General features: G+C 38.6%; 5 protein-coding genes and 1 long non-coding RNA gene across 7 annotated transcripts; 3 read left to right on the top strand and 3 right to left on the bottom strand.

The window, feature by feature from the left end:
* Nucleotides 1-1,659: 1,659 nt before the first annotated feature.
* On the bottom strand, nt 1,660-3,965 carry mibp2 (muscle-specific beta 1 integrin binding protein 2). The gene is made up of 8 exons (XM_014998644.2): nt 3,686-3,965; nt 3,193-3,283; nt 2,940-2,988; nt 2,557-2,746; nt 2,401-2,472; nt 2,196-2,302; nt 2,025-2,116; nt 1,660-1,949 (listed from the first exon to the last, which is right to left on the bottom strand). Exons 1-7 carry the CDS (start codon nt 3,709-3,711, stop codon nt 2,031-2,033), a joined length of 621 nt encoding a protein of 206 aa, XP_014854130.1. The 5' UTR covers nt 3,712-3,965; the 3' UTR covers nt 1,660-1,949; nt 2,025-2,030.
* Nucleotides 3,966-9,757: 5,792 nt separating this feature from the next.
* On the top strand, nt 9,758-12,389 carry LOC106924775 (uncharacterized). Its single transcript, XM_014998643.2, has 4 exons — nt 9,758-9,860; nt 10,285-10,462; nt 10,550-10,770; nt 10,907-12,389. Exons 1-4 carry the CDS (start codon nt 9,837-9,839, stop codon nt 11,210-11,212), a joined length of 729 nt encoding a protein of 242 aa, XP_014854129.1. The 5' UTR covers nt 9,758-9,836; the 3' UTR covers nt 11,213-12,389.
* Nucleotides 12,390-12,597: 208 nt separating this feature from the next.
* LOC106924774 (lactadherin-like) lies at nt 12,598-30,568 on the bottom strand. Of its 2 annotated transcripts, none has more exons than XM_014998641.2 (10): nt 30,381-30,568; nt 18,323-18,448; nt 18,110-18,241; nt 15,403-15,516; nt 15,103-15,284; nt 14,874-15,029; nt 14,637-14,781; nt 14,043-14,245; nt 13,771-13,926; nt 12,598-13,360 (listed from the first exon to the last, which is right to left on the bottom strand). In XM_014998641.2, the coding sequence occupies exons 1-10, from the start codon at nt 30,454-30,456 to the stop codon at nt 13,217-13,219; spliced, it is 1,434 nt and encodes a 477-aa protein (XP_014854127.1). In that variant the 5' UTR covers nt 30,457-30,568; the 3' UTR covers nt 12,598-13,216. The 2 variants fall into 2 exon arrangements, with proteins under 2 accessions (XP_014854127.1, XP_087860309.1); XM_088004183.1 differs by having other exon boundaries at nt 14,043-14,227; nt 30,381-30,567.
* LOC148160179 (uncharacterized) lies at nt 25,623-27,467 on the top strand. Its single transcript, XR_015762485.1, has 2 exons — nt 25,623-26,695; nt 26,781-27,467. It is a non-coding gene; the product is annotated as an uncharacterized LOC148160179 (long non-coding RNA).
* A 3,475-nt stretch (nt 30,569-34,043) lies between the features above and the next one.
* Nucleotides 34,044-50,376, top strand: LOC106924777 (monoacylglycerol lipase ABHD2-like). Its single transcript, XM_088004182.1, has 10 exons — nt 34,044-34,250; nt 35,991-36,206; nt 39,454-39,629; nt 41,640-41,807; nt 42,241-42,424; nt 42,915-43,007; nt 43,511-43,612; nt 43,706-43,775; nt 43,870-43,954; nt 46,665-50,376. Exons 2-10 carry the CDS (start codon nt 35,998-36,000, stop codon nt 46,871-46,873), a joined length of 1,296 nt encoding a protein of 431 aa, XP_087860308.1. The 5' UTR covers nt 34,044-34,250; nt 35,991-35,997; the 3' UTR covers nt 46,874-50,376.
* An 828-nt stretch (nt 50,377-51,204) lies between these two features.
* rlbp1a (retinaldehyde binding protein 1a) lies at nt 51,205-56,179 on the bottom strand. Its single transcript, XM_014998646.2, has 7 exons — nt 55,976-56,179; nt 55,632-55,760; nt 55,339-55,543; nt 53,053-53,231; nt 52,807-52,965; nt 51,786-51,896; nt 51,205-51,692 (listed from the first exon to the last, which is right to left on the bottom strand). The coding sequence occupies exons 1-7, from the start codon at nt 55,982-55,984 to the stop codon at nt 51,546-51,548; spliced, it is 939 nt and encodes a 312-aa protein (XP_014854132.1). The 5' UTR covers nt 55,985-56,179; the 3' UTR covers nt 51,205-51,545.
* Between the last annotated feature and the right edge of the window lie 4,843 nt (nt 56,180-61,022).

Raw genomic sequence — 61,022 nt, 5'->3', positions numbered from 1 at the left:
CCTCACAGTTTGTAAAACCTAACGTTTGAGTCACTGCCAAAACTGTGGGACACCAGAGGAAAAAAACAAAAAAAAAACACAGCCAGGTTAAATTTAGGAAAACATACGTACAAAGTGAATACGTACATTAATACACCAGACAGAAATATATGGTAAACACAAACACAAAACACAAATACAAAAGTTTTTCAGAAAAGGCCCTGGCTGCTAAATACAAATTTCGAATGTTTACTTATCAGCCTACTGTTCCCATAATTTTTTTGTGTGGTATTATCCAGAAGTTATAAATTAATAAAAAAATAGTTGAAGGGTTGTTGATGCCTTTACATTTCCGTTTGAAGAGTTGGAGCTACTAGTTTAAATACAAAAGTCCAGTGTGTTTTTTTTTTTTTTTTTTTTTTTTTGCTGTTGCTGTCTCAAGTCATGAGAAACCATTTCTACTGCGCTGTGGTGTGTGAATAATACAACACGCGCATGTGTGCTTGTTCGTCAGACTTCCACACATGCATGCAAAAATCTGAAGACTCAAAAGACGTGTCGGACGGAAAGCTCTAAAAATACCAGCTTGCCTTAAACAGCATGGCGCTTGGATAAATAGAACCTTCAATGCACTGAGGAAATGACCTCAAACATAGGCCAGCGGACGCTTTCCAACAAACAGTATGCAGACCTCTGACCCACTTCCATACATGCCTGCCTGGCTGTATGACATAATGTGTTTTCATGGCAGCACCAGGAAAGGAAAAAGTAGAAGTTAATTTGACTCTGAGGGACACGCCCACTGTCCACATAGTTCTAGATTTCTGTGGAAGTTCAACTCAGATTTGCACTTAGATTACTACAACTGCAAATACCGTTACGCACAAGTCAAGAAAACTGATGCAGCTGGCAAAGATAATGCAATATCCTTAAAGTTTTAACTAAAATCTTCAAACAGCATTTTGTAGCAAAAACCAAAATAAAAATTCTTACACTGGCCATTAAAGTCATTTCAACCTAGTCAAAATTATTGAGAGAAACTTTTGCAGAACTAGAAGGAGTCATTTATTTGATGGTACCCTCAGGGACTACAGAACAAAACAAGCCTTTATGGACAACTCTGGCATGTTTTGTAAAGTGCAGCACTGTCCCTTTTGAAATAAATGAAATCGTATTCTGTGGCATTTCAAGTCCAAGTAAATGAGTTTGCAAAAAGAAAAAAGAAGTCTAAAGCCTCAAACTGGTCAATATTATCTGCGATAGGATTGTTGCGCTTTTAGCAAGTGAAGCCTCATGATGGGCATCAGTTCAAAACCAAATAACTACGGTTCTTTATCCCCAGTAGAGAATGTGACTAGTCAATATCAGCAGCACTTTACTCATTTCTGTACAGAATTACATAATTTGTAATCTGCTATAAGTGCAGCCAGGGAAATATGCCCCACCCACCATCTTCCCCCACGTCTGAATTTGAGTGTACTGTACTCCACTGCTAGTCACAAGGCTGACTCATGACGTCACTTATCACTCGCACCAGCTGCGGCACAGAGAGAAATACATCATGTTCTCACGGTGACCCCGTTGACCTCGGAGTTGGCAACTTTGAGGATAAGAGGTTTCATAATTTCAGATCTTTGAGAACAAACCATTTCAGGTAAAAGAAGAAGAAACACTAAAGAGTTTTGGCAGAAGAATCATTTATTGATACATGCAGCATAGTGCAACCATCTCTTGAATATTTCCATTATCTCTCTTAGGAGTGTAGGCGGTAACAAAGCAATAAATACGAAAAGATGAAAAGTCATGCCAACATTGTATGATGTAAAACTTTGTGTATAAAAAAAAAATAATAATAAAAAAAAATCTTGACAGTCAATTAAAAACTGCCAGGCAAAAGAATAAAATAATTAAGGCAAGACGGTCCTCTGGTTGCGCTTTGAGTACATGATTTCCTTAGCCGATCAGTTGACCTGAAACAGAACAACAAATCAGCAACTCATGTTGATTGTGCGACTTCACGTCAGACAGTCAAATGATTTTAGTACCTTTGTTTAGAGAGATTTCTGGATTTTATTCAGGATGTCACCATAGACGAAGTTGAACAGCTGCTCCTTAGTCAGGGTTCCATCTAGCTGCACTGTAAAAAAAAAACACAACAGTTTTATATACCGGCACATCCACAGGCCGTCCAATCTTTTCAATAAAACCATACTTACAGACATCAACACCTGATTCTTCCATCATTTGTGTGTGTTTCTCATACATGGGCCAGACGTGGCCGTCGAACAGGCCAGGTGGGTCAGGCACCTTGTAGTTCCTTGAGCTGCATAGATAATAATAAAAATACATTTCAAAACAAGCTCAAAATGATAAAGGACATACTTCAAAACCACAAGTTCAGCACTATAGTGGAGCACTTACCACCTCCTCTTTTTGCATTCTTCATAGGGGATGGACATAAAGTAACGCTGGTTAAACACGTCAATCAAAGGCCTGCAGACACAGAAGCCAATCAGTATTTCTAAGCAAAGTTCAAGCTTATTATTTTAGGCGCATTTAGTTTAGTTGAGGACTTACTGATAGGTGTAAAGCAGAAAGCCCTCCACAATAAGGATGTGAGTCTCCTCGTCCTTGCTGTGATCAGACTTCGGCATAATCTCAGTGTCCAGGGTGTTATTAACGCCATGAGACTTTTCAAACTTCACTGGATTGTCCAGCCATGCGTAGATGGTGCTCATCATGGCGTCCATGTCCAGGGCAGTGATGACTAAACAGAGAGGCAAGTGGGAAGGAAAAGAGAGGTGTATGGAAAAAATAGCAGAGTGAGTAAAGCCGATATTTGAGTTTTTGTTCTTTTTTAAATTGCATGCAGGTTACAAATGAGACAGCGTTACAGTTTTAAGCAAAACACACAGAAGCGCCCACAAAAAAAACACCCTTTCATAAAAACCCAGGCTTACCATCATACTGCTTAAAGCCATCTTCACCAACTTCAATCTGATCTTGGGGCTGAAACATACATTGATAAGATGTACCCAGGTACATTCTGCTAGGCCTACACTATGCTATATGGAAGTTGAATAGTTTATACTGCATCTACGAATGCAAGTGGGCAAGGAAAGACAAACCATTGACTTGCGTTACTCAGACTGATCCCTTACGTTGACTAGACGCTACAAAAATCCAAGAGGCATTTGTGGGAACGGTGCTCACCTTGAAAAAGTCATCCTGGTGTACCACGCAGCAGTTGGGAAGGGCCTGGATCAGCCGCTTGGTGAGGGTGGTCTTCCCTCCGTTGGTCACGCTGCGTGCGATAAAGAGGTGAAAATAAGACATTTATATAAAATATAGCGAAAGTGCATTTTTTTTTAATTATTTAAAAGAGAATCATTTGCGGTATGTTGTAAAATAAAGTGTCCGTGTCATAGAACTTCGTAAGCAAAAGCATCCCAGGAAATGGATGACTCAATGAAGCGGATGAGCCATCTGTTACTTTGTTATAACAGCTAGCTTCCGTTTACAAATAAAAAGCGAACAAAAAAAAACAATCACGCTTAATTGTTGGGTTAGCAATATATTCCATAAAAAATACATCCAACATAAAACATAAGTTAAGTATTTCTTCGGATGCAATGACTCCGCAGTCCCACGTGCACCGTCCTTTTAAGGCCTTCCTAGCCTAGCCTAGCTTAGCATCTCGACTCACCCGCCAATGCCGATGATGTACTTCATGATGTGGGATGGTAAAAGCTTGAGTCAGTCGTTCAGAGTCAATAAAAACCGGGTCAGAGGCACAATGATTTGACGGGAAGAAAGCTTAAAAGAGAAAGGCTGCAGCAGGAAACGTCAACTACTCGATTCCTCCATGGTACTTGAGTTTAGAGAGTAGGGTAAGAGCTTAGACGAGCTGTCACTCGGACCGCGGTCTTCCACCGAGAGAGAACCTCGTTGTTCCGTTGCTTCCACGCATACTGAAAAAGGTCTCGCGATTGGATATTTAAACACTTTGAGGTTTGCCGAGTAACCAATCACGAGCGAGTGCTCTCGTAGGTCATACTGGCTCCGCCCACCAAAAACCACAGCTCGGTTGAGGGAGGAAAAAAAACGGAATAACACAAATATAGATGAATACTTAAAAAAAAATAAAAGGAAAAACAATAAGCTCGTGTTTTTTGACATCTTAATTCTTTCTGAAGTTTTCATTTATGTTTAGTAGGTGCAGAAGAGGCTTGAGGAGCTGGGAAATAAGTTAAGTGTTTTTGAAAGAGAGGAACCCAGCCTGACTCACTAAATGCTTCTGCAATGTCTTTCCAATAAGGCAAAAACATTTATAAAGACAATATCTGCACTGTTTTTAGAAAGAAGGCCAAATAACAGCTACCCAAAGTTGACAAATTCTTGTTACACTTGAATAGATAAAAGTCAGCGGACATCTTCAAAGTGGTGAAACCTAATATGTCTAGCTACTTAAAATAAATTAAATAGAAGTGATTGAGTGTTCACAGAGTAAATCAACATATACAGTCATTGGAAGAAGGACATTTTAATTTTACTTTTTTCATTTTCTAGTGTTCTTGCATCAAGTCATAATAAATGTGATTCAATTCAATTCAAAAATACTTTAGTAATCCCAAATGGAAATTTTACCTGGTTTAGTTAAACCTATAGAGGACAAGATAAGTCCACTATAGATCGTACATCGTCTTAATCTAATGTAAAGCGCCATTCTCCATTTTAGCTTCATCTTGTAATGACAGTGTGTCTGTTTAGTGAGTTCATACCATTGAGGACCGACTGAAATAAGTTTAGAATCTGCAAAAAACCAGATCCTTTTTATTTCATCCTGGCATAACCTAGAATTGAAAATAACATGTGAAATTTCTTATTAATTGTTTTCTTATCACATCATTGTAATGAGCATGACTTGTAAGAAGGAGAGTAGAAGTGATGATATTTTCCTTCATTTCTTATTCAGGTTAAATAACACCTATCAGAATACAGTAGTTTATTTTTATTTTCATTTTAATGGTTGCACTTAACAATTTGCGATCAAAGCAAAGACAAAGTTCACCAAGAACCCAGACTGAAAATTGTTTTGATTACCCAAAAATGAGTTTACGCAAGAGGACTTGTTATATGGTGCTAATCATGCTCCTGAATGGTTGGATTCGGTTCTGACTGACAAATCTCAAACTAAACCCGGTGCATCACATGAGCTGACCAAAGATAAGTGAATCAGTCTGCCATAAACGTTGCCATCATCAGTAAGTCATAAGAAGCCTTTTCTTCCAAATCACGTCTCCTTTCCAAACCACCATGACAGGATGAATATCGTCACATTTGCCAACGTGACTGAGTGATTCTTGGTAGTTAGAGGTTAAACAAGTGGGGTTAATTCAGATTTGCACCGATGTGTTAAAACTGATACATATTTGCAAGGTTGTGTATTTCTCTTTCAATGAATTTGCATAGAGCCTTTGCCACTCATGCTCCCAGTCGCAACTCCTTGCAGCAAGCAATTTACCATACTGTACGCTGACCTTGATTTGACAGTTTATCCAACTATCTTCCTGGAAGTCTCACATGCTTTACGTTAGTTTTGTCCTTTAAGCATTACCAACACTTTTTAATACACGTTAACTGTGTATATTACATATTCCAAATTTATCTGGGCATCATTATTGAAATCCACTGCAAGGCTTGAAAACTGTGATGTTTTTTTAATCACATCATATAATTTGTAAATACAATAAATTAAAAAGTCAGTGCATCATACATTCTACTTCTGTATCCAACCAGATTTTGCCGATAGTGCCTCACGAAAGCATTCAGGCTTCAAGCTTTTTCGTCTTATTGCAGCCACAAGCTTCCATGTTTTTGTTCGGGATTTTATGCAATAGATCCACACAAAGTAGTAAACATTTGTGAAGCAGGAAGAAAACTACTCAAATAGTTGCAATATTCTCACAAATATCTGAAAAGTGTGGCAGTGCACTTGTATTTACACTGACACACCTAAATAAAACCCAGTGCGAACAATTACCTTCTCAGAAGCTGCTTAATTAGGGAACAGATTCCACATGTATGTGACATAACCTCAGTATCAGTCCAGTAGCTGTGTACTGTTCAATCAATCATCTGCTGGCAGAACTGCAAACCTACCAAGACATGGCAAGGAGAGCCAACAAGAAGTCCTTCAAGCAGGTGGCAGCATCACGCTGTGGACTAATCACACTCGACAAGAAGATGGATAAAACTAAATGCAGGGAAATCCTGGAAGGAGACCTTTTAGAAACTTCAAAAGACGGAAACTACGTTTTAGAAACCGGTTTGGGAACATAAAGCGCGTTTCTTTTGAGCGTCACGGTTGTTGCTGCTCTAATCTAATCGGTGAGGACATGATCTCTAACTGGCTAAACGGTGACGCAGTTAGAGATGAGTTTTTCACCATTATTGATTTTCTGTCAATGTTGTTGTATGCAGCAATGATAATAGCCCTGCCCTAGAAAACATCTGTAAGTTGGGACCGCAAATGTTTTCATTCCTAGAAGACCTTGAGCTTATGACACAAAATACCAATCATTTTATTGCTGAAATCGTAGTCTGGATCAAACAGGCAAAGGTTTGGAAATAACGTGTAATAAACCACAGCAACTCTTCATGAGCATCACGTACAAGATCCCAGACACAAAACAAACAAGCGTCTCTGAACACATTCCTGTTGCTGTCGCGTTTGCTTCACCAGCATGCAGCTTGCTGCTCTCTCGTTTGTAAGGAAACTTCCAGACTCATGACACAGTTTCCTGAGGTTACACCAAAATGCTGCCTATATGCTGGGGTTTACACCCTCAGCAGCCCTCAACTATGAAGACAAAGGGGCCAAATGTGGGATTCAGCTCAGCCTGTAGGATTTCTTTTTACAGTTTTTGCACACTTTCATTCTGACAATCTGAAGCAGACTGAGTCTGGAGCTTATATATTGGTTTAATTGTCCAGAAAGGTTTAAAAATGTGTTGCATCTCTGACTACAAAGTTGGACAACCAACTCCTCTGCAATAATTTGCACAAATCAAGTTTTTCTTTTTAGAGGTAGACTGCCAAAAAAAATATGTACAGTATCTAAAAGATGTGTTGTGTTGATATATGGTAGCCTTTTGAATGTAAAGTTTCTGAGATACAATTGAATTTTATCAAACAAAGCAACGCTTAGCCGTTGTTCGAACTAAATCTGAAAGAAAAAGTAGAAATATGAGAGTGCATGTTTGAGAGCATTGTTATACTGCATTCAGGGGCTTGTTTCAGCTGGTTTTGTCACATAATTCCTGTTCACATTAGCGTGATGATACACATTTGCTTCTCTGCATTCAGATTGGCATGTCTCTGTGTCACTGTGATGGACTGGTGACCAGTCCAGGATGGACACCATCCCCCAAGAAGGTAGGCAACAGCCTCCATCTCCAATATGCCCTACCCTGCAGGGAGTGTTAAATGTAGCTTTGCAGAAACATTCATGCTCACTTTAAATGACAGACACGAACTAAACTGCAGTGCAAAAATCCCCAGCTCCATGTCAAATTGTCTTGAAACACGTGAAGCATCCTGCTGCAGGCTCTAATGCATCTCAGCAAAATGAATAATGCTGTGCTTGTGTTTGATAAGGAAATGATTATGCGGGATAAACATCAATAACCATGTAAGACAATTTTTTTTTATATGGACTCATTAAGTAATTACAGGCTATTTCACCTTTGATCTGTTTCGGACACTTTTATTAATTGATTTGTAAGAGTGACATCAAACACTCTGTATATGTTTCCCATTTCTGTCTAAAAAAATGGGTCATAATTTGCTTTGCATTGATTATATAAAACAATAAGAAATCTAAGCACATCTGATTTCCAATGACGGTTTCAAACATGGAGGAATGGGGGGATTTTCAATTGCCTCAGTGCAAGTTTATGGAATACAACTAAAGTGTGAGTTATGGACAAATGTCCATATAAATGAGATGACACACTTGAACTCCAGGTGCTGTGAAGCCAGAAGACATTTCTCCAAAGACGTTTCCTCAGTCCTCTCTCAATGGTTTGTTAAAGCTTCATGTGAAACTTTAACAAATCTTTCTTGTTTTATGCCAACAGAGCTCCGTGTTTTCCAGCCGCTGTTATATAAGATGTAAGTGCTGTTTTTGAGAGTGGTACAACTCTGTGAGTAATCAGCCTTGATTTGTTTTGAAAGGACACTGTTTTTTGGTTTTTTTTTTACTTCAAATACTCTCCCTGATATAAATGTCTCATAAACTTGAGGGTTGTTATGTAAAATGACTTCATGTTATACCCCAAATTTAGCAGGAAAAAAAAAAAGTTAATTTGTTGTTTAGGTCAATTTAATTCAGTTCAGTTTATTTCAGTGGTGCTAATTCACAACAAACATAAATGCAATCATTTTTACAAAAAAAAAAGAAAGAAAGAAAAAAAATCCACTACATAGAAATATCCAATCTAATAACATACAGTAGTTAGATTAAAATCTATTTATTCCAGGTGGAACCTGGCAGTCAAATTGACTAATTATGCCTGGTGGTAAAAAGTTTTCTATGTAGGGAAATCCAGCCGACTGCACTGAGACGTTGACTAATTAAACATGAATGTAACCTTTCATTTACAAAGACTGTAGAGTTTTAAAATGAGCAAGCCATCTTGAAGCTTTCTACCTGCTTCAGACGTTTTTCAGCTTCTGTTTGTGTCTAATTCTTCTCCAACATCTGACCGCCATCTGCTGGCTGCTGTGTGAGGTTTTCCTTTTTATGATCAGTCTCAATGCCAATCTAACGGAGAACACATTGTTATAAAAAGTTTGGATGTCTTCTAAATAAAAATTGAAGGAAAAATTTGCTCTTAAAGTCTATTTTACACACAAGTAGGAAGGAAATTGAATAGTTAGAACATCATGAGAGCAACAGTAAAACAGCAAAGGAACCCAAATTTTAAGCAGCAATCAGTCAATATCTTGTAACTCACTGAAAGGGAGAATGAGAGAGTTTTGGAAGGATTTTTCACCAAAATAGGAATCATATCAATTGAATGGACGGACCTTGGAAAACAGCTGTATGGATTGAATATTTAATCAAAAGGTATTAAGCAAAAGCTTTTGTACAATGACAATAAAACTAATCAAATGTTGGCAAATACAAACACAATTTTACAGATCAGTTAGGTTGGGAATATTAACAATTTGGCAACAGTCAGCAAAAGGTTCAATTGACAGAATTCAAAGGAGAGCTAGTGAACTCAGAAATGCTGAAATCCCCTGCAGTGTACATGAAGGGACAATAACAAAACCTATCCAGTAGAAATAACATACCGGACTTAATATATACAGAGAACAAATTGATCATGTAACATTAATTGTGGTTTTGTAACAACTAAGAAAATAAGCACAAGCAGCAGGACTCCATGGAGATTTACTGATAAAGACAACATAGGGGATTCTTCTAAAACAATGTTCATTCCGCTTATATGGTAAATTGCTGCTTCGTGTTGGACTGGATCGTGAACGCACCACCTGCGGGCAATAACACTTTTTATTGACAGTAACCTAACATATACACTTACAGCTTAAATACATTCAAACAAACATGCGCACACACTGTATTCCGTTCATAAGACCAGTTAGTTATAAAAATTAAATTTGTCAAGCCTTTACTTCATTTGTAATTTGTTTGTTTTCTAACCTGCACTCCTGGCCAGAAGGTGGAGCTACTGCGCCGCTCAGCTACTCGCCGACCAATATAGAATAAAACAAGGACGAGGAAGAAGAAGAACAGAAGCAGGCGAGGACAACAACTTTTGGAAAAGATGGAAGACACTCAACCCCGACAAGTAATGGAATATACTTGCAGTTAATATAGATTTGTACTTCAAGAGTAGCATGCTTCACTCCCGAGTTAGCTTCAATCAGTAGCTAGATAAATATTACTCCAATAAAGATGCATTTGCACCAAGTCGTGGTTGCTTATTGTACTGCTAGCTCCTCAACGTGTTACCTAACTACTGTAAATGTGGATTGTTTGTATCATTCTGAAGCTTTACTGCGGCGCACTATTAATTTGCGCAGACTTCTGCATCCTAAATAACATGCCTCCATGCGTGGAGTATGGGGTTCTGTTTTTGGCGTCCAGGCATTTCGCATTTCATTCAAAGCGCTTGTGGTCACCAAGTTTTGCTAATTGCTAATGTAGTAATGTAGCTAATGTGCCATCTTGAATTAAGATTCCGTTTTTCTTTTTCTTCTTTTTTTTTAAAGCTTCATGTAACCATCCAAAGAGGAATGACCTTCCCGATTGTGGAGAAATGCATGACCTGCTGCTTTCCAGGTCTGTATCACTGTCCCTTTTGCACACCGGCCTTCTTCAAGCCTGCGAAGCGCTCCAAAGTCATGCTCCATTTAGAGTATCACCTGAAAAGAGCCTGTCATGTTGGAGGTAATCTTCTTTTCTCTTTTCAAGGGAGTAGATGAACAGATTTTACAGTACTTTATCAACGCTCTCTTTTGTTGGTCTGTTTTTCAGAGTACACAATCCATAAATGTGGACTGGACTGCGCCAAACGACCACACTACCATTGTCTGTACTGCATAGCCATGCTGGGAAGCAAGCACGATTTCAACAAACACATTGAGTTCTGCCAAGAGATGCAAAAGAACCACGACGACCCACAGGATGGAGCTTCACTAGTTAAAAGAGGCAAAATACTGATTGATGGAGAGAAAGCGGTTTCCTCATTTTTCATGGTAAGAAAACTGATGTCAGCAAATGCTCTGGCAACTTCTGATTGATCTGTTGGACTCCTAAGATGTTGCAATCAATGTTTGTCAGTATCACTCAAATTGTTACAGTCTTTTCATTTTGGTGTAAATGTCTCTGCAGGAGACCCATGATAGCGAGAGTGAAGACATGGCTCTGGATTCCCTGAGCAGAGCGGAGCAGGAAGGGCGCAGCAACGTGTTGGGCATGGCGATCGGTGAAGATACTGCGGAGAAAGAGGGAACGTTTGGTCAGCTGGCTGTGACCAAACGGGACAAAATGTTGCAAGTGAACTTGGAGAAACCTCAGGACTGTGACGAGTTCTACTTCATGAACCTGGTGAAAATGTTCAAAAAGTTGAGTCCCGCAAAGAAGACCGAGGTCAGGATGAAAATCGAGAGGGTTCTGTTTGAAGCAGAGTTCGTGTAGAAGTTTGACATTTCTTGTTGATTTCGAGAAGAAGACGCGAGTTAGCTTCATCGCTGCACATGATTGGAGTAATTGGATCGGTTAGTGCAGGAATATTTTACTTCTAACAGCGTTTTTTTTTTTTTTTTTTTTTATTGGCCCAGGCTACTTCCTCCTAAACTTTTTGCTGTCAAAAATCCAGTTAATAACTGGATTACTTGCTGAGGCTAATTTTGGTAGCAAAACCTGCAAAATCTCAGCAGTCAAGGCAAAAACCTTAACTGCTTCCATATGCAAGCATTTTACAGCACTACATATGCTGCCAAAGTGAGATTTGAATTTCACAACCCTTTTCAAATTTCATGCCACTTTAGACTTATGAAAACATCAAGATTGTTATGCTTCAAATGCGAATAACTTCAAAATACACAAGGGCTTCGAAACCTGGCAGCATCAAGGGTGGAGGGAGATTTTCTTACACTAAGCACCTCCTTGCACTGCAAAGTGGTTACAGATCATTCCTTTCCCCCCCCAAACATAAAATGTCACACTTGTGAGAGGTGAAAACTGTCATAACAGGAGATATAAAACCTGTACTGTTCACTGCAGAGAGATGGTCCTTAATTGAATATTTGTGCACCATAATGAAGACTGACCCTCACATACTCAGTTGCAGGACAAATCTAACACTGCTGCACCAGTTATTATGAAGCAGCTGTTCGTCCAACCTGAATGTTTTTCATTCAAAGTAACTTTCTATCATGACTCAACTCAGACCATGTTCAGTGTTTTTATGTTGAACGGTAACCTTAGGTGTTTCTCTGCGGCGCTGCTGCTTGTCAAAGATTGTATTGACTTAAAAAGGGTTAAACAATGGATTTATTCATAATTCTAAAACTCATTTCATACAGATCACCAAATGTGTGAATATGTTAATGTTTTTTTTTATATATTTGTATATAGATTTTTTTTAAATTGCCTTACAAAATTAGAAAAAATCTGCAGAACATCAAGTCTAACACCTTATACACATACAAGAGGGGAGATTAATTTCCTGCAGAATGAAAACATGCATTAAACACATACAGGACTGATTTAATTTCTGCTAAGATTAGTTCATTTTGAGGTTAGTTTTTGAGGTGAAAGAAGATAAAAGTGAGACTCCTGAAATAAATTGCTAAGTTTCACTTGACTACTACCTTGGTTTCAGAGTTGCTTTTTGGTGATGAGCCCCTTACACTGCCGAGGTCCTGAGGAAGCAGCCTCCACCGCTCCACGGTGTTTGACCCTGGATGTCCTTCTTGACGCATCGCAATTCATTATCCCCAGGAAGGAATAGGATTCAAATCGCCAGGCAATGACAGTTGGGTGACACATTTCAAAACACATGCACAGAGCACACTGAAGAGATTTTAACATTTATTAACAATCTTAGTTCCAGATCAACAAGGAGTTAAAAAAAACTGAACAATCTTTTTGTTTTTGAATATTTTCAATATATTGTACATGTCAAATTAAAGCAGTTACAAACAGTAAATTATGTAAATGACATAAAAACCATCAATCGAGAAACCAATTCAGCTATCTAATGTTGGATATCCTCTTTATCTGGGGCAAAAATACTAAAAAAAATACTCGCACTGTGTTTCACAACTCCTCAAATATTTTTGCAAGTTTTGCATAAGTCAGAGATCGCCAAAATGGAGCCTAGCATACTGTTAAAACCCATGTCAAATCCTTTCAGGCTGTAAATTACCCAAATGAAAGACATTTATATATATATATTTACATATATATACACGGTCCAAAGCTATTAAAATTAGAACTAATCAAATAAGTGCTTTGTAATTCACCAAAAGGCTGGAATGTCAATTAATGTAGCCATGTAAACATAAAAAAAGTCACTAACGAGAAAGTGCTATGAGTGTTAATGTCCAAACTACTCGGGAGACGTCGTCTCCGCAGAGCGTCAGCAAGATGAAATCCACGTTCCGTGGAAGAAACGGACGAGGGAAGATCAGCGGTTTAGTCATCGCAGCCCAGCAGCTCCATGCGTAGAGTGATGCGCTCGTGCCATTCCCAGGGAATGACTCGGACGTACTGAGCGTAGAACGGCGGTTCGAACACGTTCTTCTTGTGGGAGTTGTTGTCGGTGTTTCCCTGGAAAATCTGCAGATAAGAGTTCAAACCAAACTTTTAAGCATCAAGCAAAAATAACTGCTTAGGTTTTTAAGGTAAACACTTGAGGAAGCCGAAGTATTATGATCAAGCTGAAACATAAGTTTCATAAAAGTTAAACACTTATCAGACTGAGCAGCAACGTCTGCCTAAAAGCGCACGACCAGAGAGGTGTTTCGGAAGAGAAGATTAAAATTCAGAAATCAGAAAAGAACACCTATAATATTTATATAAATGTAACTATGTTTACAGCAATAATTAAAAAGCTTAAAGCAGCTGAAACAGGGTGCTTCTTTTCTGTATTTTTACACATCTTTGCCAAAGGTGCCAATATTAGTGATAGATTTACAGAACAAAAATGTGTTATGGAAAAACATTTCAAGCATTTATGCACGTCTGACCTGATCACTGCCAGTGTTTCCATCTTGAACGACGTTCCAAGACTCTCCATCATTGCTGTACGCGACTTTAAACTCTGAAACAAACTGCACCACCCCGAAGTCCTTCGCTCCCTGAGTGATGATGCCTGTGAGCTGTTTTGTTTTACCGAGATCCACCTAAGGCACAAGCAGAAGAAGAAAGAAACACAGTACAATTTTTTCCGATTAAACTGGATTCAAAGGCACCGATCATCAAACCAACATCGATCGCTGATTTATTTATTTTTATTAACCTGGATCCACTCGGAGCGATTGTTTTGAGTGGGAGACCAGGCGTTCGTCTTCCCCGCCTTGTCCAGCCGGGCGAACTGAGGGTGCCAGGTGAAGGTATCGATCCCCCATGTGCGGTAAGTGCTAGAGGCTGAAAGCTGATCATCTGAGATGAGTCGAGATTTCATTCCCAGGGGCTCGGAGCAACCTGCCGTGTTTGAATACACTGTGAATCCGAAGCAAAATGAAAAAAAGAAAAAAATAGGGGATGGAGGAGGGGAGGGGTTGGGAAAATAAAGTGAAAGAGCAGAAAAGAGAGGGAAAAGAAAGTGAATACACCCAGAAGAAAAGAAGAATCAACTTTATCCAGCTTTTAAAGGACCCGCCGCAGATGATTTCAACCAATTTGACACCATGCCATTATAAAAAAGAAAGCAGGAATCAAAAGGGGTAAAGAGAGAGTAGCAAAACGCAGATCAAAAAGAGAACAAAATTACTAAAACCTGTTATAGTAAGAAACATTTACTCTGTTTTCCCTAAAAGATTTTCAGTCACAGGAAAGCGGATCAAATTATCGATAACAGCTTGAAATATGTAGCCGTTTCCCGCTTGTTTACCATTTAGCTCACAGCCCACCAGCTCCATGCGCAGGGTGCAGGCCTTGCGACAGACGACGGGGATGATGCGTATGTACTGCGCCACGATGGGAGGGTCAAAAAGGTTGGTCTTAGTGCTGTCGTTGTCAACATTCCCCACAAAAACCTGCAGCTCACAAACACAAGGAGGAATGGAAAGAATTGAGTTCACTGAAGGAAATGAGAAATGAAAGGTAAGATTTTGCTAAACAAAACTACCTTGTCTCTTCGTATGCCGTCTCCTTTGTAGGTGACGTAGCTGATTCCATCCAGGCTGCTGGCCACTTTGAAGGCCTTGATGTATTCTGCCGCGCCCATGCGGCTGGCTCCCTGGGTGATGATGCCCGTCAGACGCATCTTCTTCTGCATGTTAATCTGAAGACAAACTGTGATTACATCGAAGGCTCATTGTCCCAGGCCTGAAAGCCTTCATCTTCACTTGTCTCACCTCAATCCAGGGATTCCTGTCGTGGCTGGCTGACGTCCAGGCGTTGACAATGCCTTGGTTGTTGAGTCGGGCCAACTCGGGGCCCCAACGCTGCAAACCCAGAACACCATAGTGCACAGAGGACGCAGAGATCTGGGACTCTGCAATGGCTCCTCCTTCCATACCCAGCAGGGTAATGCAACCTAGGATGAAAACATCAACTTAGCTTCACAAATTATATTTCTCTTCCTCAGAGCTTATGCTTGATTAATTGTTTTTTAGTTTTTTTTTTAACGCAGAAAGTGTAACTGGTGAGCTTACGTAGCTGGCACTGCTTCCCGACATACGGAGACGGGCATTGGCAGGTGTAGTCCCCGTCGAGATCCCGGCAGGTTCCTCCATTTCTACAAGGATCTTTGGCACAGTCATTCACATCTGGAAACCAAAAAAAAAAAAAAAAAAAAACACAGCAAGAAAATATTCAGCACAGAAAAACTATAATTGTCTGACATCTGATGCAGTGAGTGGTTAGGACAACTCATTATCATTCTCCCTCATAATTACAACTGGAATAAGTGATGTTGGAAGTTATTTCCAAATCTAACATGAAAGTAAATTAGTACATGAGATGTTTAGGGTTTTTGTATCATCACACAGGAGTTCACGTCATCCCCAGTAGAAACACAACATGTCTGCAGTGACATCCTGTGCCCAAATTTCGACACAGTGCACCCTAATCTCCACAAGATGGCACTGTTACACGGCAACTGGAGGCGCGATGACGCCATGAAACTCTCTGTAGACACTTCATTATGGTAGCGCTAGAGGCTGTTGTTTACATCTTCTTGCTGCTTACCCGGTGAGTAAACAAACAGGTGTTCTGGTCACATGTTCCAGGAAAGCAGCTCACAGGTCAGAACAACCCAAACAACCCTTGCTACAGACAGACGGGTCAGTGGCACATGAGTGACAGACAGATTATGCTGACCTGGAAGCCTGAACGTCTGGACTGAGAACCCTTTCCAACCGAACCAGGTTGTTGTACCTCTCGTTGATCACAAACGGATCTGCTCCAAACTAAAACGACCCACTGAATCACAGTCTACTGATGCATGCAGGCATGTTTTATGAACGTAAAATTACCTTCCGCTTATGCTTCATTTCTTGAACTCTACTTCTATTGGTTGTTTATGCCTTGCATGTGGGACTATGTCCAAGGCAGGCAAGTAATTCTCAGAATAAGAGACGTGAGTACATATGGTTGTTATTGGATCATTGAACTTGAGTCTTCCAAAAGCACATAACGGTAACTATTGTTTTTGTTTTGATCATGTCCTAGTAACAGTAGTGATGGCAACAGAACAATAAACAATGCGTGAAGTACAAAGAGCCGGAACTGGAAAACCCTCGAACTAAAGCAGACAACATTGTTGATGTAATGCCAGGTGACTGTTTTGGTCTTATTCCTGTAAATGCTAAGAGGATTGGTCAAAATTTAGAAACAAATGCGTGACTAGCTGCGACATCACTGGCTCAGAGCAGCTTACATGCATTACAAATGATCTGGGTGAGAAACAGACACCAAAATAGGTTAGCGTATGGTGCCTTGTAAAACTATTTCTATCCTTTAAACCTATTCACGTTTCATTACCACTACGCACACTGGCAGGTCTTTTAGGGTGTATTTCCAACAGGTTTGCACATCTAATGTCTGACATTTCTTCCTGTTGTTCTTTCCAAAATATCCCTAGCTCAATTAGGCTGAATGGGAAGCTATTCCAATAAGCCATACTATTGCAGCTCTGACTGAATGTCCAGGGTTGTTTTTGTGCTCAAAACTGAATCTCCCCTCCTCTCATTTGCAGCCTTTAACAAATTACTGTTCTGTATTTAGCTTCATCCTTCCTCCCTGACGCTGCTCAAAAACCAATAAACACACCATGCTGAAGCCTTTGCCATGTTGCATGATGTGTTTGGATTGTTTACTTTAAAACTTTAAAATGAGTGCTGCTTTGAAGGATGAGGGGAAAAAGGTTATTATTTTTATTTTCCTTTAGGAGTTCGACAGTCTTGCCCAACTCTGCCATAAAGTCCAGATTCATGGAAAACATGACTAACCCTTGTCCTCTGCAGACTCTACCAACTGAGCTGTGGATCCTTGCAGCTGCTTTCATCATTATTCAACCTTTTTCTGGATATTGGAATAAAGCAGATTACACTAAAAATGACCAGAAATGCTTCAGTTTCAAGTCCACGCTATGATTTTATCTATTCAGGTTAGATGGGACAGGCTTGACCAGTTCAAACAACAAAGGTGCTTTGCAATCTCTTTGGTCATACAGTGGACTTTGTGGGAGGCTCATTGACTAAAGTGTCTCATCTGTAAAGCAATAGAACCTCTGGAAAAAAATTAAGTATAAATAGTTCTACAGTTTTGAGTATTTTCTTGAGTTTTTCCTTCATGTGTGTTTTCAAAGTATCCCTTTTTTTTGCACAACTAAAACATCTGTTTCTACTGTAATTGCATGCCAAGATGGTAATTGAAATTCTTCATGAGTTTGGGTCAAGCTTCAGCACAAATAGATGAAGTGTTGACCCTGAGAGGAGGAAATCTGAATGCTAAGAGAGTTGGAGTGGGCTTTCACTGATTAGCCAAACAAAAACACCACAGATTCCACTGAATGAGACCCTTTCATGCATCTCCTGAGCAGGCACATCTCTTTCACTGCTGATGTTGTGCTAGCACTCCGAGAAGATCTCAATGAACGCCGCCTTCGTTTCATACTGCACAATTTTTCTTTTTTTTTTTTTTTGCACCAAAAGTTAATATTCACTTCACTTGCACAACAAGTTTTTCTTTTTTTTTTTATTACAAATGCTTTTCAGTGTCTTCCTAAAAAAAGAGGTTCCATGCCAGTAGTAGGTAGTTTAAAAGCCCTTCAAATATCTCAAGGGAAAGCAAAAACCAACTCTGGAGTTGTAATGCCGATCTAAAGTAGCAAGCAAAGGAAGGGCAGCTGCAACTCACTAATCTGGCAGTGCGCTCCTTCAAAGCCGGGCTGGCACTTGCAGACGTATTCGTTGAAAACATCCCCTCGTCTGGTCGGAGCGATGACCTCGCAGGAGCCGTCATTCCTACACGGGTTAGGACTGCACGGTCCTGGAGGAAGAAGAACGGGTAAAATGTCTTAAGTCTTTTGCCACACGTGTTCACGAGCAGAACTCGCCTTCTCTACTCTACCTGTCTCCGTCAGGTTACAGGTGTCTCCACCAAAGCCGTCTGCACAGATGCAGATGAAAGGATCCTCTCCCACTCCCGTCACGCACGTCGCTCCATTGTGGCAGGCGTTCACCTCGCAGTAGTCGCCTTAAACACGAGAAGGAGATTGGACAATGTGAGGATTAGCGCTGGCAGAGAAAACAATTCGCAAACGATGATCATAAAGTAAAAAATTACAATATGTGCTGCTGCTACTGGTTGCTCTAGTTTTGGTGCATTTATTAAAGAGAAACAAATGTGACATTTTACGACTTAATACTATAATCCTACTGCTTGCATGATGTTCTAGCTTTGAAGTTGCTATCTTCTAGGTTTGTAACTTGCCTGCATAAGAACAACAACAAAGTCTCAGGACCAGAACTACGAATGTTAAGAAATGATGTCTGACTCGCTTAATAATACGGAAACATCTCAAATAAGCCACAAGTGTTTCTATTCTTAGAAATACTTTTTAAGCAACCTCGCCTGATTTCAAATTGGCCAAAAGATTTTACCATGACGATGGATTTAGTAAAAGTTTTGATGTGCCATTACTGATCACAGCCCATTGTGCTTCATTTCTGTGAAACTCATAATAAAAGAAGACAATAAAAAAATCACTGATAGCATAATTTTCAACCTTTCTGTCGTGGGGAGTATTTAATTAAATGCTATAAGCAGAGGAAACACAATGCCACGTGCAACAGAGCAGTAACTGCAAAACAGGGTTATGCTGTTCCACAACTAAAAGCAAAAGATTACAGAGATGAAACCTTTAGCTGATTTCTGCAGGCACTTTCTCAAGTTATCTCTACACTTTTTTAACCTGCAAGTGTTTAGATTACAGGTTAAGTGAAGTTCCTGTGTGAACAGGAACTTTACCTGTTTTTATCTGAAGTTCAGATTAAGTAATATACAAACAGTCAGAAACAGATTTAGTCACAGAGTTTGCACACACACACACACACACACACAAGGAATTTTTGACTTGTAGTGATTGGTCACTTCATTTATATTTCCTTGAAAAGACAAAACTGATACAGAAACAAGGTTGTCCTGATCCTGATAAATGCCTGATGTGCACTGTAAAAAAAGTCAGTAAATTTACGGTAAAAAAAGGTAAAAAACCAACAGTTTTTGACCGTCATATCCAAAAACATTTCATTACCGTAGAAATTACATGGAACCACCGTAAGTCGAAACTGCAAAGAAAGTCAGTAAATTTACGGTAAGAAATGGTAAAAGACCAACAGTTTTTGACCGTCGTATCCAAAAACATTGCATTACCGTAGAAATTACATAGAACTACCGTAAGTCGAAACTGCAAAGAAAGTCAGTAAATTTACGGTAAAAAATGGTAAAATACCAGCAGTTACTGACCGTAATATTCACAGCATTATACTGCCGTAGAAAATACATGGCATTATCATAACTGAATAAATATATATCCTAAGTAATTTTGACAGTCACGAATGTAGAAAATACAGAAATATAGTGTAAAAATATAAGTAATTGTAAAGTTCATAAAAAAATTGTAATATTGCCAGCAGTTAATTACCCTAAACTTAACAGTAGTAATCAGCCAAAATTACAAATTTAGCTGATATTTAGATCTACAATGTAAAAGCGTAAACTAGACTGCAAAAGAATTTTTTACAAAGAACAGAATGCTGGTGTGATATTTTGGTTTCTTTTTTAATAATGCCTTTAATACAGTGTTTTTCAACCTCTTTTGAGCCAAGGTACACTTTTTTAATTGAAAAAATCTCGAGGCACACCACCAACCAAAATTGTAAACAAAGATACTCTGTAGTCGCCTATATTACATATATAGTCATTCTTATCAAAGTGTCTTGAATAGGAATCAAATAAACACAAAAATGTATTTTTATTACATTTTACATTTCTTATTTCAAATTGCACGTAACATGTCCACTTCAAAAATACACCTGAACAGCCACAACACTGTGGTGTTAAATTTAAAGAAGTTGTAGAAAACTTCAGTGTTTTACAAACTAACCCACAAGCATTATTTTAGCCAGATTACAGAAAATAATTCTTATTCTGAAAGAAGCAATAATATTTGGGAAAGATTTCACTGTTACAATATGAAGATTTGCATGTACAAAATGTTAATATCTGTATATTTTACCCATCTAGTGTGAAACCTGTGAATGTTTGGATGAAAACAGCTGATTTCCTGGCAGAAATTGAAGAAAGACAAAGCTCTTCCTCAACAGCTCTCAGTCTCTCTCTGGTTTCAGTTTTTATAGTATCCAGGCTTGAGAAGCTCACTTCACACAGACATGTTGTGGGAAATGGACCCATGTTCTTTCCAACTACTGTTGAGCTTCACCGTCTTTTCGTCACTGTCGTCACAGCTAGATACGATGCTCTCACCGCTACCTGTAACATTCATGCATCACTAATTCTCTTGTTTTAATGTAAAATGCTTTGTACCTACTGCCATCTAGTGGTAAGAAAATTACATCATTACGCCGCTAGTCACTACTACAGCAGACACTCGAAGATGGCATTATTTGCAGATAATTAATTCTTTTTCAAAAAATCTTTTTAAACCAATTACCGTATTTTGCAGACTATAGAGCTCACCATACTAACACCTTCAATTTTTTTTTTGAAAAAAAAAAAAAACAAAACAAAAAAAAACTGGAAGCTGCTCTCGGTTTTCCGTAAGGTCCCAGCAGAGAACTGCGTCCTATGAAATCTGCTGGATATATTAAGGACGCAGCACTACGTCTCCAAAGTCGAACCATGGTTTCGTTCACACAAAGCTTAAGTGCAGCGGCTTTATTTCCCTCTGTAGTGCCAGATCGACAGTCCTCAACTTAAAAGCTGCATCATATGAGTTTGAAAACATTTCTCCGTCGTGCCTGCTGCTAGCATGTGGTTGTTCTAAATGAAAATCAACGAGTTCTTCTTTGATTTACAATTTTGACTTCTAATGATTCACTTCCTGCTAGAGAGCCCCCTGGTGGTTGAAGAAAAATACACAGAAAAGCCTCACCGGGCTACAATCCGCATAGTTCAAAGCTTAGGAAAAAAGTAGCGTCGTATAGACCGGAAAATACGGTACCGTAGGTGAAATTGAATAATTTCCACGGCTTTAATACACCAAACTGAAATCTCAACAGTAGACCAGGCATCGATCTGGCAACCCACCGATTGCAAAGCAAACTCCTACAGCCAACGCCACTATCATTTATGAGAGCATTTGATCATTAACATTAAGAGAACTGTATGTTAGCCCCTCTTGCTTCATTGAAGCTGAAGTTGGTTTCCAATTGCTGCTTCCAATTTGGGAAATGGCTAAAGGGCAATTCCACCTAATTTTTCACTACAATCAGCATCTTTAATTTACTCTAGCTAAAAACTACAACACCTAGACTCTTCAAATCTGGACTAGATTATTCTCAACTCATATCAGAATATTTAAAACCAAGTGTGGGATTTGTAAAACCTTTATCTGATTTGTGAAACTTCAATAAAGAACAATTCTAGTGTTATCCAAAATCATACAAGTTGTAAAGTCACCCATCATTGAAGTTTCACAAATCCCACACTTGGTTTTAAATATTGTGCTATTAGTAGAGAATAGTCTAGAGCAGGGGTCCCCAAACTTTTTCCTGCGAGGGCCACATAGCTGTTCCTTTCTCTGCTCGGGGGCCGGTCTTAGTTTTTGGAGAAAGATACCTTAGAAAATTATTGTCGGCGGGGGGGTGCTGTTCTGTCTTTGAAACTGTCGACGGGGGGGGGATTGCTGACTACGACACATTCGTAGATTTTTACCCAGAATGGAAATGGAAAAAACCGTGAGTGAAACGGTGACTGGTACTGACTAGTATATATTTGAGGGAAAGTTAGTTTCACATCTGCTCAAGAGCCCCTGGTGGTTGAAGAAAAATCCACAAACCGGAAAATACAATATATGAAAAAAATACACTGAATGCTCTCTGGTATGAGGAGGCGGGCCAGATCCGGCATTGCCAGACCAAATGACGCAGGCCGTAGTTTGGGGACCCCTGGTCTAGAGAGTTTTTCATTTTGTTATTGTGATAAATAGCAGGGTTTACAGTAAATGGAGACTGTTAGTAAACAGTCATGTAAACAAATAATTATCTAGTTTGCATTGCTGCTTGAACCTTCAGCATCAGCAGCAAGATTCAACACAGTAAAGTCACTGTGCTAACTAAGGTTGCTAACTAGGGTGCTGAGAGCCCAGTAGGCCTGGTCCTTGTCAAAATGCTGCTACTGTCTTTGAAATCAAATTTCTGCTATTTTTGCACGTTCAGGAGGAGAAGGGCAACACATCACAGGTGAGTCCCTTTCACGGTTTTAACTGAAGTTAGCTAACTTTAACCAACTGACAAAGAAATGTGTAGTTTCTGAGCCATGCTGTTTATGTACATGCACTGCAGCTATATATTTTTACTATACGGAACATTTAATCTTCACAGATGCAACACTTCCATTAATGTTTCTGTAGGAACGGCTGCATAGATTATATTTCTGGTCTACTTTAGACTACATGTGCTTAAAGTTATTGTTAATGGCAGAAGCAACTTTTTCCAAGTTTGGTTCAATAATTAATTTGAATTACTTTGAGTGTGAAATGTTCATGCATGCAAGTTAAATCTCTGAAGAACATGTTAGCTTTTGTTTCAATACTTTGGTAATACTTAGAAGTATAAAGCTTGGCATCAGAGATAATATTTAATATTTTCCTTTGACCTCTTGACTCTCACCCCCAAAATACTTGCACTAAAGTCACTGGGTCCATGACAGTTGATGGATTTTAAGATAAGAGAATTTAAATATTAATATTTTACAGCTTTTCTCAGTTTGGGTGCATCTCTCAGAACAGAATTGAAATTCCTAAAACTACCTGTTCAATCTTCAAATTACTGTGTCACTTCTGCACATCAAAAAAATTAGTTTTGCAAGTTTTGCTTTTGTACATCATGTAGCTGGTTATGTACACTTCTATGCTTTCCCCCCCGTTGTAATTTGCTTTTATCGTCTTGATCAAAATATGTTAACCCTCCTGTTGTCCTCGGGTCAAAATGACCCACCACTGTGTTAAACCCCCCCCCCATAAATCCACTAAATGTAATTTTTTTAACTTGAGATTTTAAGACTTTTCCTAGATTGGCCCAGACAATAGAAAAAGTTCAGTGTTGCTTTTATTCTCATTTCCATGTAAGCTGTACAAAAAAGGTACAAAGATGGTCTTCAGGTCAAAATGACGCGTGAGGCAAATGGAGTTGAAATCAAGGTCACAGAGTTATTTACAAACCACAAAATGTTACAAAGTTTTAGTTGTGTCTCAGATCAATCAGTAGCAGAAGTAAGCAGAGAGTGGAAGGCCAATTTTCCAAGCCACAATGCCACTCAAACTCTTTCACACCTACTCAAGACTGATACGATTTGATGACCGTGAATCAAGACCAGCAAGACGTATGACAGACAAACTTGCAGCCATAAGAGAGGTATGGGACAAGTGGGTGGAGCGGTTGCCCTACCTCTACAATCCAGGGCCTGATGTAACAGTAGATGAGCAACTGGTTCCATTTAGAGGTAATCTATTTTCATATTTGTAATAAAAGTGATTTTCACTATTGATTTCTTTGACTGTTTTCTGTGACACTGATACTAATCACTGATGCTAATGTCTTTTGTCCAAAGGTTGTTGTCCTTTCCGGCAGTATATGCCCAGCAAGCCAGCAAAATATGGGATCAAGTCATGGGTGGCTTCCGAATCAAGCTATGCTTGGAAAATGCAAGTCTATACTGGGAAGTCAACCAGTGGATGCCCAGAGAAGAACCAGGGGTTGCGAGTTGTGCTTGATGTGACAGAGGGACAGAGGGGTCACAATGTGATATGTGACAATTTCTTCACCTCTTATGAACTCGGACAGCAGCTCCTGAAGAGGAAGATCACCATGGTTGGTACAGTTCGAAAGAACAAGCCTGAGCTCCCACCTGCACTGCTTGGGTCAAAGGAGAGAGAGGTCTTCTCCTCAAAGTTTGCCTTCACACCCACCACCACTCTAGTTTCCTACCTCCCAAAGAAAAACAAGAATGTAGTTCTTCTGAGCACACTGCACAAAGACGGCGACATTAGTGACCGTGAGGACAGGAAGCCAATCATCATCCTGGAATACAACCGAAACAAAGGAGGTGTGGACAACCTAGGAAGAAACCTAAGATTGGAGCATATAGCTGCAGAAGAATGACTGCCCGCTGGCCCCTGGTCATCTTCCACAACATCATTGATGTGTCCTCCTACAATGCCTTTGTGATTTGGATAGAGATCAACCCAACCTGGATGTCTCATAAGCACAACAAGAGGAGGGTGTTCCTGGAGCAGCTAGGAAAGGCACTTGTAACTCCACTCATTGAAAGAAGGAAGCATGTCCCCCGCACAGAAGCCTCAGCAGCAGTTGTGAAAGCTATTCAGAGTGCAGCAGCTCCTGATCAACCTGAGGATCCATCTACCACAGCCACTTCCCCAGCTAAGCCAAGTAAGAGGAAGAGATGTCAGTTCTGCCCTCAGACTGTAAAACACATACTGTGTGCTGCAGGTGTAAGAAATATATCTGCAAAGGCTGTGCACTTGCATACTGCCCTACATGTGCCAATTAGTTGAATGGGTTATGTTATTTTTCATATTTTTGTATTGTACATCCTCTTGTTCTCTGGAGAAAAGTAAAAGAAAATTAGTCACTTTGATGAATAAAAATGCATTCGAAACTCATTTTGCACATTTTTTTTCTTAAGCTATAGAAATTCAAGTGGAGAGGGAAAAGTCAAGTATTCACACATTTTGTGGTGAGTGACAATATACAAGATAGAATTTGGTGCTTAAAATTCAATTAAGCTGCTTATATTGGGGGTTTAGTGAAGACGGGTCATTTTGACCCGGAGGATAAAGGGTGTATACAGAAAATGAGGACAACAGGACAACAACGTGTCTGTGTTGAATTCTCAACTTCCAAAATAGCATCAGTTCATTGTGTAAGTCTTAACATGCATAAGTCTTAAAGTTGTCATAATGTGAATCATATATTAATTAATTTATATTCTATTATTTTCTAAATCTGTCCTGAATTTTTCAAATTGCTCCCAAGTGAGTCCTGAGTTTCTCTAACAGGTCAGTGTATGAACCATTAGCTCAACCAATGATCAACCAGTTTTCTGAAACAGATTGGAGGTGCATCTTGTGAACCATCAGTTGGCAACATTATGCTCTATATAGCCAGAACACAACACAATGTTACATGTCTGAGAACTGATGAACAAGTATCTGGACAGAGTGAACAGCCAGAGAGAAGAAGAGGAGTGAGGCTGAGGAGGAAATAGTTGGGAGGAAAGCAGAAGAAGAGTCAGAAGAGGCTGAGGACATCTGCCAGTTTCCATCAGTCCAACATCAGGACATGGCTGCGACCCACAACATGATGCTGATGGAGGTCCTCCCACCCTACTGTTCATTCCTTAACTCCACTGAGGAAAAAAGATTCCTCAGTGGAGTTAAGGAACAAAGTGACTATGGAAATTAAAATGTAATGTAATTTCTACAGCACTGTACAGTTTTCCATGAGGAGATTGTCCTGTGGCTCCTTTTCTACTTTTTTTGTTCTCTGCATTTCTGTCTTTTTCTTTCTGAATCACCAAGGCATGGTCCATGAATAAATTATAGCAAAAGCGTAAATCAGTGTTTCTCAATCCTGGTCTTCAGCGCCACCCTGTCCTGCAGGTTTAGGTATTTCCCTTCTGCCACACACCTGAATTGTATCTCTGGATGATTAACAGGCTTCTGCAGTACTTGATTGTCATCCAATCATTTGAATCAGCTGTTCTGGAGTAGAGGCACATCTAAAACATGCAGACCAGGGGGGCGGTGAGGACCAGGGTTGATAAACACTGGCGTAAATGATCCTTTTGTAGTCTCTTCCCATGACTAATCAATTTGACTGTCTTATCTGTACATAGAGAAACTATAACTTATTATTTTGAGTCACTGATATGTTAACAGACAGAATTTTAAGAGCTGAACTAAGGATTTTGAAAGCAAACAAATGCTATTTTTCCTGTTTCTACAAATTGTTTTGAGAAATGCGCTTACTGTTTTGTAAATGCCAACAATGACTTGAGAAATGCACCAAAGTGACTGAGGAAAACTAATGTAGCATAAATTGTCTCAGCTGTATCTATTTGTTTGCCTGTATGAAAAGTGTTCACATTTACAGCTTTGTTTCTGCTAGCTTGCAGGAAATGTAACTTACATAAATGGTTGAAGACAACCTATTGGCCTTCGTGATCCTCAGATAAATGGTGAGTATCTATTTCATAAATTGCCTAAAACAGTTATATTTGTTTTTATTTATGTTTTTTGTTTGTGTATTTTGTCTGGTTGCAGAGAGGATCACACCTGTTGACAACAAAGAAAGGTTTAACTACTGAATTTTCAGTCAGAAATGATCGCACCACCTGGTTGAAGTACCTGTGTCCATATGCAAGTCAACAAAGGTGAAACAAACATTTAAGCGAATAAGATGTTCACGTAGTGCATCTTTCTAACTTTTTCTTTGTTTGTTTTCCAGCAGAGAGGAAACACCCGATTGACAACATGTGAGTCTCAATTTCAACCTGTGACTGGGAAGACTACAACCATCCTGAGCAAAGTCTGATCTCAGCGACTTGTGACTCTCAACCCAGAACAAGAATCCTTTTATCACCATTTTTTCTTCTACAATATGTTATCTCTTATGTGGACACATACTGTTTTTTTTTGTTTGTTTTGTTTTCCAGATCTCAGTAATACCGTGAGGAAACTGGACAGAAAATAGAATCAGTTCTTTTTTTAACTAACTTTTTAAATAGAAATTGTTTCTTTAAGTGGATTACTCGTAATCTGTATTTTTGTTTAATTTGAAATTATTTTCTTTATAACTTTCTGTATAGAAATGCTTGACAAGTTACACTTCCTTGTGTGTTGTACTATAATTTGTATGGTAAAATTCTGGTAGGAACAGTGACCAGTAATTTACCATACGTTTTTTCTTTTGGGGGGGGGGAGGGTTTACAATAAAATGTCAATATATCATACAGTCTGGATGTGTTTTTCACTCATGTAGATATTATGCCTCAGGCAGCATGACCGTATTTACTACGGCAAAACCACATTTTATTTTTTTTAACATATTTTAGGAAGTACGGTATTTTACCGTATTTTAAAAATACGGTAAAATCCTGCATTTACAAAATACGGTAAAAAACTGGCAGCTGTGGTTGCCAGAATTTTACCGTATTTTAAAAATACGGTAAAATCCTGCATTTACAAAATACGGTAAAAAACTGGCAGCTGTGGTTGCCAGAATTTTACCGTATTTTTAAAATACGGTAAAATCCTGCATTTACAAAATACGGTAAAAAACTGGCAGCTGTGGTTGCCAGAATTTTACCGTATTTTAAAAATACGGTAAAATCCTGCATTTACAAAATACGGTAAAAAACTGGCAGCTGTGGTTGCCAGAATTTTACCGTATTTTAAAAATACGGTAAAAAACTGGCAGCTTTGGTTGCCAGAATTTTACCGTATTTTAGAAATACGGTAAAATCCTGCATTTACAGAATACGGTATAAAACTGGCAGCTTTGGTTGCCAGTATTTTACCGTATTTTAGAAATACGGTAAAAAACTGGCAGCTTTGGTTGCCAGAATTTTACCGTATTTTAGAAATACAGTAAAAAACTGGCAGTTTTGGTTGCCAGAATTTTACTGTATAAAGACGGTAAACTTCTGGCAACTCAGCTGCCAGTTTTTTACCGTAAAATGAGGCCGTTTTTTTTTACAGTGTGCTTTATTTTTAAATATGTCATCTATTTTGCAAATGAAGCCAATAATTATGGAAAAATTGCACATATGCACTAAAAAGGCGAGAAAAACATTTCAAAGCTCGACACTTTGAGTCTACAAGACACCACAAAGACCTAGTAGTTTCAACTGATAAAAAAAAAATTAATACTGGAAATGAAACATAAAAATTACAATAGACAAAAATGTGTAGACAGGTAAGAATAAATAATCATAACTTTTAGATATTTAAATATTTGAAAATACACTGCTCAAAAAAATAAAGGGAACACTCAAATAACACATCCTAGATCTGAATGAATGAAATATTCTCATTGAATACTTTGTTCTGTACAAAGTTGAATGTGCTGACAACAAAATCACACAAAAATCATCAATGGAAATCAAATGTATTAACCAATGGAGGCCTGGATTTGGAGCCACACACAAAATTAAAGTGAAATGTTCCCTTTATTTTTTTGAGCAGTATAGTTTAGTTCGCCTCTGCGAACCCGTCAGAGACAACCGACGCTGTTTATCCTCAGGATTAGGATCGAGTGGGATTAGCTGGGTTGGACAGAAGCATGCAGGACTCAGGACTCTGAACAGTTACACAACATTTCAGTGCAGCGGCTGAGGAGAAGCTGAGGATACACCTGACCAACATGTGGCAGATGAGCAAGGGCGCATATGAGAACATGACGGCGAAAGAGGTCGATTCTTCAAGTAACCCAGAGCACCTGGTGGCCACAAAGCTGACCAGCACATTGTAATTCCTTCGGGTCAGCGGCACATCCGCAGGCTGGCCAGAAGTTAGGTGAGAGGACAGCTGGCTCCTGCTTGTTCCAGACAGGAGCACATATGGTGTTATTTCCTGCACCATCTGCACAACCTCCAACACCAGAAAGCAGTCACGGAAACGTAAACACTACAAAATAAAACAGCAAAACAGGAAATATATTTTCTCTTTGCGCATATCTTTGCCAACGGAAAGTGTCCTGGGTCACTCTGTATTTGTTTCTATTTAGCATACAAACGGTCAGATGTTCTTTCTAATGCTGCAGTGCTCTTTGTGGTTTTTCTTGAACTTCTTTTGCTGCTGAATACAAGCAACACCAGTGTTTAACCTACACAACACCTTATCAATGGGTCAATTTAAATTAGACCTTTAAATGCTTTGTTATTATCACATAAGGGAAACGTGTTCCCATCCTAACACCAAAAACAACACAGTTTGACAAGATAAAGCTGATTAGCAGAAACCTTTAACGTGTTAGTGCCATTTTTATGCTGTCAACATGACTTTCAGAGCTGTCTTACTGTCAGACTGTTTTGTTTTTGTTTGGTCTTCTCTATTTGTTCTCTACTTGTTCTCTTTCATGATTTATTGAAACTACACTGATCAATATATCGTCATGTTCAGAGGTAGGGACGGGGAAAAAAGAGTTTAAAAAACTGTCAATGTCAAAATAACAACAAAAAAACAGAGGAAATACTTATTGTGGGCTTTTCTTGAAAGATCACAAGTTTAGTAGCAGACTGTACAGACATAGGGGGATGACTCGTAATGTTTGCACAGCATTGTGTAGCCTGCAGTGTAATGCCAATGGCGCATAATACAAACCACACAACTCCAGTGCAAGCCTTTATTTAACCAACCGGTTTCTTGCAGAAAAACAACAAAAACCTCTGCACAAAATAGACCTGAGTAATAACAGTGGTGCGTGTAATAACAGAGTTAAGTCACATTTAATGATCATTCGTTCATGACAATAATAACCTGGTAGCTAAAGGAAGGATTTAACTTGCGTATCAATTATAATTTAGCCTCATTCAGCAAAACATCTGAAAAAAACTATTGTTTCTCATTCATTAATTTCATATACTAATACCTGGGCTTATAGGCTACAAAAACAGGAAGCAAACAGACTCATCAGCTGCTTTTTTTAATTATTATTTTTTACTCTATTGACAAAAATTACATCTCGACGGAAAAAGGAGAACATGTTACGATGGGGGAAAAAGAGCTCTGATGGAGTCTAGATTCAGTTGCAGAAAGGTTCCTATGAGCAAACACCCAAAAGCTATAAAATCTTACGAGAAGTTTTGAAGACAGTAAATCTGATTTGAGACGTGTCGTTTCAGATTTATAGAGAAGACTTACCTCTGGCTGAACACGCGCAAAGCAGCAGAAGGAAGGATCCTAAAGCCGCTGTAGTGATATTACCTGTAGGTTTCATAATTGTTTTTTCCCCCCTTACTAAGTTTGTTCCGATGAGTTTTGTTGGGTTGCAGCTCTGCGCGTCACCCTGAATTCAACAAGCGCTGCTTTAAAGTGCTGTCGGAAATATCAGCATTCAGGCGGACTAGCTACTCCGGCGAGAGAGCTGGGATCTTTTTTCTGATTGGCTAATTCCCGGTAGAGTTGACGTCAATGCGACATAGTACTGGGAGCTTGGAAGAGGAAAGAGTTCAATATTTTCTCAGATTTTTTTTGCCTATTATTTCCAACATTATTTCTATTTAAGACATTCTTACAAAAGGGAATCCTCCAGAATCGTTTCTCTGCAACATGTGATCATAAATTACAATCACTGACATCATTTCTACTACAAGTCCAGTGGCGCCACCATGGAGGGACCAGGAGGGTCCACCATTATTCTACCGACCCCTTTACAGGTACATATTAATAATGTTTTTTTAATGAATGTGAATTTAAAGATGAATATGGCTTCAGTGCATTGTAACATTTATTTATATACTTATTTATGAAAATGGTGGTCCTTCCACTGTTTCTTTCAGGTTTTCATTTAGATCTATCAAAGGGCAATATGAGCAGCGTCTGGATTAAAACTGACACTTCTGTTCTCATCCTTTATCCTCAGCAGAGAGCAATCGCCTCTGATGGTCACTTAACCTGATGTTACCGTCTCAGTTTGAGACTGGGTTGAAATTTGAATTTTGATAAAACTTTCATTGAAATGAAATTAATCACTACTCAGCAACAGATCAGTACAGAGTTAAAAAGTGAGCCAATTTTTTTTACTGCATTATTGCTTAGATATAAAATTTGCTGCCATAACATAAAATGTTTAATCTACACATATTTAGAAAATTAATTATTTTTTGTGTTCTCGTCACAGAGTACTTGGTATAATTATTACAAAAATGGCATAAGAAATGTAAGAACGAAAAAAGAAATCAAAATGAAAAAAATGTGGTACTTCTAAAATGATGCATATTTAATTTGTTAATTTAAAAATATATATTTTAGCTTTCAAAGTAAATATAAAACAAATCTGTTTGAGCATCCTAAGGGTCATATGAGTGAGTTTTTTTCCTAGGGACACTCTGGAGAGTAAGTTTTCTCGATTCACTCATAATCTGTTACATGCTTTGATAAATATAATTTGCAACCAAAAATAGACCCATAGTAATTTTGAGGGCTCATAGTTTTTTCTCTTTTTTTTTTTACATTTATAAAAAATGACTTGCCCAAATAGGGATCTCAATTAAAATGGAGGTCTATAAAACTGCTTGTACTTTAAAAAATGTAAGACTCTATATCTTCTTGGTTTGTGAAATTACTTAACTACAACGACTTTAAAAAAATAACATATGCCATAGTTAAATGTGTAAGGACTTGTTTGTTTATGTCTATGGAAACAGGCATGACACAACATGGCAAGTGGATATGACATGGAGGAATTGGAAAACTAAATCACTTTTTGGTAACACTTTATTTGAAGGGGGTTGAATAAGACTGACATGACACTGTCATAAAAACCTGTCATGAACATGAAAAAGCCTTCATGAATATTTATGACTGTTGTCATAAAGCGTCATTCGGTAAATTATGACACTTTTAATACAAAGTTGACATTATTGAAAATGTCTTTGTTATGACAACTTGACATTAACCAAGAAATCATTACTGATATAAATTTGTTATAAAAGTATTACTGATTGCACTTTAAAAATGAGGTAACTTTATGTACACTCTACCTGTACACTCTGTACCGCTGTGTCATGACAGCAGTAGGGTTTTGGTTTTAGTGTGTATCCCTGAGGGGTGAAGGACCCAAAGACTAATCCTCTGAAAACTGTGCATGAATAGACCTGCATGACACGTAGCGCGTCACACATAGGCATTAAAAAGTCAGACGAATCGTCAGAAAGCATACTAATAAATTATTGTTCACCATCCCCACCACCAACCTCCACACTTGTGGAAATTTTTGAAAAAGGGAAACAGTGAAGTACTTCCACCTAATCCCTGTGGGAAAACTCAGCTCTGAGTGCTGCCAACAGAGCTGGAATAGAACAGAACCCAGCCTGTATTATTTCTAAGGCCTCTTCTTTCTTTAGTCAGGAGCACTAATTAAATGACTGCTAAAATCCATCCCAAAAATGCACTTGTATTTAATGAGCTGGAAACAAAATACGTAAATATAATTTTAAAATTAAGCAAATCTGTGCAAGTACTACTGATTGACATTCTAGATGAACAGAGCCCTTAGCAGAATTTGATTTAGAGGCCCAATTTTAGTTGAGACCACACCCACCAGCTCAAACTCATTTATTTATGTTTATTTGCAGGATAAGAGAGGATTGACTGAGACTGGAACAATGACATAAGAAGAAATCACTAAATTATCTACATTACATTAAATAACTATCAAATATTTCCCCCAAATTGCATCTGTTTGTATGCATTTTGAGGTTTGTATTTTGGATGTTATGTGCTCATGAGGCCCCTCTAGCCTGCCTGTATAGCATTAAGCTACATGAGGTCATTTACTGCTTGGTCTGTCATATGAATCATAGACAATGCGGCATTCCAACTGATTCGGAGCAGACCACCAATAATAAATTGTCCATTAGAATGTCAATTAATTTGGCATGCTGTAATGCCAATTAAGATTTTCCAACTGATTGTTGATGTTGTTGTTATATATATATATATATATATATATATATATATATATATATATATATATATATATATATATATATATATATATATATATATATATATATATATATATATATATATATAATGTCAGTGAGAACAGATTTTTCAGAATCTATACTCCTTGTTGGGAAATTTGTGTGTTATGTTCTTTTAGGGAAAAAAGTTGTTGATTCAATAAATGAAAATAAAATTAAATCTGCAACTTAAGCTTCAGTGTAAGCCACTTGTATAACTCTGTCGCCATCATGTGGATGTTATATCGAAGTTGCAACACTGACTTCTGTCAAATAAATTGACTTATTCCCCAAAATAAATATTAAGATGTTATATGATCTAAAAAAATACCCCCACAATTAAATTAAATAATACAAAAAGCAGCGTTAAACCTTACACAATTGCAAAGCCGTGAGTGAAAAATAATAACCAAGTAACATTTGACGTTGCCATATAAGATTTGCAGTGAAACCTACTCAAAACACTCACTGAGGACTCGCTCCTAATGTTATATGAGCAAGAGTAACTGATGATAAACGCTACGTATGCAAATTAGGAGAAGGTGCAAACTTATGTAACGGCGTCAGAGCTCACGTTCCCCACACGTGCTACAAATTGTATTGCACGTTTATCAAACGCAAAGAAAAAATACTCGAAACACAAATTTAGATATTTTACCATTCGCAGCAACATTTTTTACAGAAGAACTCCTTGCCAGTCTCTGACAAACTGACAAAGGTATCTCCAGTGTTTATAAGGTATATTTAAAAACCCGTAAAATCAGTTGTGTTACGTCATCTCTACGTGTGAACCAATGAGAACTCGGATATGCAAATGACCGGATTGTTCTAGGAAGTGGGCTGTCAGAGCTGTGGTGTTACACTACTTCAGTTGGTGTGTCTAGCCCCGTTTTTCTTTTACCTTTTTTTTCTCCTTTCACCAGTGGGCATGGTACGCATCAGACTCCTATGCTTCAGACACCACAAGCACATAAGAAGGCCAAGAACGGTTTAACAGCGTGCCGCCATAAGCAGCGAGGATTTAACCCATTTTTCCCCAGCGGAGGTGAGTGAAACTGAGGATGCTTTTGCTCCTGGTGGACTGCTAAGTGAGGCTGCTGTGTTTAACCTTTCATTATAAAACTTAATAATAGTTGGGACTCGTACGTTACTTACTTGCTGGCAATGCACACGTTAAAACTACGGTTTAAGGAAATGTAGAGTGGATTGGGCCGCGGTCACTAAGGGTGTGAAGTTGCTACGGGAAAAATACTTGGTGTGGGTGGGTGGGAAGCTAACACGGTTCTTTCCATTTTTTTCTCTCCCAGCAGCATGGCTTGAAGGTGCATCTAGACTTACTCGTTTTCAACAAATTACTGGTTTGCAGTTTTGTTAGGTTTCTAACACATCTGCCGTTGTGTGTGTATGATTAATGGGAAACTTACTGGGTGATCCCCCTGTCAGAGTCGTGACAAAAGAGGAAGAGCTGAGCAAAGAGCAGCTTCTCTGAAGCTGATACAAATTGCAATTTACGACTCATTAAACTTTATAACCCACACCACTTGTTTTTGTTTTTTATTAATTTATTTGTGTTTTATTATCCTGGAAAGCTGCTCCCCCTCTTCACCCATTCAAATACTTCTTCAATTTTTATCTAGCTGTTCCTCTATTCTTAAATATTTATTGATTAATTGGAATGTCAAACTAATCATAAATGGTGTATGGCATAATACAAATAGAAAGCATAATAACAAATAAGCCATGAAAATCAAGATTGATTTATTATCAATATATCAATATAGAATTACGGCAATATTACAACAAGCTGATAATGCTTGCTCCAGTTTGACCTTTACTGGCCAGCACTGGTTTCTGGTGTTCCCTGAGGTCTAACTTTTGTTCTTAAAATTTTAAGGAATATAATCTATAATGGGTGAAAAATATTTTCTGCAGGTCCTTAGAGAAAGGTTGTAGTTTTCAGTATAACAGAAAATTAAGGAATCAGTGAGGGCATCGCAAACTCCTTCCCATTTCTGTTTCAACAAATTCAAATAAATAATAAAAAGTTCAGTGGGTTAATGCCTTTAATGATCAGAAATAGTGGGAGGTCTAGTTGAGATTCCCTTTTAAGGAATAAAAAAATCTATACATCTTTTCAGTATTTAATCTGCTGATTACCGATCAGAGTGCGTCATGGCTGTGTCTGAGTGATTGTTGCATTTTGATGCATTGTAGCTGCATTAAATGTAATTGAAATTGATTCAGAACAGACATACTTTCAAAAATCGAGATTTAAAAATAAAACATTCAGGTGCTTACTGTTGCCACTATGTTACAGATAAATCATATTATAGATAATATTATCCTTAAATAAAAAAAAAGGTATCAAGTAAGGAAATCACTGTGGTAATGAATTTGAATGTACCTGAATTATTGCAACTGAAAGAAAAAAATGGAAATAAACTGTAAAGCAGTTTCTTAGTTTAGGTTTTCATTTGGTTATTTAATGAAACTAATTTTGTATCCCTGTGGATAATTCTGGCCCCTGCAGCTGATGAGGTTCATGTATGACCCACAGACTGACCAAAATATCAAGTTTTCCTGACCGGCACAAGCACTTCAATCAAGATTAGTCGGAGATAATTAACACATGTTTCATTGATTTCTTTGCTTATCTCTAATTGATTCAGTAGAATCTCCAGCCTCACTAGAAGATCATTTACTATCTACGTAAATGATCTTCTTGCTGGATTTTACGCTACAGAGAATGATAAACGTCATACATGCCTCCGTTTTGGTTTTTCAGCGTAATCATGAGCGCCCACGAGTCGGACCTGCACACCATCTCCCCGGAGATGCCAGCCATGTTTGACGGCATGAAGATGGCGGCTGTTGCCACGGTGCTCTACATCATCGTCCGCTGCTTGAATCTGAAGAGTCCCACCGCGGCGCCAGACCTCACCTACCAGGACACGGCACTCAACCGCTTCCTGCTCAAGTCCTGCTCTCAGCTGTCCAAAGAGTGAGTGTTTTGAGTCGGTCAATGTGGGCGTTTCCAGGGAAACGGTGCTGCTTTTCGGCCATCTGGCGGTGTGGTGTAGGTAGCACTTTGCGTAGCGCCTGTTCCGACCGTCTGTGCTGCCCGACTGCACCAGAGATGTTGCTCCAGGGTTATTTAAACATTAGGCCATGTTTTTGGGTTTATCCTGGTAGTATATTGGATTTATGAATAGACCAGCTCAGCGCACTGTGTAGACATTTACATTTTATGACAAACTAAGCTTATCTGATGCAACATGTTGGTCGGAGGAAATGTTTCTGCTCTTCCAGCAGACCTGGAATTTATTAAAAGCTCAACTTTCCATTGTTGAAATAAAACAAAATTTCTCCGCCTATCTTATTCCATCTGCATTTGCCCTGCTTTTGTAAAGCTCGGTGGGAACTTTGGCATCAACAAGGGGATCCTCTTTAAGCACAGAGGAGTACCTGCTTATATAACCGGCTGTTGCTCAGCTCTTTGCTGTTCTGCTGCAGGGTCAGTGAGTCATAAGGCATCAGCATTGTTTACACTTGAGTCCAGTCTGTTATCATTGCCTCCTGAATGGCCATATTTTGCCTGAAACGCAGTCTGTGGGTCGTGTGTACAGAGAGTTTGCGAAAATCCTGCAACTTGTCCTTCTGGTTTATTTTACAAACTCCCGTTTCTGTCTCATAATGCCTGTCCGCGTTGTTGTGTAACATATCGATTCCCCAGAGAGAAAGGAATGAAGGGGTGATGTAAGGTTAACAGAGTCATCGGGATTTTTGTTTGCCTCTGTTTGAGAATGTATTTATCCAGACACGCAACATAAATATTTATCTTAACTGCTATGAGCTTATCCTGAGAACTTTAAGGAATATTTGTTTTGTCTTATGCCTCATGGTGAGAAATACTTTATTTGAATTAGGGGATATCAGCAATTTTGCAGATGGTTTTGTCTTTGACATTAAAGCAAAAGTGTTCTCTAACGCAGCTAAAAGTGCACCTACAAGTTGTTGAATTAAAAAAAAAAAAAAGAAATAAACTTCTCAGTTCCTTATAGAGGAATCATGTTTACTAGTTTCACAATATAGTCATCATTGCAACATCAGTGTGTACAGGAGCACAAATGCAATATTTAGTGGGATATAATATTTCAAGTAACATTAATTAACGCTCTCCTTGCAAATAAATAATATATTTGGCCAACTGGATAGACTCTCACTGGCCTTGATGCCCATAGCTGATATACAGCTGAATTGAATTTCCTTAAGCTCATGGAAAGTGTTTGTGAAATCATAGTGGAAACGTAAGAGAGGCGGTATTAAAACACACGAAATCACAAAACACATCATGGTAGTAGATTTATACTACAATATCGCAGTTGCTTTTTTTCCTAATATTACCTGAATGTTATTGAAGGTAAATTTCCTTTTTTTTTCTGTAATTCAAGTCTTTCCTCTTTGATGTTTCTCTTTTTCTTTTGTTTTTACTAAATTGGAGAAGTTTGCCTCTTACTTCAGAGCTTCAAATGTTTGTCTCCTAAAACCGCAGTGACATATATGTTACCTAACAGCTGTGAAGGACGCTGGCTCATTCGCTGTATGTGAAGGTGACTCGTTCAGTTCTAGGAGGCACATACATCGAAACGGACTGATTCAGTCAGTCCTTCCCATGGGCTCTTAACTGAAAAATAACCTTTTAATCTGGGCTGCTCGAGTCACAACGGGTTCATATTCTGTGTTATTTCCACATTCCACACAGATTGTATTCTACGGATAATCTCTGCTAATCTGACTGCACATCTCTCCGTCTACGGGAGGACAAACGAGGTCATCCGTCCATCCGTCCACAGTCTAGCTCAGAATCTCCCTGAAAGTGAAGATAATATTTAACTGCAGTTGGAGAGAATCAGTGGCAGTAATTACGTTATCACCAGACTGGGAGTGGTCCTGTCTTTGACAACACTCTTATGCAACATCTTTTCTGGGCTGAGTTATTGTGACAGTCAGAGATGAACAAGCACAAGGTGGAAGGGCTTGTGTAACTGCTGATCTTACTGAACCCTTCACGCCATGCAGCCACCTGAGTTATGGTGGATATGCTGTGTGCATTTTGACCAAAGTGCAGCGCCGCTTTACCTTCACAGTACTGTAACTCTATGCCTCGTCTCATCGCCTCTCAGGTGGCTAACTGGCCTCTGTGACATTCAGAGCATGTGTTATGGACATTTTCTCACAGATTAAATGAGAACAGAGCGCTTTTGACTCTTGTAGCGGATTGTCTGCAAGTAATTGTTTCCAAACGGAAATTAATCTGTCTTTGATTAAACTTTTTGAGACATTAAGGAACTGTTAGATGAATGGTTTTACATCAGATAATTAATACGTGACATGTATAGCTACACTAACATCACAGGGATATATTTCAAGTGTTTTTTTCCTACTTAATTTGATGAATTTTGGCTTATAGCTAATGGAAACTCCAAATACAATTTCTCAACTACAGCATCACATAAAACCAATTAATTACACCAGGATTGTGTTTCCTTTAAAATAACATTAGAGGAAACCTTAGGTTATGCAACGGTCTGCTCCACCATGGAAAAGGCTGACGACAAACATACAGCACGTGGTCAGTGACTGAAAGTCGAGTGGAAGAACAAAAATGTGGTAGAAAATTAAACTGAAGCAAGTTCTATTCAATAATTTGGGGTAAATTCATTTGAAATATCTCACTAAATAAAGTGTATAATAAATATATACTTTGAGTTCCATTTTTTTAAATCTTAACTTTAAATACTGATAAATCCTCTAATTTTACTTAAATTTATTGAGTTGTATGCTAAAGCGAACAGGGATTTTGTAGCTAAAGGAGAAGCATCTTTAAACTGAATTTGAAAACTGTAATAATTTTTGAAGTTTGAGTAAAATGGTGATTTATGAATATACGCAAAATGCTAAAAGGAGTATTATGTAAGTGTTTCACTGCCACAGTAACGCCTATGAAAGTTCCCCTTTAGCATGCCAAACGCAACATAGCATAACATGGCAACAAACTAACATGAAACATGGATGATCGGCATCAACAGCTGCCTGTAAGACTCTGCAATAGGAAAATGACTTGGGATCTTTTTTGAGGTTCATGTCTGTCATTACCCAGCATGCCGTCTTCTTGCTTCATTTGCAGCACATTAAGGGGAGCTCATGTTTCCGTATCAGATTAAATTCTCCACTGTTGTTTTTTTCAGGTACATCCCGCCATTGCTGTGGGGTAAGAGCGGTCACCTCCAAACGGCGCTGTATGGTAAACTGGGTCGGGTGAGCTCGCCTCACCCTTGTGGAATCAGGAAGTATTTGCCCATGCAGGATGGAGCCACGGCAACCTTTGACCTCTTTGAGCCCCTGGGGGACCATCAGACAGGAGGTGATGCATTATTATCAAGATCTGATTTTAGGAAATATGATTTTTGTGTTTTTTTTTATTATTATTATTTTTTATGGATATTTGGCAAGAAAAATTAGGTGAACTCTTGAATTAGTTTGGGTGGGATTTTCTATAATAATTCTATAATAATTTTTTTCCTAATTTTTTTTCTCAATTAATAAAAAAATACTGATTATGACGTTCAACTGCTGAACACAACCAAAGGGTTGATGCTACCAAGTCAACCTTTGGATGTAATAAATAGTTTATCCTCCCTTAGCAAAGATTATCACAAGCAAACACTCGTTGCAGCTGCAGATCAGAGGTGTTCCTGATTAGGCCTGTCACGGTAACGCATTTTTTCTGGACGATGAATTGTGCAAGAAGTTATTGTGAAAACGATTATTTTTTGTGATTAAAAAAAATTTTGTTTTGAGACCATTTTCAAGTAATATAATGGTAATGGCATAATAATGCAAGAACACCAGATTCTCAAAGATCAATAAACTTTAAATTCTAATTAACATTTGACACTGGAGACCTTTTAAATATCCAAAAACTACAACAATTAAAATCAATACTTTATTGTGAAGGACAGTCTTTGTAAAGATGTACAAAGACTGTCCTTCACAAAAGGGCTGGTTGAGACCAAAGCAATGGAAATTATTGAGCTTGTTTTAATTCATCATGCATTTAATTGATTTATTGTTCATTGCGACAGCCCTAATCCTGATATAAATTGCCTTAGTTCAGTCACGGAAAGCGTGAACAGCTCTCCTCAGGTCAAACTTCAGCAGCTTTTACTTTCTCTTTTTTGTTTATTATTTAGAAAATTGCGATTTAGAAATCTCCTGACTCAGATTCCAACATATTACCAACATATTTTCTTGCATGCTCCATGAATGAATGATTTATTTCAAATTAAACAGTGCCAGAATCATCTACTTTCTCCTGATTATAATTTGGGGTGCACCGATTGCAGTTTTCTGGCCAATCAGTCTTTAAAAAGGCAGAACTGCCAATTTTGCTTTTGGCCAATCCTCTTTTTTTTTTTTTTTTGTCTGAAAAGTCACTAAACATAACAAAGTCACAAAGTTGATAACAGTGGGGTGCAAAGATAAATAAGATTGATTTCTCTTGTAAATATCGACCAATTACCCAACATTAATGTAATCATGGTAGATTTACTGGTGCACCCCTAATTTTAAGCTCATTTTGATACTGGCACATGACAATGATGCGAGAAAAGCTCAGAAATTTTACCTCATGTCAATGAACTGTAATCACATCTGTTTAAACTGTAATTCTACTGCTGCTACTTCTGTCTAGTTTTTTCATGCCACACCTATTGAGTGTTTGTCTATCCTGGACGAAGGAGCGCTCCTGCACTGATCTTCCTGAGGTTTACCCCGTTTTGTTGTTCCTTTCAAAGTTACTCCTTAATTACAAATAGAGTGGTCAGCCCAACTGGGACAAAGACTTGGGTTGAGGAAATGTTGTAAAGTATTGTGTTGTGGATAACTTGTAGACTCCATTTAAGAAGAAGAAAACAAAACGATCTTGACGTGTGATACCACGAACAACGAGATAAACTTATCTTATCAGAACCCACTCATCCAGATTGGATTTTCCGTCAGGGTTTTGAGTGTTATTGATCTTTAGATCCAACGTAATCTCACTTTGATGAAGGCCGTGTTGATGGTGGCTTTGTTTCTTTGAGGGATTCACGTGAACCACGTCAATTTTCTGAGATTTCTCAGATACTGCTTGGTATTTGTGAAAGTTTCTTCTTCTTCATTTGGTCTAAATGTTGTAGTCATTTGAAACAAAAGCTGTATTTGACAAACCAACAGTCCAACCATACATTTGGACTGGCTGCAGAGTTTTGCTCTGCTGATTTACAGTGATGACCTTTTGCTTGGAGAGCGGCACGCTCTCCTTTCTTTCCATTGCTTGCATTTCTCTCACTTGCACATATCTTTCTTCGACCCGTCTACCCCGTTTCACCAGACGACATCACCATGGTGATATGTCCTGGTATCGGTAACCATAGCGAGAAGCACTACATCCGGACGTTCGTGGATTACGCCCAGAAAGACGGATACAGGTGTGCCGTGCTGAACCACCTGGGTGCTCTTCCCAACATCGAGCTCACGTCTCCACGCATGTTCACTTACGGTGAGAACGAAGAGCTTCTTACGTTCTGCTTATTCGTGACGTTAAACCCTGAGAGGAATCAGAATCACTCCTCTTATTTTGGGCTAGAAATTAAATTCAGAAGAACAATAACAGTGCTTTGTTATTGTTGGTCCTTTTTAATATCAAATAATTGTTCTGATTTAGAGATGTGCTGCACTTCATACCATTAGTGGATCATTATTTGAAGCTAAAACGTGTAACTCGACAGCAGCATGTGGAGAAATAAATGGATCCCTGCAAGTGCAGGAATATAAATTAAATATATCTGTTCAGAGAGCCTATAAGAATACAAGTGTGGTACCTTGAGCTAAGGGCACCTTGAGCTAGAAGTGCTGAGCAGGAAATAATGTGGTTCGCTGCTGAAGCGCGGCTGCATTTATTGATCAGTAACTCTATAGTCGCTCTCTTCCAGGGTGCACTTGGGAGTTTGCAGCAATGGTTGGCTACATTAAGAGGGCATATCCTCAGACCCAGCTGATCGTCGTGGGCTTCAGCCTGGGTGGGAACATCGTTTGCAAGTTCCTGGGTGAGAACAGGGTGAACCAGGAGCGAGTGCTGTGCTGCGTGAGCGTCTGTCAGGGCTACAGCGCTCTCAGGTGGGTTTCGGTCCTCTTCTCTGCTGATTTAAATGAGTTGTTTCATCAAAGCCATTTTGCAACACCAGAACTTCCACATTCCCGGGTTCAGGATGATTTCAAGAATAACACAGAAGCTTGCATAATATAATCACATGTGCAGGCATGTGGTCAGCTGTTTAATCTGTCAGATCTACCATCATGATCGTCATAATTGGTGCATTGTTTCATTCTGAAGTTCATCTCTGACATGTTTCTTCACTTGAAGAACTGTTTCTGTGGTCGACCATGCTCACCAGTAAGAACCACAGAACCGGAACGGTTCATGCTCTGCAGTTTCAGCTGCTTTTAGTGTGGATGGGTTTAGTGTTATCAAAACATGCACTGTGAATTTGCACCAAGGACGCTGGGTATTTGTTCTTTGTGTGCTCATGTCTTAGGACGTTTATGTTTATTATTTTTCAATGCCTCTTCAGACCTAATTGCTGCATACATCTCATTTTTCTCTTAGGGCTCAGGAAACATTCCTACAGTGGGATCAGTTCAGACGGTTCTACAATTTCCTCATGGCAGACAACATGAAGAAAATTATCCTGTCACACAGGTGCGATAGCTGCAGTGTATTGACTTTCCTCTGTACTGAAAAGTTATTTGCTGGTAATCTAGGCAAAATGTGTTGTTGATTTGACATTAACTGTTTAAGGTTTGTGCCTTTTTAAAACTCTGGTTAAACCTTTTGGATACAACTCGTTATAATAATGCCTAATAATAATGCCAATTATTATAATTGGCAATATTTCTTATGTTCTCCTTATGCAGATTATGTGATTAAAATGTAAGCTTGTAAATGAAGTTTTTAAACTAAGCAATACTGCTGCACAGGCTGATCCTCGTGGGGTCAGTAAAAAAGAAACAAAAAAAAAACAGTATCCGATCAAATCGTTTTATTTTCTCCTCATCTCCGTGTTTATTTCAGCTCCAGTGTTACAAACTGTAGCAGCATTTTCCTACTAGTGGATGTGATGTAGAAATTTGATAGTAAGTGGAAGTACAAAATATATCCGTCTTGACTCACAATTACATTTTTTTTCACATTTTAAACTACAGGCACAGTCTGTTTGGGGAAAGCTTACTGAAAAAGTTTGACGCAGATCTCAATCGACTGTACATAGCAACATCCCTCACGCAGATTGACGACAACATCATGAGGTACGTCTAACAGCTTAGCGTTTGCTTACTTCCTGTTCAGGGACGTTACTGGGTGTCTTGTTGTGACGCTCGTCTCTTTTCGTGTTTCAACAGAAAGTTCCACGGCTACAGCTCTCTCAAAGAGTACTATGAAAAGGAGAGCTGTGTACATTATATCCACAATGTAAGAACCGCTCCAGTAATTCCCTGTTTTTTTCCCCTTCTTTCTGTTTTTGTATTTGTGTTTTATGTGTGGAAACTTGTGCTATGACCTACAGGTGGATGTGCCACTGCTGCTGGTAAACGCTGCAGACGATCCCCTGGTTCATGACTCACTGCTTGCCATCCCTCGCACATTAGCAGGTGACTTTCAGCTAACTATTGTCTACTATAACATATGCTAAAGTCCATGAAGACATGGATATATCTTCTATAATTGGTCTCAATTACATTGGCAATGTGGAAAATTGCCAATGTAATTTGCAGATAACTAATTATCTGCAAATTATTTTCATTTCCAAGTATAAATTAGACCCTCCTCTAGTTTTGCAGTTGCGTGCTGAGGTTTATTTGGTAGCTCCAGACGAACAAATCGCAGCAATATGAAGGTGAACAACAGAGAAGTCGCAAAGCGTGACATAATTTTGTCCTCAAGCCATTTTAAATTCAAAGACGTGTTGGACCTGTCTGACTGATGGCTGCTGTTGATTCCTTAAATAGGTTTTTAGAGAAACATCTTTGCAGCTCCACATTTGTTGGGAGGGCCGGGGTGGAGCATCCAGTCTAAGTAATGGTTTCTGATGTGTAGTCATTCTTGACTACACATCAGTCTCTGACTGGCTGTACTTTCCATCAACTTTCTTTTTGTTTAGTCTGTTCTATATTTACCATTACCAAATTCTTTATAATGTTAGAAATGGAAAATTCTCTATGCAGGAGTCCTGACGTAGACTCCTGCATATACTGAGAGGAGTTGCTCTTTAAACTCCGAGGCGAGTGGAATATCTGGTGTTTGCCCATAGATGTGAAAGTGTCACTGACTCATAGCTAGCGGGAAGAGGTTGGCCAGAAATACTCCTGCTCTGCTGGCGCCACAGCCAGCTTGGATTAGAAATCTTTAATAACAGTTTAGTCCATGTCGCAGTAAACAGGATTACCGCCTGTCAAGCAATACTCGCTGAATTCAACCCTTCATTTGTCAGGTTCTGTTCGTATTTTAGGCTTGTACCGAATGCCTCCAAAGTGTTGCTGAAATAATAACTAAACCAGACTGCTGTGCCGGGAACGACATGCCCACATGTTCAATTCTTCTTTTTTTAAAACTGTGAGCTGTCCTCCACAGCATGTTGTTCCCACCTGTCACGCGGCGCCTGGTGTGTCGAAGGTCTGGGCGAGAGCGTGCGTTTGTCCACGAGTCGCTCAGCAGCTGTCATGTTGAGTGGTGAAAGCCCAGTGGGATCTTAATCACTATTCATCCACAGCACGCTACCCCACTAACCCAGATAAGGACAGGAGAGTGAAAGAAAACCGGGCCAGGTCTTTTCATGAGACCACTCTGGCCGGTTGTCAACAGCTGCATCACTCTGCAACTAACAGAAGGAGATAAATGCTTCTTTCAGAGTGTGCATAAGGGATACTTATGTCTGAACATATAAGGCCAGCATCAATTCACTGTTTGGCTAGAATGTAATAAAATCAAAATAACCACCTCAGGAAAAACTCTCTCGTTATGTAGAGCAACCTGCTACTAACATTTGCATCATTTACCCCAAATTGTGAACACAGCGAGAATAACCCTGATGGATTCAGTCTTAGTCACTGAAGACAAACACACAAACTTCTATGTAAGAAGCATGTACTTTTAAGATGTCTTCCATTTAAAATACTAGTCTTACAATGGGATTATTCATGACAGAGTTTCTGTCTAAGCCTTATGCAGAAGAGGACATTTTCCTGCGGATGCCATTAGGTTATTTTAACCTCTTTTCCTACCTCTTTTTTTTTTGTAGTATGAGGTTAATGTGTTTTTTTAGAACATGTTGTGAGAAGACATAGACTGTAAAGCCTAAATGAGGCTTGAGATGTTTCCTCACATTTGGTTGCTTCATTACTGTAGTGACCTTAAAATCGTGAGTAAAATGTGGAGAAAAGATTTGCACACCCACTCCACGACTCTCTACGATTATGCAGTGGAAATTGTCAAGTCAAGTCAAAGTTTATTTATGTAGCACATTGTACAGCAACCTCAGCTGACCAGAGTGCTTTACAGCAATCACAACATCGCAGTCAGATAAATGATGAAACAAAAAAGAAAATAACATTTGGCAAAAATAATAAGCTAATTATAATAATTTGCAGAAAATACTAAATAAAATGAATAAAAAACGAGACGCACTTAATTTCAGCTGCAGAGATTTCCCAACAGCTCAAACCAGTGAAGCACTAATATCCATGGACATTGTGAAAGGCGTCACAATTGTTTAGAGAAAAGAGTCTAGTCCGAGTTCATAATTCCAGATTTAACTTCATTACTTTAAGATGGTTGAAAAGAAAAGGCTGTAAAAAATCATTTATTCTATTTTAAATTTTTAGTTGTAGAGTAGCCTAACCTTTCTGTGTACTTGTATTAATTTGCTTAGTAATTTTTTTTAAATTTACTATCAAATGACTTCAATAAACTTCATTTAGTAATGTCAAAAAACAACACCCTGCTCTTGTTTAAAAAAAAAAAAAAACTTTTCTACAGAAGTCTGCATAACAACACAACACTTGATCCAATGGTTTGTTGAAGATGGAGGACAGGTAGAGGTGTGTCCAGTGGTGTATTGTGAAAACCAAACGAACATCTGAAATTGACAGCCTGCGAGACCTGTTAGTCAAGGCAAACCTTCTTAGCTGGCTTATTTTAAAAATTGCTTCAAGACAAAACGTGCGCTGGCTGTTCTGGAATACAACTCAAGCTGAACACAGGGCAAAACATGGCTGCGCTTTCAGTCACAGATACAGAATCATCCCCGATGGCGGTGATGAAACACGTTAGAGGTCTTAACGTCTGCTCTGTGTCGGCCTTTAGCAAAGAAGCCGAACGTGATCTTCGCCCTGACGCTTCACGGAGGCCACCTGGGCTTCTTCGAGGGCGACGTGCTTTTCCCTCAGCCCCTCACCTGGATGGACAAAGTGATCGTGGGCTACGCCAACACCATGTGCCAGTGGGAGAAACAGAAAGCGCCCTGCCAAGCCAGCCACCTCACCGGGAGCTCCTGCGCAGAGGCAAAAGCCTAAACCTCTGTGTGTGTCTCTCTCTCTCTCTCATTCTTCATTTAAACATCCTACACTTTGCAGCACCACGGTTCCAACACGCACTGAGGAGACACTTTAAACTGCTCTTTGTCTCTGCCTTCTCCTCTGGTGCTACTCACCACTTCCAGACACACACACACACACACACACACACACACACACGCCTTTTTACTCCCATTTGAAACCACCATCACCTCATATGGTGCGAACAACAAGAACAGCCACAGAAAAAAAAAGAAACAAACTGCCTTCACTTCAGAGCTGGAACCTTTTGACACTCTCCATACAAACAGCGGTGACGCTCGGGTTAATGGATGCATAGACCAAATATAATAAAGGATCAAAGTTGAGCTGACTTTAATTGGAAAGAAACGCCAGTAGGACGTTTTGTTTTTTTGTTAACCAATGAGAAACAAGCACACAAGAAGTCGTATAAAGTAAGGTCAGTGTGACTGCCGGTGCCTATTTACTGCACCCATAAGAAGCTCACTGCTTATCACCGCCAAGCCCATAGAGCCTAGTCTGCTGTATTTGTAGTGTGTGTGTGTGTGTGTGTGTGTGCGTGTGTGCGTGTGTGCGTGTGTGTGTGTGTGTGTGTGTGTGTGTGTGTGTGTGTGTGTGTGTGTGTGTGTGTGTCAAGCAGGGAGATGTTAAGAGTACATCTGCGTGTGTCTTGGTCATCAACGATGGGACGTAGGGTCTTTTTTGTTTTAAGCAAATTATCCTTTGCTTGGTTGTTTTTTCTCGATGGCCTATTGTTTGTTGCGCAGTAGTAAAAAAAAAAAAAAAAAAAAGAAGTATTACCCTGGGATTTTTCTGCATCGTTTGCAGCTCATAACAGCCTCTGGCTGCTCATGTTGTTTAAAATGGAACTTTAGCGTTTTCTCTGCAAACATGACCAGGAGCGAACCACAAGATGAGATGAAATCCACATTCCCTCACGCACATTCTACCACTTTACTTTGGTGCACTTTACGCCCCGTACGCCACGATGTTTTGCGGATGTGTGACTATTGCGTTTAGTAACAGTTTAGCTGTCCTTTGACAAATATGAAAATTTAAAGGGAGCAAGGACGATAACAAGCGGTTACATGACTCGCTTTGTTCCCCAAAAAGCATCTCTTGAGCCCTCTTACTTCCTCCTACCTTTGATCAGCTGCAGGTTCAGCTAAGAAGTCGGGTTTGTTCCTCCGATTACGACCAAACGATGTAGAAAAACACAAACTGATCCAATACGGTGCAGATGTTTTGTTGTTATTTTTTTTTGTACTTCTGTGAGCTGTGAGGTTTGGTGAGTAGGAGGGCTAAAGATGCCTAAGCTGAACCAAACCTTTACTTTATTAGATTGTGATTGTCCTATATGTATATTCAGGCGAAGGAGGCTGCTTATCAGAAGGAAAATAGCTTTCAGTTCCTTTTGAGTATTTTTTTTTTCTTTCAGGCAACGTATTTAAGAGCTTATTGTATTTATTTATGTTTTCTTTCCACCATACTGTGTTTAAAGTGTTGGAAGCGCTGCAGCATGATGTCAAAATCAAACTGTAAGTGCTGGGACTTGTGGATCTGTCTGTCACAACCAGGAACTATGTTGAAAGTTAATACAAACCTTGTAAGGGCTCAGGAAGCTCCTGTCAGCGCTTCATCCAGACTAGGAACCCTGTGGTTGAAAAGCTGCTGCTGAACACTGTGACGACGAGACACATGGGTGGTTTGAAATGATGACATGAATGACAACAGTGCCTTTTGTTAAGCTGTAAGAATCAAAACCGCTCCATGCCAAACTTCATTTTATTTACTCAGGTAAACTAACTGAGCTGCTAGAATAACACATGTAATTTAAAAAAAAAGTTTTTATTTTGAGCCTTTAACTTTTTTATTCTCTGTAGACATAGTGTGTAGTTTAGTTTTTTCTCTTCATCACTTTAATAGTCTTGACTATTAAAGCGATAGTTCTAGACCAGGGGTGTCCAAAGTCAGTCCTGGAGGGCCGGCATCCTGCGTGTTTTAGTTCTCTCCCTGGTTTAACGCACCTGGATCAAATGATGGCTTGTTAGAAGCCTAAGAAGAACATTGGCTTGCTGAGAAGGTTGTTACTACCACCAGGGAGAGAACTAAAACATGTAGGATGCCGGCCCTCGAGGACCGACTTTGGGCGCCCCTGTTCTAGACTATTGTTCTAATCTGTAAGTCTAAAATCGGCTGTGATTAAGTGCTAAGCTAATCTGTAAGTCTACATTTCCATGAAGTATATATATATTCGGAACAGATATTATAAGTTCCTGATAGTAATCTCCCCACTATGATGATTAGATCCAATTTTCTCTGAGGAGAAAATTGAAAGAGAGATTGACCAGAATCAGAACGTATTGAACTAGAAAAATCTCCAATATTTTTACTCTGTCTAAGCTAGTGTACTCAGCTCCATCAGTTGTTCTTCGCCTCTAATAGCACTGTTGCCATCTGCTGTCAGGGAGATGTAACTACAACTCCCAGACTTTAATACCTATCGTCTTCTCATCCACCCACAGTCTTGTTGCATGGTTTCACCTGTCCACAGCTCTCGTTTCCTACTAAGCAGACGTTATTTTTGGGTTCTTCAGGCTCACTGAAGGATCGTCACCAGCGCTAACCCAGATTCTGCACTAAAAGCCATTTGGTGTTCTTTTCAAGGCCTCTCTCTCCAACTTTGCACAAAACTGAATGCTTGGATATATTATTTAGATCATTTTGTGTAAATCATTTTTCTTGTTTTGTATTTTGTATTTCCATTTTGTCTTTCTTTTTTTACTTGGTAAATGCAGCAGAGTTTGCGTCGCGTGTAAATGGGAGAATACTGTCATTTCAACACCTCTGATCGTCAATAACCAAAAATTTAAGAACAAAAAAAAAAACATGAATTAGATGGACTTTTTTTTTAAGGGACCAGTAATGTAAACCAATCATGGCAATAACCAGTCAGGGACGGTTTTTTTTCTTTTTTTTTGACTGTTAAACCAAACATGCCGTGCACATAATTTTGTAATAAGTCGTGGAATCTAAAAAGCTCTGATATTTATCCTAACGCCAGTGCTTCAGGCGTCAGGATTCTGTGCTCATATTTACTTACTTGCAAACAAACACATCATTTACCCCCGATTGCTTTAAATATATAAAAATACAAACAATCGCTAGGCTCATTTTATTCCTTTAAACACTTTTTCTTTCTTTCCCTGTTAAAAAGTAATTCAGCCTAAAACACATCGGTAAGAACATACAGGTATCATTACACAGCTTTAATTTTTATTTTATATTTTTTAGTATGGTTTAAGGAGTGTGGTGACAGCTTGAAGGGACCTGCACAGTCACACAACATGGTGTACTCTAAGACTGAACACTGGGTATTTTGTTTTGGTTTTTTAAGAAGAAAACCAGTGGAGTGTGTGATCTAATTATGAGGCAACATGGTTATTGTGTTCTTAAATAAATTATTTTCTCAAATGAAGAAAGATTCTCCTTTCATTTTGTTTCCTCAGCACATTGTGTAAAATGAGATCTATCACACTTAGATTAATGTTTCTGAAAGAAGAAAATAAAAAAATCTAAATGAGGAAAATGGGTCATAGGACTGAAAAATAATTAAACCATGTGGTTTTTATAAAGTAGTGGTCATTCACTGAAAAAGAAAGTATTTTCAGATTTATTAATTGAATAGTTGATTTACTGATAAATATGATTAATTGTAGAATGGCATAATTTACTACAGTGCTAATGAGAGCTATGTTTATCTTCTGTAAAAAGGGTAAAACTGTATTAAGTTTATTCAAATATTTTTAAGAGCATAAAAAAAGTCCAGGACTTTGATTTTGAATTCCAGGAAACTAAACTCATTCAGATTCCACTTATCGACACGGTCTTTAGGAGAAATGTATGCATTTCTGTATTTAATACAGTTAGTAGAAATAGTTCCAGTCGAGAAACTCGTGGTAGAAATTAAGCCTGAGGCGACGCATGAGGAAGGAAAGTGGCTCATTAATGTGGGTCAGGATAGACTAAACATAGTTAATGGCAAAAATGATAAAGAAAAAACTATTTTGGTGGAAACTGGGTTTATTGCTACATTCAAATATGAGGTTAACAGATTTAAACAATCTAACTTTTACAGAACTACTGACGTGTCTTATAGCAAATTCTTTTTTCAGCTCTGCAAGAAAATACAACAGACGGAAAGAAGTTTGCTTACGTGAAAACATGGCTGCTGATAAACTGACATTTTCTGAAGGCACCACAATGATCTAAGGCAAATCCACTTCCTTGTTATTAGGAATAATATTCATAAAGTCCATCTGAATCTCAAAAATCTGAAAGACGGCAACTTCTGCACTCAGGATTAATTTTATGGAGGTTTAGCCTTATGTATCCAACATTGAAGGCAAACAAAATCAAACCAAATTTATCTGATTGTTTGAATCATAATGCCACAATGTAGCTTTCCTTCCCCCACTCAACATACAATAATACCAGTGCCTTGCAGTATAAACAAAATATAAGAATTATTCTCTATGATATCTAGGCGTCATTTCCCTCTATTTATGCATTAATCTTATCTGCAGACTGACCTCTGCTTCTTTTATGTTCTCATATGCTTCAGTTAAAAAAAAAACGGGGGAATGTTCTTTCAGAGAGCAGTGTCTTCGGAGCCAAAGAGTTGGGTTGCGATGCTTTGATAGTCGGCCACTGGGGCTTTTCCATCGAAATCTGACGGCAGGATGTCTGCATCGAATTCTTTAAAGTAGCCGTCCAACTCTTCACCGTGAACAAAGACCTGTGGAGCAATCAAGGGAAGTATTAGATAATCCTTAAACGAATTGGATAAACCTGCTGAATAAAGAGCAGATGTGTGCATCTTTGTTCGTACCCTCTCCAGCAGCTTGGCCTTCATGAAGGGTTTAACCACGTTGTAGGTCGTGGTGAAGTACCAGGGCTGGTGAATGACATGGACTGCCTTGAAGCGCGCAGGAAAGGAGTCCTGCAGAGAAACGCACAACGCAGGCGGACAGCTGACACACAGCTCTCAGGTCAAACTCTAAGATAGTTTCAACCCTTTAAAGGCTGACAGCAGCAGTCAAAGAGCAATCTAGACTTTGAGGATGGTTTGGACAAAATACCCAAATAAAAGTAAACACTATTATTTACTAATAACTTACATCTAAGACAAATGTCAATGCCTAATCAAAATGTAATTATTCCAATAAATGTAAATGAAATTGAACTTAAAAACGGAAAAAGTAATTAAATCATGAAAATTCACCAAAAACGACTAACCTGCATATCTAGTTTCTCATTTGATTCTCATATTTTCACCACATTTATTGATATTTGAATTGATATTTGATATTTGTTTCACTCCCACCCAAGTGACAATGCTGCAGATACTCATTTTCTCTGGTTCCACATTTGGCAAGAGTAAATATCTTCAATGTTGAAATGTTAAAAAAAAAAAAAAGTCTCCTTTGATGCATTGTTGAATTTTACAAGATACAAGTGTTTGTGATTTGCTACCAGATTGTAAATAAATACCTATTTAGCTGCTAAATATGTCATTCTGGTAAATAAATGAGAAATTTGCACTCTGATATGTGATTTCTCCCTTTGCAGAGATCTTGAATGAAATGTTCAAGGACTGTAGGAGAATTATTATTTTTTTCTTGAGAACAAAAAGTTCTTGTCAATCAGCGTGCAGCTGGAAGTATTTAGCATAAACCATCTTTTTTATTATTGCTAATATTTTGGAATTTGAACTCAAAGACTATGTTTGCTACTTGCTTCTTGTGATACTTAAATTCTCCACCAGAGGGCCTCGTTGTTAAAGAGAGACAAATTAGAAGTATGTGAATAAAAAGAGATACTTAGGGTCATTTCTTCCCCTGTGTTCTGACCTGCAGCATGTCCACCATCTTTTTGAGCTCAGCAGTCTTTATTCCCGAGGCATGCTGCATGGTGAAGCCTTTAAAGTTCTCAATCAGGACAAACCCGTTGATCTGAGTCTCCTCGTTTTCAAGCAGCTTCTCCAGGATCACGCAATACGCTCTCAGCACCTGCAACACATTGGAAAAGAATTTGCTTCGAGCTCCTGAGTTCCTGCGGGAGGTTTGTGTGAGAGGGAGGTGTGTCTTTGCAGCCACCTCGTCAAAGGTGATCTCCTCCAGGTCCCAGCTGTCGATGTTGAAGAGCAGAACCACACGGCCATATTTGTCTCTGCTGGGCAGAATCACTGGGTAGCCTGCCTCGATGGTGCTACGGACCGCCTCGGGGGTGAGGTTCTCAAACAACTCGGGATAATCCTTCCTGAAGCGCACATAACCTGGAGGAGACACCCAGCACAGAAAGTACGGTCCAAAGGTTTTACCCATGTTGGATCCTCATGTGTTGTGTTTTTTATTTATTAAATAAATGATCTTTTATAGAACTCTGACTGTCTGGAAGCCGATTATTTTTTATTATCATTATTTGGCTTTCTACATTTTTTTGTGCCATTGACTTCCATTCTGTCTGCATATTCAAAGGCACAAAAATGCAGATGGAGCATGGATGACTTCAAAAGTCATACACAAAGACTTCCAGGGGGGAAAAATGACTAGTTTCAACCCAAAATGGAAAAGAGAACCTGCAATAATGATAAATCAGCAATTCATAGTGTGCAGCCCCAACACTACTTGCACAATAAAACTACTTTTGAAGCTTAGAACCTGACACAAAAATAATACTGTCTCATAGCCAAGACTGTTTTGTATTGAGACACTAATTATCAACAGAAATTTATAAGTTTAGGTCACTAACCCTACAGAGAAAGCTCACTGGTTATGTCTTGGTTATATCTATATCCAAACAGACCCCAATTGTTCACCGATGTGATTTTGTATTTCTTTTATTTCTACATGTTGTTTTGGGGTAGAAGTCTTAAAACCTATGGTTAAAATAAAATTACATTTTAAAAAAATGTGATCATAGAAAGGACTGCACAACGGTGTGTTCTTTAAGTGCATGGATCTGAACCAGAAGGCGTCCTCCTGTCGAATCAAAGTCTCTTCTGCTTTATAATCTTGTCCAATCTCCAACATTTCCCGCTCAGCTCAGGCGTGCTGCGGTTCCCAGCATATCACTGAGGGCCAACAAGTAGAATCAACTTGTTGTCCAATTTGGACACAAAGGAGGGCTTTGTCAGGGGGGACTCAGAGGCATGTAAAGGCTCCCAATTAATAAATATGTGACCCACTGTTTCAGAGATGCATAAAACAAGGAAACAAAAGATAGACTTAATTACTGGAGCTTTTGGAAGCTGCATGCGGGAGCTGAACTAAAGCATATACAGCTGAATCCAGTTACTTAGATCCACTCTATATGGAGAGATACAGCCTTTTTTCTTTTCTTACTTTTGGAAAAGTTCAGTTTAATTAGCTGGTTTATTACTTTCTTCAAATTCAGAAGTTGCACTGAAGCTTTAGAGAGCACTGACACCTGGAATGCACTCGCATATATTTATTTCACTGCTGCTGCACAGCTGATGGAAAAATCCAAGGGTTTACTACTCTGTTCTTTGCAGCACTAGGGGGCACTGCTGAGTCTGAGGAGTGAATCAACCGGAAGTTCCGACCAGCGTATCTTTATGTAGACGCAGATGTTGTTCAGCTGCATAGACATAATATAAGAATATATTATATTATTATAATATATTATGTCTATGTTCAGCCGAACCAAAAAGCAGGAAATGTAACCACAGTCTGTTTGAGTGGCAGAAAATAGCTCAAGTCAGATAAAGAACAAAACATTTGTTTGTCTTTCCACTATGTATTTTATAATTACCTCACAGATCCTCATATTTTAAAAACCTGAACTAACCCTTTGACTTTTTGGCTAATTTTTTTGAGATGTCACCTTTTTCACCTAATGGTATTTCATCATAACATCATCTATTTTGTGAAGTGCACTACTCCCAAAACTCCTACACAGCATTATGCTTCCACTTCTGTGTTTTGCAGTCCGTGTGTTAAGATGGCTTCAGCCACCATCTTCACACTGGATTAGATATTAGATTAGGTATATCTGGAATTCAAACAAATAAACATGAATTTTTAAGGTCCACGATGTTTTCCTTTAGTGATTTTTTATTATTATTATTTCATTTTTGACAAAAGGAAGATGCGCGTACAGGTTTGGCTTAATTTAACTTCAATGCTGTGAAATAAAGTCAGAAGTTTCCAAAATCGTTTATCTTTAAAGGTATAATAATGTAAGAGTGCACAAACTTCTGACTTTGAAGAAAGCCTCGAAAATGTCTCTCTTTATTCTATATTTTATAAGTTCAGTTTGATTTAATGTGAGACAGTGAAGAAACAAAGCCTTAGCTTAGCTACTGCTTTCAACCACTGCAGCGAATAACCCAGCAGATTGTTGCCATCTCTGTCTCTCACCCTTCATGAGCTCATGGGCTCTGGTGACGTCAAACTTTCGTGCCCGGAGGAAGCGAACCAGCAGCGAGTCCGGTTTGTCCCCGAAGCGGTCCAGCACCAGTTTGGCCAGGTCGTCTCCCTCTGACGCCCTCTCCTTCATCATGACCCGCAGATCTTTCAGGGATGACCCTCGTCTTTCGTTCGTCTCATGCAGCTCATCCTTTGCCTAAAACAAAAAAAACAACAAAAACAAACAACACCCAAAATGTAATTTTTAAAAACAGAAATCAGCAGCCTCACTTCAGATGTTTTACCTTTTGGACAGTGTGGCCAGGAAGTTTGTGGCACGGTCCAAACACTGACCCGTGGTCCTTCACTGTCAGGTGCTCCAGCTTTGACCTCATGGCCTGCTCCTCCTCGGACACCATACGGAAAGTACCAGTCTGCACGAACAAGAGTCTGCTGCTTTAGATTAACGTCTTCGGATTAAATCCAACAGCAACTACTCAAACTAGAACACCCTGAGCTGAAGAACATCTGCGGGATCCATTTCACACAACAGACGCTCAAAAAGAAATGCTTTTCAAATGTTGAACAGAGGCTGGTTATCGGTAAAGACAAGCAGCGGCACTGAGGTGTGAAAAGTAGTTAAACTTACAGCAGCCATGGTCGCAGCGTCTCACAGCAGCAACACTGTCACTGCAAAAAAAAAAACAGAAGAATCGCCAGAGACAGAGTTGGGAGCTTTTCTTTAAAAAACATAAATCCATCCCAGAACCAAAGACTAAAATCTACGACAACACAAACAGATAAAGCAAAATGTTTCCTTAGATATTGTTTTTAACTCAACAACGCATTTTAGAATGACTTGGCAGCACAAAACATTTCTTTCACGGATATTCATTCAGAAATATTAGTCTTGGCTCTAATTTACTTTGAACAAAGATCCATAACTTATTATGTTTTTCCCTATTATGGTTTTCATCCATTCATTGGTGAATGAATGGATGTTTAATTTTTTTTTAAAGAGGAGAAAACTCAGTTAAACACTTTTAATATAAAATACAACTGTGACTATGATGGCACCTGTGTTGTTTCAGGCTTATAAAAGATAATTAAAGTAATCTTTAAAAAACGCATGTATGTTGAGAAGTTGCTTTGAATGTTGATTTTAGGTGATTCTGTACAGTTGAAACCAGGATTTTACAACAATGTTCTGCAGCGTCTCTCCTTTTACACGTATTTCTATAGTTTTTAAATATTGCAACCTCCAGCATCAAACAAATATGAATTGCAAATTATTTACATACTTATTTCCTAGGAGAAATCCTGCCTGCCTTTTTCAAACATTAAATTTGTGTAGAAGTATTCTTTTTTTTTTTTTATCAATAACACTAAACAGCTCTGTTTCAATATTTGTCTGTATCTGCTGATCTGTTTTAGTACGTTGTTTTACAAAAAGAACAACAACAACAACAAAAAAAACAGATCTGAGCAGCCTTACCTTGTGCAGACAGGATGGGAGTCCCACAGAGAGTGGCAGAGGACAGGAGCATGGAGAGGACGGCCAGAGGGGTGGGAGTTCCTGAAAACACCACTCAGAGACGGATTAATCTGGACAGATTACAGCTAATCAATATGATGCAGCTTGTGAAGGAGAAGATGCTGGGTTATGATTTGAATTACTACCACTTTCCTATCTTTCAATCTGTTTTTACTCTTTTTTTTTTTTTACTGATATTACTTTGATTATTTTGTAATTTTCTAATCTGTATCTTATTTCCCCAGATGACCTGTAAACCGTCTAGTTTTGCTTTCTTGCAACTATTTTGTCACTCTGTGGTTTTTTGTCCCTTACTTTTTCTTGCTTGTTCCAGTTTTACACAAAATACCATTATTTAAGTGTTTTAATTTTGAAAACACAGAATAAAGCACATAACTGCATACCTAGACACAGGCATACCTAGTGTCTACAAAGATGGTACAATCTGATGACAAGAATCTCATTTCCATACAAGTCAGACAGCTCCTTCACATAGTCATGGACATACATTGGAATTAACTATAAGCATCAAATTATCATAATTAGCAGAAATAATTAATCTAAGCAAAGTGCGTCACTTACTGAAATTACTAAACCTTTCAGCAATATTGAGTTTTATTGAATGTGTCTACACAACTGAGCACATTGGTTTAGTTCAACAGTGCTTTTTTTTCCAACTATGATTTATACATTGACTGTAACACTTCCTCCTAAGCATCATATAAAATTGTTTTTTTTTTCTCTCCACCTTGTAAGTCTGGAAGCCAACCAGCACATGTGATGTGAAGCCCTGGTTCTGTCTCAACTCTTCTGGGCCCGTTGGGCCGTCATGTGAGCGAGACGGCCCACTATGCAGAAATCATGCTTTTAATTTCCCATGAAGCATTTCTATGCACATTCCTTGCAGTCCTTTTCAGATGGGTGGGAGAGGACGGGGGAGCTCTTGTTTTCTGTCCCAGATTATGGATTACTTTCCCATGATCACACAGCTCCCCGGTCTCTGAAGTACCGGCCACGTAGCCGCGGCAACAAAGATTTAAAAAATTATTCACTTTGGGAGTTTTAGTTTGTTGTAGACCTTTTTTGTTTTCAGCTGAAAATAACTTTCACTGACTATTGTAATCGTCATGTTAGCAGAAATTCAATTTCCGAGTCAAATTTGAATGACTGTGGGAAATATTTTCTTTGAGTTTGGTCAAAACTTTATTTATATTACAGTAATAATGTTATCCTTGTGTTTTATCTAAAGCCATCTAACCAGAAAATAAAAGTATTAGGGTACCTAAGTTCAATCCTTAGCTTATTTGTCTTGCTACTTTTGTTTTGCCCACTAGGTGTCCTCGCACCTCATCCCCTGACTCAGTCTTTCAGCTTACTGTTGGTTGCTTTTATAGTCTTCTTATAGTCAGAAATACTTCAAAGACAAACACAATTGATCAGATTTTGCACATTGTAACTTATTTTTGTATTTTCCCCTTCAGGAACCAAAAGCTCCTCCTCAGGGAGAAAAAAACAACTATTTGCACATGACTTTTAAAGTCAAGAGAAAAACAAAAACATGTTACCTTTGCCTTTCGGGGCTTCCGTAGTGCAACATGTTCTGCTCCAGGCAAATGACTGAAATTAATCAGGACCTGCTAAAATCAACGTATTTTAAACAGACTGTTACACGATAATCTGCTTTTAGCCTAATTAAAGCTAGAACAGAGTTAAACCTGAAGTGAAATTGCATCTCTTCATTAGTAAAGACGCATTCTTTTGAGACTTAGCTCCCAGTTTTCATCTCAGTGAAGACTGACATTTATAAAATGAAGAAATATGTTACATTAAAATTAGTTTCATCAGTCTCCTTTGATGTTTTTTTTTGTCTATTCTCATAACATAATGTGCAGTAACATAGTAAAGATTGCCACAGTGATTCTTGAGAAGAGGGACAAAATGGGTTCAACCCCCTTCTACCCCCCCAGGAGAAATGTTATTATTCTCTGCTTATGTATTCAAATATGACAAATAATGTTTTGGAAATGGAAAGATGCTAAGGTGCAGGCTCCCAGTTGCAACATTATTTTGAAAATTTGGAAAATTAAATTTTTAATGGACATGACCAGAACATGCTTCTCAAGAAACAAAATAAATATTATTTAAAACAAAAAAGTCCATCTGACGGAGTTGACGCAGAACTGAAGGTGGTGACAAAATGAAATATGATACATGTGAAGTAATGCAATTCATGTAAAATACATTAAAATGAATTAATTGCACATCTAAGTGAGATTTGACAACAATTTCACTGAAAGAGTCAGAAAAACTCTGATGGAGTTGACATCTGACGGAGTTGAAAAAAAGCCACACTACCTCAATTTATATGATGTTATTCTGAAGGAGGTCATATTGTAGCTCATCAGGTCCATGAAATCTTTACAGTAAACCAAAATTAAGCTTTTATTTCACAAAATTTCATCAAAGTTTTTAAATTGTCAGTTATGGTGTTGACTACGGTGGCCGACAGGTGCAAATGCGCACCAAAAGAGAAAACACCCCCGAATTAGAAAACACCCCCGAATTCGAAAACACCCCCGAATTAGAAAACACCCCCGAATTAGAAAACACCCCCGAATTCGAAAACACCCCCGAATTAGAAAACACCCCCGAATTCGAAAACACCCCCGAATTAGAAAACACCCCCGAATTCGAAAACACCCCCGAATTAGAAAACACCCCCCGAATTAAATGCAGCAAACAAAAAGTGTTGAAAACGGAAGTGCTCCAGACCACTATGGGGAGTCTATAACAAAAAATAGCTGTGTCCGAATTCAGGCTCTGCATCCTTTCAAGGGCCCTGAGAAACTGATCCTTCGAAGCATAGACATAATAAAAGAGTACACCCTCCCCCCCACTATTGGCTGCTCCGGCGCAAATACACTTTGCTTTGCTCAACCAAAACAGCAGAAGATGCCTTCAGCACTGCGGAATATTGTTGATCGGATCGACGGACTACTGACGTGAGGGCTCGACAGACTTTTCGCAAGTAAGATGGACATATTACTGTGTATTTTTGTGATTAGAATATTACTATACTGTATTTATGTCCACTGGCGAAATACCAGCTAATGCTAGCTATAGTGCTTGGTGTTCAGCCCCCGCTCTGACAGCTAACCGAGATTCCGTAAATCTTAAAATGTTTCAGTCATTCTCCAACATTTAGATTATCTGATACAAGAGCCTACTATAGAAATGAAACAATATTATAAAAATCATAACATTCACCAGCAAAGTTTACACAGATGACAATGGCTATTATTTAATTATTTAACTCAGTCAACGTAAGATAACTCGAAAATGTCCCGTTTTTGTTTTGAAGGTTTCCTACGACGTGAGGAAGAAGGGAGAGACAGATTCACTGCACAGCACGGATGAATCTCGTATCGGATTTTGGACCCAATCTCAGCTGCTGAATCACTCTTAAACCAGAACTCGTAGGCTGGAAAACATTATATATATATATATATATATATATATATATATATATATATATATATATATATATATATATATATATATATATATATGTGTGTGTGTGTGTGTGTGTGTGTGTGTGTGTGTGTGCGTGCATAATCATGCATAGCCTAATGTATATTATTCAGTATTAATGATTATTTATTTATGTTTGTATACTTATATAAGTATGTATTGATAAGACGAGAGCGGTTCATTAGGCGTCTGTCCTTTTATTATGTCTATGTGAGAAACGGCCCGATCTACAGAAGACGGATCCTTCGAAGGCCACGAATATGGACGACCAGAAGAGAGAAGCTGTAGCCTCCGGCTAGCTGCCTAGCCTCCATCTCGGCGTTATGTTGCTTAGCAACCGTGACAACGTGAAGCACAGAGCAACGAAGGAAAAAAAACGGACTCAGTTGTTTTTTACTCTTTATTTCTGTATTATTCTTCACCTTTTGTAATAAAAGTTGTTCCATAGTAAAAAGAAAATCTGTCTGATTCTAAAATGTTTAATGTATACAAGGGATATTATTCATTTTCAAATACTCTCCAGATCTCAGGTAGTAAGACATTACAGTTAAATAAACTATGTTTGAAGGCTTAACTTTAATCAGTCAAACCCATTTGCTCAGGAATAAATTAAATACTTTATTAATATCTA

Source organism: Poecilia mexicana, unplaced genomic scaffold, assembly GCF_051168715.1.
Source record: "Poecilia mexicana isolate PSO_F unplaced genomic scaffold, ASM5116871v1 scaffold_3, whole genome shotgun sequence".
Classification (NCBI taxonomy): domain Eukaryota; kingdom Metazoa; phylum Chordata; class Actinopteri; order Cyprinodontiformes; family Poeciliidae; genus Poecilia; species Poecilia mexicana.
The sequence above is the reverse complement of the archived record's forward strand: the minus strand, read 5'-3'. Positions and strand labels throughout refer to the sequence as shown.

Bases quoted from the DNA above. Each gene is read 5' to 3' on its own strand.
- mibp2 (XM_014998644.2), bottom strand. From the start codon at position 3,711: ATGAAGTACATCATCGGCATTGGCGG. The intron at 2,989-3,192 runs GTGAGCACCGTT...TGTATGTTTCAG, and splicing joins ACCAGGATGACTTTTTCAAG to CCCCAAGATCAGATTGAAGT. The intron at 2,117-2,195 runs GTAAGTATGGTT...TTTTTTTTACAG, and splicing joins AGAATCAGGTGTTGATGTCT to TGCAGCTAGATGGAACCCTG.
- LOC106924775 (XM_014998643.2), top strand. From the start codon at position 9,837: ATGGAAGACACTCAACCCCGACAA. The intron at 9,861-10,284 runs GTAATGGAATAT...TTTTTTTTAAAG, and splicing joins AAGACACTCAACCCCGACAA to CTTCATGTAACCATCCAAAG. The intron at 10,463-10,549 runs GTAATCTTCTTT...TCTGTTTTTCAG, and splicing joins AAGAGCCTGTCATGTTGGAG to AGTACACAATCCATAAATGT.
- LOC106924774 (XM_014998641.2), bottom strand. From the start codon at position 30,456: ATGAAACCTACAGGTAATATCACTACAGCGGCTTTAGGATCCTTCCTT. The intron at 15,285-15,402 runs GTAAGCTCACCA...TTTTCATCCTAG, and splicing joins CGGGAAGCAGTGCCAGCTAC to GTTGCATTACCCTGCTGGGT. The intron at 15,030-15,102 runs GTGAGACAAGTG...GTTTGTCTTCAG, and splicing joins ACAGGAATCCCTGGATTGAG to ATTAACATGCAGAAGAAGAT.
- LOC106924777 (XM_088004182.1), top strand. From the start codon at position 35,998: ATGAGCGCCCACGAGTCGGACCTGCACACCATCTCCCCGGAGATGCCA. The intron at 41,808-42,240 runs GTGAGAACGAAG...GCTCTCTTCCAG, and splicing joins TCCACGCATGTTCACTTACG to GGTGCACTTGGGAGTTTGCA. The intron at 43,008-43,510 runs GTGCGATAGCTG...TTTAAACTACAG, and splicing joins AAAATTATCCTGTCACACAG to GCACAGTCTGTTTGGGGAAA.
- rlbp1a (XM_014998646.2), bottom strand. The intron at 55,544-55,631 runs GTAAAACATCTG...TTTTTGTTTTAG, and splicing joins CTGGCCACACTGTCCAAAAG to GCAAAGGATGAGCTGCATGA. The intron at 51,897-52,806 runs GTCAGAACACAG...GTTTCTCTGCAG, and splicing joins AGATGGTGGACATGCTGCAG to GACTCCTTTCCTGCGCGCTT.